The sequence below is a fragment of the Nicotiana tabacum genome, chromosome 24 (genome assembly GCF_000715075.1).
Source record: "Nicotiana tabacum cultivar K326 chromosome 24, ASM71507v2, whole genome shotgun sequence".
In the NCBI taxonomy this organism is placed as follows: Eukaryota; Viridiplantae; Streptophyta; class Magnoliopsida; order Solanales; family Solanaceae; genus Nicotiana; species Nicotiana tabacum.
The window spans coordinates 93,197,418-93,269,506 of NC_134103.1; the positions used below are offsets into that span (position 1 = coordinate 93,197,418).

A 72,089-nucleotide genomic window follows, 5' to 3' on the forward strand; every position below is an offset into this window, starting at 1 on the left:
TAGCTCATAGTTTCGGGCCGAAGTACTCGTTGCCCTGGCTGTTTTTCGTAGCTTAACCCAGGTAGAACTTTTTCGCCTAGGGGGATCCATCTCATAGTTTCCGGGTAGAATCACTCTTCGCTCAGGATGTTTTACGTAGCTTAACCCAGGTAGAACATTTTTACCAGTGGGACCTAGCTCCCAGTTCCGGGTAGAAGTACTCTTCGCCCAGGTTGTTTTTCGTAGCTTAACCTTGGTAGAACTATGTCGCCTAGGAGGATCCAGCTCATAGTTCCGGGTTGAAGTACTCTTCGCTCAGGTTGTTTTACGTTGCTTAACCCAGGTAGAACCATTTCGCCTAGGGTGATCCAGCTCATAGTTTCGGGTAGAAGTACTCTTCGTCCAGGATTGTTTTACATAGCTTAACCCAGGTAGAACATTTTCGCCTAGGGGGATCCAGCTCATAGTTTCCGGGTAGAAGTACTCTTCGCTCAGGTTATTTTACGTAGCTTAACCCAGGTAGAACCTTTTCGCCTAAGGGGATCCAACTCGTAGTTCCGGGTAGAAGTACTCTTCGCTCATGATATTTTACGTAGCTTAATCCAGGTAGAACCATTTCGCCTAGGGGAATCCATCTCATAGTTCCGGGTAGAAGTACTCTTCGCTCAGGTTGTTTTACGTAGCTTAACCCAGGTAGAACCATTTCGTCTAGGGGGATCCAGCTCATAGTTCCGGGTAGAAGTACTCTTCGTTCAGGTTGTTTTACGTAGCTTAACCCAGGTAGAACCTTTTCGCCTAGGGGGATCCAGCTCATAGTTCCGGGTAGAAGTACTCTTCGCTCAGGTTATTTTACGTAGATTAACCCAGGTAAAACTATTTTGCCTAGGGGGATCCAGCTCATAGTTCCGGGTAGAAGTACTCTTCGCTCAGGTTGTTTTACGTAGCTTAACCCAGGTAGAACCATTTCGCCTAGGGGGATCCAGCTCATAGTTCCGGGTAGAAGTACTCTTTGCTCAGGTTGTTTTACGTAGCTTAACCCAGGTAGAATCTTTTCGCCTAGGGGGATCCAGCTTATAGTTCCGGGTATAAGTACTCTTCGCTTAGGATGTTTTACGTAGCTTAACCCAAGTAGAACATTTTCGCCTAGGGGGACCCAGCTCATAGTTTCGGGTAAAAGTACTCTTCGCCCTGGCTGTTTTTCGTACCTTAACCCAGGTAGAACCTTTTCGCCTAGAGGGATCCAGCTCATAGTTACGGGTAGAAGTACTCTTTGCTCAGGATGTTTTACGTAGCTTAACCCAAGTAGAACCTTTTCGCCTAGGAGGATCCAGCTCATAGTTCCGGGTAAAAGTACTCTTCGCTCAGGATGTTTTATGTATTGTAACCCAGGTAGAACCATTTCGCCTAGGGTTCCAGCTCATAGTTCCTGGTAGAAGTACTCTTCGCTCAAGTTATTTTACATAGCTTAATCCAGGTAGAACCATTTCGCCTAGGGGGATCCAGCTCATAGTTCCGGGTAGAAGTACTCTTCACTCAGGTTGTTTAACATAGCTTAACCCAGGTAGAACCATTTCGCCTAGGGGGATCCAGCTCATAGTTCCGGGTAGAAGTACTCTTCACTCAGGTTGTTTTACGTAGCTTAACCCAGGTAGAACCTTTTCGCCTAGGGGGATCCAGCTCATAGTTCCGGGTAGAAGTACTCTTCGCTCAGGTTGTTTTACGTTGCATAACCCAGGTAGAACCATTTCGCCTAGGGGGATCCAGCTCATAGTTTCGGGTAGAAGTACTCTTCGTCCAGGCTTGTTTTACGTAGCTTAACCCAGGTAGAACATTTTCGCCTAGGGGGATCCAGCTCATAGTTTCCGGGTTGAAGTACTCTTCGCTCAGGTTACTTTACGTAGCTTAACCCAGGTAGAACCTTTTCACCTAAGGGGATCCAACTCGTAGTTCCGGGAAGAAGTACTCTTCGCTCATGATGTTTTACGTAGCTTAATCCAGGTAGAACCATTTCGCCTAGGGGAATCCATCTCATAGTTCCGGGTAGAAGTACTCTTTACTTAGGTTGATTTTGCGTAGCTTAACCCAGGTAGAACCATTTCGCCTAGGGGGATCCAGCTCATAGTTCCGGGTAGAAGTACTCTTCGCTCAAGTTGTTTTACGTAGCTTAACCCAGGTAGAACCTTTTCGCCTAGGGGGATCCAGCTCATAGTTCCGGGTAGAAGTACTCTTCGCTCAGGTTATTATACGTAGATTAACCCAGGTAAAACCATTTTGCCTAGGGGGATCCAGCTCATAGTTCCGGGTAGAAGTATTCTTCGCTCAGGTTGTTTTACGTAGCTTAACCCAGGTAGAACCATTTCGTCTAGGGGGATCCAGCTCATAGTTCCGGGTAGAAGTACTCTTCGCTCAGGTTGTTTTACGTAGCTTAACCCAGGTAGAACCTTTTCGCCTAGGGGGATCCAGCTCATAGTTCCGGGTAGAAGTACTCTTCGCTCAGGTTGTTTTACGTTGCTTAACCCAGGTAGAACCTTTTTGCCTAAGGGGATCCAGCTCATAGTTTCGGGTAGAAGTACTCTTCGTCCATGCTTGTTTTACGTAGCTTAACCCAGGTAGAACCTTTTCGCCTAGGGGGATCCAGCTTATAGTTTCCAGGTAGAAGTACTCTTCGCTCAGGTTGTTTTACGTAACTTAACCTAGGTAGAACCTTTTCGCCTAGGGGGATCCAGCTCATAGTTTCGGGTAGAAGTATTCTTTGCTCAGGTTGTTTTACATAGCTTAACCCAGGTAGAACCATTTCGCCTAGGGGGATCCAGCTCATAGTTCCGGGTAGAAGTACTCTTCGCTCAGGTTGTTTTACGTAGCTTAACCCAGGTAGAACCTTTTCGCCTAGGGGGATCCAGCTCATAGTTTCTGGGTAGAAGTACTCTTTGCTCAGGATGTTTTACGTAGCTTAACCCTGGTAGAACATTTTCGCATAGGGGGATCCAGCTCATAGTTTCGGGTAGAAGTACTCTTTGCCCTAGCTTTTTTTCGTAGCTTAACCCTGGTAGAACTTTTTTGCCTAGGGGGATCCATCTCATAGTTTCCGGGTAGAAGCACTCTTCGCTCAGGATGTTTTACGTAGCTTAACCCAGGTAGAACATTTTCGCCTGTGGGACCTAGCTCCCAGTTTCGGGTAGAAGTACTCTTCGCCCAGGTTGTTTTTCGTAGCTTAACCTAGGTAGAACTATTTCGCCTAGGGGGATCCAGCTCATAGTTCCGGGTAGAAGTACTCTTCGCTCAGGTTATTTTACGTAGCTTAACCCAGGTAGAACCTTTTCGCCTAAGGGGATCCAACTCGTAGTTCCGGGTAGAAGTACTCTTCGCTCATGATGTTTTACGTAGCTTAATCCAGGTAGAACCATTTCGCCTAGGGGAATCTATCTCATAGTTCCGGGTAGAAGTACTCTTCGCTCAGGTTGTTTTACGTAGCTTAACCCAGGTAGAACCATTTCGTCTAGGGGGATCCAGCTCATAGTTCCGGGTAGAAGTACTCTTCGCTCAGGTTGTTTTACGTAGCTTAACCCAGATAGAACCTTTTCGCCTAGGGGGATCCATCTCATAGTTCCGGGTAGAAGTACTCTTCGCTCGGGTTATTTTACGTAGATTAACCCAGGTAAAACTATTTTGCATAGGGGGATCTAGCTCATAGTTCCGGGTAGAAGTACTCTTCGCTCAGGTTGTTTTACGTAGCTTAACCCAGGTAGAACCATTTCGCCTAGGGGGATCCAGCTCATATTTTCGGGTAGAAGTACTCTTCGCTCAGGTTGTTTTACGTAGCTTAACCCAGGTAGAACCTTTTCGCCTAGGGGGATCCAGCTCATAGTTCCGGGTAGAAGTACTCTTCGCCCAGGCTTGTTTTACGTTGCTTAACACAGGTAGAACCATTTCGTCTAGGGGGATCCAGCTCATAGTTTTGGGTAGAAGTACTCTTCTTCTAGGCTTGTTTTACGAAGCTTAACCCAGGTAGAACCTTTTCGCCTAGGAGGATCCTGCTTATAGTTTCCAGGTAGAAGTACTCTTCGCTCAGGTTGTTTTACGTAACTTAACCCAGGTAGAACCATTTCGCCTAGGGGGATCCAGCTCATAGTTCCGGGTAGAAGTACTCTTTGCTCAGGTTGTTTTACATAGCTTAACCCAGGTAGAACCATTTCGCCTAGGGGGATCCAGCTCATAGTTCCGGGTAGAAGTACTCTTCGCTCAGGTTGTTTTACGTTGCTTAACCCAGGTAGAACCTTTTTGCCTAAGGGGATCCAGCTCATAGTTTCTGGGTAGAAGTACTCTTTGCTAAGGATATTTTACGTAGCTTAACCCAGATAGAACATTTTCGCCTAGAGGGATCCAGCTCATAGTTTCGGGTAGAAGTACTCTTTGCCTTGGCTGTTTTTCGTAGCTTAACCCAGGTAGAACTTTTTCGCCTAGGGGGATCCATCTCATAGTTTCCGGGTAGAAGCACTCTTCGCTCAGGATGTTTTACGTAGCTTAACCCAGGTAGAACATTTTCGCATAGGGGGATCCAGCTCATAGTTTCGGGTAGAAGTACTCTTTGCCCTAGCGTTTTTTCGTAGCTTAACCCAGGTAGAACTTTTTTGCCTAGGGGGATCCATCTCATAGTTTCCGGGTAGAAGCACTCTTCGCTCAGGATGTTTTACGTAGCTTAACCCAGGTAGAACATTTTCGCCTGTGGGACCTAGCTCCCAGTTTCGGGTAGAAGTACTCTTCGCCCAGGTTGTTTTTCGTAGCTTAACCTAGGTAGTACTATTTCGCCTAGGGGGATCCAGCTCATAGTTCCGGGTAGAAGTACTCTTCGCTCAGGTTATTTTACGTAGCTTAACCCAGGTAGAACCTTTTCGCCTAAGGGGATCCAACTCGTAGTTCCGGGTAGAAGTACTCTTCGCTCATGATGTTTTACGTAGCTTAATCCAGGTAGAACCATTTCGCCTAGGGGAATCCATCTCATAGTTCCGGGTAGAAGTACTCTTCGCTCAGGTTGTTTTACGTAGCTTAACCCAGGTAGAACCATTTCGTCTAGGGGATCCAGCTCATAGTTCCGGGTAGAAGTACTCTTCGCTCAGGTTGTTTTACGTAGCTTAACCCAGGTAGAACCTTTTCGCCTAGGGGGATCCATCTCATAGTTCCGGGTAGAAGTACTCTTCGCTCGGGTTATTTTACGTAGATTAACCCAGGTAAAACTATTTTGCCTAGGGGGATCTAGCTCATAGTTCCGGGTAGAAGTACTCTTCGCTCAGGTTGTTTTACGTAGCTTAACCCAGGTAGAACCATTTCGCCTAGGGGATCCAGCTCATAGTTCCGGGTAGAAGTACTCTTCGCTCAGGTTGTTTTACGTAGCTTAAACCAGGTAGAACCTTTTCGCCTAGGGGGATCCAGCTCATAGTTCCGGGTAGAAGCACTTTTCGCTCAAGTTGTTTTACGTTGCTTAACACAGGTAGAACCATTTCGTCTAGGGGGATCCAGCTCATAGTTTTGGGTAGAAGTACTCTTCTTCTAGGCTTGTTTTACGAAGCTTAACCCAGGTAGAACCTTTTCGCCTAGGAGGATCCTGCTTATAGTTTCCAGGTAGAAGTACTCTTCGCTCAGGTTGTTTTACGTAACTTAACCCAGGTAGAACCTTTTCGCCTAGGGGGATCCAGCTCATAGTTCCGGGTAGAAGTACTCTTTGCTCAGGTTGTTTTACATAGCTTAACCCAGGTAGAACCATTTCGCCTAGGGGGATCCAGCTCATAGTTCCGGGTAGAAGTACTCTTCGCTCAGGTTGTTTTACGTTGCTTAACCCAGGTAGAACCTTTTTGCCTAAGGGGATCCAGCTCATAGTTTCTGGGTAGAAGTACTCTTTGCTCAGGATATTTTACGTAGCTTAACCCAGATAGAACATTTTCGCCTAGAGGGATCCAGCTCATAGTTTCGGGTAGAAGTACTCTTTGCCTTGGCTGTTTTTCGTAGCTTAACCCAGGTAGAACTTTTTCGCCTAGGGGGATCCATCTCATAGTTTTCGGGTAGAAGCACTCTTCGCTCAGGATGTTTTACGTAGCTTAACCCAGGTAGAATATTTTCGCCAGTGGGACCTAGCTCACAGTTCCAGGTAGAAGTACTCTTCGCCTAGGTTGTTTTTCGTAGCTTAACCTAGGTAGAACTATTTCGCCTAGGGGGATCCAGCTCATAGTTTCGGGTAGATGTATTCTTCGTCCAGGCTTGTTTTACGTAGCTTAACCCAGGTAGAACCTTTTCGCCTAGGGGGATCTAGCTCATAGTTGCGGGTAGAAGTACTTTTCGCCCAGGTTGTTTTTCGTAGCTTAACCCATGTAGAATTTTTTCGCCTAAGGGGATCCAGCTCATAGTTCCTGGTACAAGTACTCTTCGCTTAGGATGTTTTACATAGCTTAAATCTGGTAGAACCTTTTCACCTAGGGGGATCCAGCTCATGTTCTGTGTAGAAGTACTCTTCGCTTAGGATGTTTTACGTAGCTTAACCCAGGTAGAACCTTTTCGCCTAGGGGGATCCAGGTCATAGTTTTCGGGTAGAAGTACTTTTCGCTCAACTTGTTTTATGTAGCTTAACCCAAGTAGAACCTTTTCGCTTAGGGGGATCCATCTCATAGTTTCGGGTAGAAGTATTTTTCGCTTAGGCTGTTTTAGGTAGCTTAACCCAGGTAGAATATTTTCGCCTAGGGGGATCTAGCTCATAGTTCCGGGAAGAAGTACTCTTCGCTCAGGTTGTTTTACGTAGCTTAACCCAGGTAGAATCTTTTTGCCTAGGGGGATCCAGCTCATAGTTCCGGGTAGAAGTACTCTTCGCTCAGGTTGTTTTACGTAGCTTAACCCAAGTAGAACCTTTTCGCCTAGGGGGATTCAACCCATATTTTCGGTTAGAAGTACTCTTCGCCCAGGATGTATTTCGTAGCTTAACCCATGTAGAACCTTTTCGCCTAGGGGGATCCAGCTCATAGTTCCGGGTAAAAGTACTCTTCGCTCAGGTTGTTTTTCGTAGCTTAACCCAGGTAGAACCTTTTTGCCTAGGGAGATCCTGCTCATATTTTTGGGTAGAAGTACTCTTCGCTCAGGTTGTTTTACGTAGCTTAACCCAGGTAGAAACTTTTAGCCTAGGGGGATCCAACTCACAGTTCCGGGTAGAACTACTCTTCACCCAGATTGTTTTTCGTAGCTTAACCCAGGTAAAACCTTTTCGCCTAGGGGTATCCAGCTCATATTTCCGGGTAGAAGTACTCTTCGGTTAGGTTGTTTTACGGCGCTTAACCCAGGTAGAACCATTTCGCCTAGGGGGTTCCAGCTCATATTTCCCGGTTGAAGTACTCTTCGTTCAGGCTGTTTTACGTAGCTTAACCCAAGTTGAACCTATTCGCCTAGGGGGGATCCAGCTCATATTTCCGGGTAGAAGTACTCTTCACCGAAGTTTGTTTTTCGTAGTTTAAATCCAGTTAGAACCTTTTTTCGCGTAGGATGATTCAACATTTTTCAGTAATACAGGGTGCCAATCCCTGGTTATATTTCCTTTTCAGTAATACATGGCCCTAATCCCTGGTTACATTTCCTTTTCAGTAATACAGGGCGCCAACCCCCTGGTTACATTTCCTTTTGAGTAATACAGGGCGCCAACCCCTGGTTACATTTCCTTTTCAGTAACACATGGCGCAAACCCCTGGTTACATTTCCTTTTCAATAATACAGGGCGCCAACCCCTGGTTACATTTTCCTTTTCAGTAATTCAGGGCGCCAGCCCCTGGTTACATTTGTTTTTCAGTAATACAGGGCACCAACCCCTGGTTACATTTCTTTCTCAGTAATACAGGGCGTCAACCCCTGGTTACATTTCCTTTTCAGTAATACAGGGCGCCAACCCCTAGTTGCATTTCTTTTTTCAGTAATACAGGGCGCCAACCCGTGGTTACATTTCCTTTTCAGTAATATAGGGCGCCAACCCCTGGTTACATTTCCTTTTCAGTGATACAGGGCACCAACTCCTGGTTACATTTCCTTTTCAATAATACAGGGTGCCAACCTCTGTTTATATTTTCTTCTCAGTAATACAGGGTACAACAATCCCCTGATTATATTTCCTTACCAGCATAGGGTACACCAATCCCTGATCTCCTTACCAGTATAGGGTACACCAATCCCTAGCTGTGATCTCCAACATAGGGTACACCACTCCCTAGTTGATTTTATTTTAAATGCAGGATACACAACTCCCTGGTATCATTGCCAATATAGGGCATCCTATTCTCTGACCACATTTTCCCAACATAAGGTACACAAATCCTTAGTTGAGACATTCTTTTGGGACAAAAAAAAACAAAAAATAAAATCATCACGACCTTTTCAGGGTGCACCATTACTGTTTTTTTTTATTTGCTTTCAATAAAGAAGTAGTTTAGAATTTTGTTACAATAACTCACGAAATCTTTCTTAGTGAAAACTGGGGCAGAAAAATTTCGTTCGTTTGTTTGTTGTGATGTCTGAGCAGATTTTACCTCGAGGCACAAGGTTCGAGATGAACAAAAGAAGAAGTCTGAATCCAAAATAAAGAAAAGAAAAAGGAAAAAAAAAGTGAATCCAAATGCAGAAGCAGATGGAAATGATATGGACCGCTCAAAACATGACTGAAGTTACGAGCTTCACATTCCCCGTTTTTCTCAGAAGAAGCCGTAGAAGAATGAACTAGCACCTACAACTAGCAAGCATCAAGGTTCAGATCAGAGTCTGCATGAACAACCAGTCAAGACTCAAGATCAAGGTTCAGAAGACTTATAAATAGGAATCTTGTAACTTATAGCTGATAGGTTTGTTTTGTTCCTTTAGATTTTGATGTAATAACAGGGCCACGGACCGGAGCCTCGACGGAACCTAACTCGACTTTCGAACTCATCACTCCATCATTTCTTCTTGAACTACACGCGACCTGATTTTCTTATAACCCGGGATATGTAGGCTGTCCAAAACCAAGACTCGGTTGCACCTTTTTCTTTTATTTTCTTCCTCTTTTGAATAACGATATGGTCAAAACTTAGTCACACTGCTCACTTTATCTTTGCCTGAAAACTTTTAATGTTTTCAAGCAAAGAGGGGCATGCTGTGAGCACCTAATTTTTGACCATGCTTGAGTTTTTTCCCACTCATCTCACCAATACCTCACTTCTCACTCCATCTTTTCCGCTCCCATCTTCCCAGACGTGTCCCCATTCCACTTTCCTTTGTCCCCCATGCTTGTCCTCCATACTTGTCCCACATGCTTTGTCTCTCATGCTTGCCCTCACACACAATCCCCCACATATCCCCATTTTCTTTCTTCACGTGAGGGGGCAAAAAAGATCACCCATAAAAATACCATCTTCTTCCCTCTATTAGAGGAGCAAAAAAGGGAGTCACAAAAACGGAAAAAACCTTGAACCTCCATTTTTGGACAGGCGAACACTCCATCCATTTTCCTCCAGATATCAGCCTTCAAACACCATAACGAACAACTGAAATACCTCTGATAAACACCATTAAAACATCTCCAAAATTTCCATTAAAATACTTCATCAACCATCAAAGCTTCATGGATTTTTCCTCCATCTTTAGCTCCAAAAGCAGCTGAAAAACAGCCCTTTTTCCAGCAAATAATCAGCTTCGAAAATAGCCAAAAATGATAAAAACCAGTCTGAATCCCAACCCCAAAACATCCGTAAAAATCCACAAAACATCCATGAAAATCAAGCCAAAACATGGCTGAAATTGCTGCCAAAACGCAGCAACAGTTACCCATTCAAAACACGCGAGTTTCAGTCGAGGGAGGCAAGTTCGCCGTTCCGTTTCGTTTGACGCTCTAGTCCACTGTCCAGTTTGGTTAGTTTTCTTTATTAATACAGTGAAAAGCTTTGCTCAACAGAGGTCACTTTCTTCTTTGATTCACTTTTGGTTTAATATCATGTTCTTGTTTAATCTTTTAGTACTTTATTTTATTTAAATGTCTTTGATAGCTTACTAAATTTCTTTGATGCCTACGTTTGTTTAAGAAAATCACTAGAATTTGTATGAGTTAAGATTTATATTCATGTGTTTACTTGATGGGTGGAAGTTACTGATTTGCATATTTCATCGCACTATTAAATTTCTTTTGTAGGTAAAATAACTACTGAAAAAAAAAATGAATGAATAAAGGGATTTCTAGTAACCTCTAATCAAATAGGTTGTGGTTGTTTTGTTTGTTTTCTTCTTTTTCTTTTTCTTATTCTGTAAGCATATAGTTTTGGTTTAATTTATATACATGTAAAATGGGGAACATTCGAAGAAGACAGTAGTTGAGTTGGTATTGTGCCTTGTGATTTATGGTGTATCAAGATGGGCCATAGGTTTGCTTGGTGGAAATTAAAAGGTTGCTTAGTTAACATTTGTTTTAGTTCATATAGTATGCCATAAATGGGATTTGATTAACTAGTTGGATTTTTAGAGATGTTTGATTATGTTTGGAGTAGTTTAGGGCTGATAGGATTTAAGAAGATTTAGCTTTTTTGTATCCATTTATTTCATAATTATAATAGTCAAATCTTACCTCTTCCACAATGATCCCCATAAACCCTGGGTCTTAATCTCAAACTAGTTTAGGAAAATAACTCATAAATATCTCTAGTATGCTTTAGGCGCACAGTAATAAATCAATTATCGTGATTATGTATACATTCACGTGACATAATTACGATTTCTAAAGTTAAAGGCAAGGTATGCGTTCACGCAACTTTGACAGAATAATTTTAATAATAATAAAAGTGTTATTAATTGTGTACACACATGCGTGGCATGATTTTTAATGCGCCAAACAAAACGGGTACACGTACGCGTGACTCGTTTCAAGATAATTCCTTAATTACGAATAATCAAGCAATAAAAGCGGATAAAGAAAAATATGGAAACCAATAAATCACAGTTTGTCCAAAATTAATTCAAGCCAAGTTATAGTCAATAAAGCGACCGTGCTAGAACCACGGGATTTGGGGAATGCCTTACACCTTCTTCCCGGTCAATTGAATTCCTTATCCGGACTTTATTTTCGCAGACCAATAATAATAGAGTCAAACCTTCCTTTGACTAGGGATTCAAATAAAAGGTGACTTGGAACACCCAAAACTCAATTCCAAGTGGCGACTCTGTAAATAAAATAATCTCTAATCAAATTTGTCACTTTATTTGAAAAAACTCTTTAACCCACCATCCATAACAACACCATTATCGTTTTCGGGGGCATAAAAGGGGTGTGACAGCTGACAGTTGGCTTCTTATTTGCATCAAGTATCTATCACATATGGGCTGAGATAAATGCAAGAAGATTCAGATACCAAAGACGAGAAAGTAGGCAGCTGATCAAGAATGGCAAATAGCAATAGCAACTGAATTGCCTGAACAGTTACCTAGTATAGTTCTGAAAAGTGTTGAATTTGTTATCACTAGATAGTTTCAGTAGTTAAAGTAGTTAGCTAGATAAGGAACAATTAGAATAGTTACAAAGAGATTACTGAGATCTGACTCATGAGTCCAATGAGTCACTTGTACATATTGATATACTTGGTTAAATAAAAAATTTAAGTTTAACAACAAAAAAAAAAAAAAAGTTAACCATGCATATATAACATGTTAGTATTATTTTATTTTTCAGGTTTTATAAAGTCACAGTACAATAATTGCTCAGACCATTGGGTTGATTGAAGATAGGTCCTTTTTTCTAACTTTTGCAATCTTTTCAATTAAATGCCATTTTTTTCTCGATTGGGAGGAGGGGGGGGGGGGGGGATTATTAGAATTTATAAAAGATCTTAGCTTAAACCCAAACAATCCAAGGCAAATGTGTAAGATAAACTAGTAACAGAGAATCCACAAAAAAAATATAGAAAAAAAATAATCATAATTTACTATTTTTCCTTGTGATTTTGTTGCTCAATGATGTCTTCAATCAGAGATGTTAAGTTAACATAAGAAGAACCACCTTCTCCAAATGCCTTTTTAGCCAATTCTCCTAACTCTTTTGCTTTTGTTCTTCTTACTTGTCCTTCTTCTCCTTCATCCATTAGTTTGTCTAATGCTTTCTTAACATCATCCTTTTTTACCAAAACTCCAACATTTTCCTCATCTCCCCATTTGACAGGCACCTTCACACCTAGGCTCACTCCAATTTTTAGCACTTGGACTACTAACTTCTCATTGCAAAATTGCTCAGCAAATAGTGGCCATGTTACCATTGGTAATCCTGCTGAAATACCTATACAATACATAATTAAGTAATTAAAATGATATTATTCTAACAGTTTGAATTTTTAGATAAGATAAATAAAAGTATATTATCTCTAATAGTTAAATTTTTTTAGATAATAGTTTAATTTCGGTAAAGTTATCTTTGGGGGCCCATAGGTCACACGTTCGAGTCATGAAGTAACCACTAATATCTGCATATGGGTCGTCTGCTTAAATCATACCTTTTAGGTGTGGCTTTTCCTCGGACTCTGCGTGAACGTATGATACTTTGTGCACCGAATTGTCCACTTTTTTTTGGTCACACAATTTAATTGGTATTAGAGCAGGCAAGATTCAAGTCTCACCCCACTTACTTGGCGCTAGTCAAGAGATAATTAAGTAAATAAAACATGGTATATCTAATAATTTAAACTTTAGATAAGATGATCACACAATTGAATAGTACCTTCCAATGTAGAATTCCATCCGCAATGAGTCAATACTCCACCAATTGCAGGGTGTGAAAGTATAAGCACTTGAGGAGCCCATCCTCTAATCAAAACTCCTCTTTCTTTAATTCTTTGCTCAAATCCATTCTCAAGAATCCATTTCTCTAAATCATTTAATTTATCACCTCCTCCTAATACCCATACAAAAGGCCTATTTGACTCTTCTAAACCAAGACCAAGTTCCACCATTTGCAATAATGTCAAACGAGATAAACTTCCAAGACTTGCATAAACCACAGATTCTGTTTCAAAATTATCTAACCATTTCAAGCAATCTTGATTATCAATTGCAGTTTTATTACCCCTTGTAACCAAATCTTCAATTTCCTTATTACACAAAGAAACAGGACCAACACACCAAACTTTTTTCCCTCTAGCTTTCCTATATTCTTTCTCATACACTTGCTCCAACTCCTCAAAACTATTAACAATTACACCATATGATGATTCCTCGGCTAATCTGATTTGCTCAGTAACTTCTTTCAATACAGAAGAACTAACAGAAGTAGTATTTTTCGTCGATCCTGAAACCTGAGCTTTCGTTAGTTCAACTCTATCGGGTAAATCAGGAACAACAAAATACTCTGAATCTGAGGTTATATTTTCAAGAATGTTGGAGGAAAGTATTTTATAGGAACATAAAAGTGAGAAACAACAAGTACCATGAAAAACAATTCTTGGGATATTAAAATTTTGTGCAATTTGAGTAGTCCAAGGAAATCCCATATCTGAAATAACACAACTTGGACTTGGATTTATTCCTTCTAAGAGATTTTCAACTTGTTGTTTCAGCATACTAATTGCAGCAAAAAACTTTGAAGCCAAGTCAAGAGAAGGAAGCATGTCAATATTTTCGCAACCTTCTGGTAATCCTACTTCTACACTTGGAAATTTGAGTGTAAGAATTTGGATTCTTAGACCGGATTTTATGGCACGAGTAATTGTTGAACTGAAACGATTGGCGTTTACTGGAGTGGTGATGATGGTGGTGATGGCGCCGCGATTTGCTAGAAGTTTAGCTATGTCTATCATAGGAATCATGTGGCCTGGAGCCATTAAAGGGAATAGTATGAAATGAAGTTTGTGCACTTGAGTTGCCATGGCAAAAGAAGGATATGCTCAAAGATCTTAGTATTGGGGGTTTTGGATTCTTGATTTTAAGCTATAAAATTCAACTATACAGTTGTTATAGATGCAATTGGTTCACCAATTGAGGAAATACTAGGGACATCGTGGTCCACTTTGGTAGTACAACAAAGTAGGTAGAAGTGAGCAAATTGTACACTTTTACTTCTTTCTTTTTTTGTGATAATCATAATGATAGGTGGAAAGTAGAGCAACGGTAAAGTTGTTTTCGTATTACCTACAGGTAACGAGTTTGAATTGTGGAATTAATTATTAATATTTGTATTAAAGTATGTTATCTATATTACACACCTTTGGAGTGCGGCCCTTCCTTAGACCCTGCATTAACGCGAGATACTTCGTACACCAAGCTACCCTTTTCAATCACAAAGTTCATTCAGTTTGCGCCTTTATATGTTGAATATATCACAAGTGCTTAGTACGTTTCACTATTATATGCAAGTAACTCCATCCACAAAATTTAAGCAAATGAAAAAAAATCACATAGCTTTTTATGTCGTTTTTATTACTATCTGAACCCTTATGCCTAATAATTTTCACTCTTAGGTGCGTGAGCAAATTGTAGACTTCAGATAGTCTTAATCGTTATCCAAGTAAAGAAGATTATGTAAGATGTCTCACTCTTTATCCAATCATGTTTGCAATTGCAGTGTCAATTATTGATATGATGATATATCCAAGCAATAATAGGTGAACGTAAATTTTGAGCAACCAATACGTGCCAAAAATATGAGAAAAATGGACCACATCTGAACTTCTCCAGTTTGGGATGAATAATGTGAAAGGCATTGTGAAATTTCTCGATTGATAGAAACAAGTTGAATTATAGCCTGCTTGGCCAAATTTTATTTTTTTTTTTCCCAAAAGTGCTTTTGGCCAAAAATTGAGGTATTTGGCCAAGTTTTTAGAAGGAAAAAAGTGTTTTTGAGGAGAAACAGAAGCAGATTTTCAGAAGCAGAAAAATATAGCTTCTCTCCAAAAGCACTTTTCTAAGAAGTACTTTTGAGAAAAATACACTTAAAAGCAATTTTCAAAAGCTTGGTCAAACACTAATTATTGCTCTAAAGTGTTTTTCAAATTAATTAGTCAGACACAAACCGATTCACACCAAAAGTACTTTCTTGAAAAATACTTTTCAAAATAAGCAAATTTTAGAAGTTTGGCCAAATACGCTATTAGTCAGACCCCATTCGGGGAGAAGCACTCCCTACCAAGAATTTTTCCATACCCAGGATCCGAACCCGAGATCTCTAATTAAGTGAAGAGTAATCACATCTACTACACCACATCCTTTGAATTTGAAATTTTTAAGTTTTTCTAAATCAAATTTATATATTTAGAAGTTTGAAACTACGTAAAAAGTATTATAAGTGACAATAGTTAACAATTCAAAATATATAAAAGGCATATAAAAGAATTACAATAAAAGAAAAACTCATTTAACTGCCGAAATACGAAGTATTAGTTTTATCATTAAATTGTACAATTTGCGTAAGGAAAATGTGCACTATCTACCAATAATATGAGAACAATGTAGAAGAAACTCGTCTGATTATTTCCAGTTTGGGACCAATGATGTGAGACATTTTGGAATATCTCCAGGTCGATATATAGTAACAAGCTAAACGATTGTATAAGTCATTTTCAAAGATTTTAAGAACCCTCTCAAGTCTCAACTAATGTCCACTTTAATTAATCTTATCGGATGAATAAATAATTAAAAGTGTTTACGTGTCTCCCTTTTTTAAAATATCAAGTAAAATAACAAAAGGAAATCTTCTGATTCAAAGGTAGATCCAAAATTTTAAACTGGTAGCCAGGTAGGTGTAGTACCAATATACTTGAGTTCTTTTATGATATATATATATATATATATATATATATATATATATATATATATATATATATATATCATTTTTTTCTTTTGATTGACTCAAAGTTTGTATTTAATGCTATCTTCCCCAGAATTACTTATTTTTTATTTATCGAAGTTATTTGCTGGTTTGTATTTAATGCAACTGTTCCCAAATTGACGAATTTGTCGCAATCAACTTGCACGCATTGCACATGACATGTTTATGATGCAGGAGTGATATTTATTTATTTAATAGGGGTGTCTGTCGGTTAAAAATATATATTAAGATATGATTCGAAAAGTTAAAAAATTTAAACTATTTCAAACACAACTTAATTTTCTTTATGATAACAACTAGCAGTATTATATACTGAGTAATCCTTTCGATCCAAAAAATTAGTCAGATGTGACAAACCAGCAAGCTGAGGGGATCTGAAATTAAAGAGCGAAGACTAATACTGTACCCACTGCTCCTTTTTTTGTGTGGCAATAGTGGAATCTTAGTACTAGAATATTTATCTTTCCAAATATAGGGTGTATTTGGTACGAAGGAAAATATTTTCTCTAGAATATAATTATTTTCTGGCAATTGAACTTCAAAAAATAGTTTCCTTAAAAATATTTTTCATTAAAAAGGGTAAACGATTTCGTTAATGATTTTAACCAATATAGTCCATTTGAAATAATTTTTTAAGTTTAGAGAGGGTTGACAGTGAGACAATGTTTCTTCGGAAAATTACTTTCATAGTACCAAACACCCCCTAAGATCCAGCCCAAGACAATAGTGAAAGATGGAAATTTAGGGAAAACATAGAGGAAGAGAAGCTAACTAATAAACCTTATACTGTAAAGAGCAAACTTAAAATGGACAATTACTTAAAGAAACTGAGAAATGAAAACACAGCAGCTAAATTATATTCCTAAATGACACAAATCACAATTCAGGGGAAAGGGTTTATGCATGTCTATATATATTCTGGAAAACAAAAACCTTGCTTTTCATAAGAACTATAAAGAACTTGCCTCAACACTGCTCAAACTTTGTTGCATAATATCTTGAATCAAAGCCTCTATGTTAAGGTAAGATGAGCCACCTTCTTCTAAAGCCCTCTTTGCCATCTTAGCAATCTCTTTTGCCTTTCTACGTCGATCTTCTCCTTCTACACCCTTATCGAAGATCTTGTCAATGGCATTCTTTACATCTCCGCGCTTCATTACTAAGCCTGATTTCTCCTCCATTCCCCATGTAACAGCAGCCTTGACTCCCACACTAACACCAGTGTATAACACTTCTGTTATCAATTTCTCATTAATAAACTGCTCAGCAAACAATGGACAAGTTATTATAGGCAAGCCAGAGCAGCATCCTTCTAGAGTTGAATTCCAACCACAATGTGTTAAGAAAGCACCAACAGATGGATGACACAATACAAGAATCTGAGGAGACCAGCCTTTTATTAAAAAGCCTCTTCCTTTAATCCTTTCTTCAAATCTTTCTTCTTCAATCCATTTCTCTAACTCTTTAGACTTCTCCCCTCCTCTCAATACCCATATGAATGGCCTATTTGATGCTTCCAAACCTAAACCAAGTTCTACAAGTTGTGAACATGTGAGGCCACAGATGCTTCCAAGACTGGCATAAACCACTGAGTTTGGTTGTTGCAAGTCAAGCCATTTCAGGCATTGGTTCTCATCTAAAGAGACAGTTTTGCCTCTTGCAGCCTTTTCGGATTCCGATTTGTTGCAAGCTGAAACAGGGCCAATGCACCAGACTTTCCCACCTTTGATCTTTTTGAATTCTTGAACATATTCAAGTTCTAGTTCCTCAAAAGTATTGACAATAATCCCATCTGAGATGGATTCAGCAGCAACCATCTTATTGCGAACGTCGACCAAATCTGGTGAGCCTGGATTTAGATTTTCAGGCAATTGTGATTTAGTCAGCTCTATTCTATGAGCCAAACCGGGTACTACAAAAGGCTCAAACTTGGAGACAACCTCATGAACTTTAGAACTCTGCAATTTCTGTGTGCATGTAGAAGAAAAACAGCCCATACCATCAAAGAAAATCCTAGGAACTCTAAACTTACATGCACTATCGACTGTCCAGGCCATGTTTTTCCCAGATATTATGCAGCTAGGACTAGGCTTAAGATCACTGAACAATTCTTCAAATGGTTTTTGCAACATGCTAGCAGCTACAAAGAAATCCTTAATCGAATGGCGAGAAGGTAAGGAATCCATATTCTCACATCCCTTGGGCAAACCGGCTTGTACAGCTGGAAATTCGAGTTCAAGTATTCTGATCTGAAGGCCTGATTTGACAGAGTGATCAATACCTGATTTGAATCTGATGGTGTTAAGGGGTGTAGAAATTATAGAAACAATTACACCATGTTGTGCTAACAATTTAGCTAAGTCTACCATAGGGATGAGATGACCAGGGGACATTAAGGGTACAAGGACAAAGTGAACCTGAGACTTTTGAGCAGCCATTGAGTAATGCAAATATGCTCTTCAGTTTGCCTGATAAATCAGAGGAGTGGAGAATTTATCAGAAGCTTTTGAGTGTTTCTTGAAAGTTGAAAATTACTTTCTGGAAGTGAGATGCAATAGCCTCTCAACTTTTCTTTGGTACCACCAAACTTATAGTCCTGTGATGAGACTCTCCCACAGTACAGATTCAACTCTCACTGTCCACCTTCCATTTTTCTGTCCCCTCTCCCCCTTCTCCAATCCTCTATGATTAGAAAAATAATATTTTAGAGAAAAGCCAAAGCTAAAGCTAAGATAGGTATAAAGTGACAAGGGGATACAAAAGCCTGGCTCTCAATATATGCTTATCTTGGTGGCTGATGTGAAAGCTTAACAATGGAAGTCAACATACATAGGTCATGTCATTTATAATTGCAACTGCATGCATATGCCAGTGCTTGTTTTATTTCTTTTTCTCCTTTCTCCTGGGGTTGAAACCCTTTTTTTTTTGCTCTCTTCTCAGGGTGGAGTGGTTGGGGAACGTTGAATGTGGGGGTTGGAAAAAAATGAATTAGTTAGAACAGAAAGGATAAAATATGAAGGAAATGGAAAGTGAAGGAAGGGATAAACTATTCTCACTGCTATGATTGGACAGTTAGGAGAAGAAATACAGCATACTTGAGCAAAAGAGATTTAAAAAACATATTTATATTCTTTTTCTTTTCTTTCCTATAATCAAGCATCAGGAAGGCTAGAAGTTGTTCACGCCCAGGGCTTTGGTCTAGTGGTAGAGCGCAGTGCATGATATGTGGATTAAACGCCCGTCATGAATTCGAATCCTCTGGCAAAAAAAACTAATATTTCAGCAGAGAAGAATAGAGGGGCAGCTCCATTATCGACCAAATCCCGAACTGTGTGCTACTGGTCCTCGGAGATTTCTGGATTATCAAGAAAAAAATATTGGATGTTGTTCCCAACCGACCAGCTAAATATTTATGATTTCCTCATAATAATATTACTTAAAAAAAAAACCATTGAATGAAGCTCCATAGAGATAAGATCCTAAAAATAACAAACGCATTTACTTCTGCATTTAATTCTGCCATGTTTCAGCAGCTGATATGTTGGTACTAGGGCCAACAGTAATCTTAAAGGCAACCAGACTCAAAGTTGCAATTGGCCACCAAGTTTATGTTTCCCATTTCAAAAGGTCATTAGGACTGTACTAAGAAACGAATCAGATCATAGAGACTAGCAGGGCTTCCCAATATAAATTATCAACCAAAGAGAAGCTTCCAAGAATCTATACATGAAGGTTTAATGACTTGAACAAGATATTGTACTGAGATGAAAATTTACACCATTGTCTGTTAGTCAAAAAATAACCATTTACAGAATGAGCAAATCACATGGATCTTACTCACAAGCCTTTGACTGAGTAACATGTGATTTAGGAGCAAATAGCTCTACCAAGATATACTAACATAAAGGCATTGTTTTACAGAGTCATATGAAGAAGTCGAACTCTTTATGTAATAACACCCCCACCCCACCCCCCCACCCCACCCAAATATGCACCAAAGATTGGAGGCTTACACAACAGCAGAAAATGTCGTTGGCTACTGTACATGTTAAACCAATATAAGGGCTTGTAAAGCTGAGATACAATGTGAGACATTCCAGCTTTGGAGTAGACTGTAGTTTGTGGTCCCGTCATATAGCTCCTAGAATCAAGGAAGCCCTGCAGTCAGGTTCAAAACTTGGCAAGTTATATTTCACATCACAATCATTATTTTGCTAGCAGGTTCTGATCGTGGCATCTGGTGTGTGGAGTCAACTTGATCAAGTCCAGCTTCTTTCCACAACCTTGAATTGAATGATTTTAGTAAAATCAACGGGCTGAAGAACAAGTTGCTCTAGAAACTGCATCTGTTGAAAGACTAGCTTTACACGCAAAGAAAACGAAAATCTAAAAGAGAAGGATCTCAAAAAGATTTAGTACATATAAACAATCAAAGTGATAACTCTAATAGTAAATTTTGTTAAAAATAGATATAAGTACAGCAATAACTCTTTTGATAAAATAAACGGCATTCCTCATTGACATTGGCGTCGCATGAGCATGGCCGACTCAAAGGGCACGGGCGGCCCAAGAAGAGCACGACCATCATTAGTAAAAGTACTAAGACTAATTTCTTGAAATCTGGAGATATCGAACATCAGAGGTTCTATTATCCAAGTTACTAGTCATGTACTCGGATTAGTAGCTTGCCACATTTTATCCTAATCTAGGAGTTGAGCATTTTATGTGGCAGAACAGGGATCTTCGCATATACCTTAATCCTGTCATTCAGTTTCAGTTCTTTACAGATAATCAAGACAAATCATCCATGCCATTACTACTAGTTTCAGTTGGGCCAAATGCTAGACAACTGATGAGCTGAGTGAGAACCTTACACTCTCACACTATATTAAATAAATTAGCTACAATTATATGGATCAGAAAACAGTGCATTAAGCTCTTAGTGATTTTTAGAATTCTTTTTAAGGATTCAAGTTGCATATGCATACCATGTGATACCCATTGGACATAGGTAGATCAATACAAAATTAAGAGTCTAAACTTATGCATTCACTTCATTTTGTTCTTTTGTGAGTGATTTGCCTAAATCTAAATCAGCAAGCACAATTTTAAATGCCAGTCACCCTAACTTACTTTAATTTCCAACACCAAATTGACAATATTTCACAACTGATTCACCCAATTTACAGAAAATATTTGACGTCTAAGAAAAACAAAAACTTTGCAATTATGAACTAATATAAGTCGAAAATCGCACACCAAGAGTGATTACCCTTAATATAAATATTCACAGTTCGCTCTGAAAACTACACAACACACTAATTAATTTCAAAAGCAACTAGCAGACAACAATATGAAAATCGAAACACAGAGAAAAAGATACTAACATCAGGATAGGATTTTAGGGTTTATAGAGCAAAAAATAAAGGGAGGAAGAATGGAGAAAAAAAATTGGACAATTTTTCGATTTGTACGTGTCATCCTTGCGCGGGGGCCATGCTAATCTTCTCTCTGTATCGTTCAAATTTTATCGGATGTCCCCGAAAGGACGAACTCATACGTTCAGCTTCCGCCATATAAACAAAGAGTTGCTTCTCGCTGTAGCCGATGAGGGATAATTAGGTCGTTGGCGTTTTATTGGGCTTTTGTTTCTTGTTTAGTTTTAGGTGGGCCTCGTTTGTAGACTATAATCCATTTGAGTACTACTACTACTACTATTGTTTTTCATTTTAAAACTAGTATTCGTACCATAATAAATGTAATTTTTCATAAAAATTATATCTTGAAAATACGATAGATACAAAGGAGCATGGAAATGTTATTATTTTTGGAACATGTAAATGTAATTGATACTCCTACAATGAAATCATAAGGAAACACAATAAAGAAACATACCGTTATTTCATGAAGTCCAATAATATTCTTTATAACCTCGAAAAAGCAAGCCATGTATACCAGCTAGAGTGCCACAAATAAAAGTTTCTAATACCCTGAAAATTCAGAAAGACGACAAAGACATAGTCATTCAAGATTGAAAAAATCACACATACATGAAAATAATTATTTCCCACTTGCACAACCTTGACATCCACAATATACATACTTTATTACAACAACTTTCCTAAGGTGCTTGGGGACACGATATGCACAAGTAGTTACAAAGTTGTGATCCCGAGGTTGTATGCAGTGCAAGCAGCAAAGATGCTCATATCCAGGCTGCATGTCAAAACACAAGAAATAGGAAAGAATTGAATATAAGAAACAAACAGATTTTGTAAGTTGTGGAGTATGTTGACTTCAAATACCTTCTTCCACCTTTCAATCAGGTTGCGATCTGCATAATGTTGTTCCAAATAGAACTCATACAACTCTTTTAGATATTTTATTTCTTCCATATTAAAGGTCATAAACATATCTGCTCCTTTGATGTGCAATTGTGAATATGGGTCAGAATGCTTCACACTTTCTTTTACCATCATTAGGGTCATTGCAAATTTTCAAGAACCCAAAAAATAGTAGTTAAGGTCTGAAAATTTCAATCAACAATGTAAGACAAAAAATATTACTCAATTTCACCTTGCATCAAATTACTCACCTTCTCTCGTTCAAGCATCCAACTCATGTAGAGTAGGCTCAATCAACTACCAACCCTCGGGGTATTTATATGTTTTGTCTTGACCCTAGGTATTTTTCAGCTGCAAATAAAAAAAAGATACTTATTTCATGTGCAAGAAGATGAATAGAGTAGTAACAGTTCCCATACCCACTACATGCACATAAATATAATTTTATAGGTAAGTAACCAGCACCAAGAAGGTGTTAATATCTCTACAAAAGTTAGTGTGCAATCATTCCCCGTAAGAATGCAGGAGAGTCTATGAATTCCACTGCATTACTAGGATCATTTATCTGGGTTTCTATTACTACAAAAGTACATATTTTGTACGTAAACATTTGAATGTTTCCAGCAAGGATAGAGTTTTATCCTGAAATATCTATGGTTCCTTTGAATCCAGACTGCCCTATAATTACACAAAGGATTGATAATGGTAAGTTTTCTCTGGCTCTTCTTAAACCTCCGTCCCTACCACCTGCTTAAACGTGATTAAGGGGGGTGGTATAATAAGATGTAATTATTTATGCAACTCTAGAATTATGACCAATAATTTCAACAGCTTATAAAGCTACCAATAACAGTAACTTCTTAACTACTCATAAGAGGAAAAGAATATAGAACCATCAAAGAGATATCGATGAAAATGCAACATCCACACCTTTCACCGAATAAAGAAAATGACATAAGTAATTGCACAGTTATCTTGCCATAATACTCTTTTCTAGATTGAACATCTGGAGCACTATAAGTCGGAGTATGAGCAATTGATTTTGGCCTTGAATGCAACAGGGTCGACAATAATTGCAGGAGGAAAACTATGACTATCTTATTATTTCCTAGTGTAGAAATATAAATATATACAAATAAGCAGAATAGCATCAAACTTTGAGTATCCAATATCATATATCCTCAAGTGTGGAGCTACTCTTTCATCAAGAAGGGTATTCTGCAACTTACTAATTTTGACTACTGGTGTAGTACAATGGAAATAAAAGTGCCTAAAAGGGGAAAGGTTATAGTTCCCACATAACTTAGTATGTAGCCTGAAATAACAACAGAATCAAACCAAATGATAGAAGCATTGCACATAGGGAACCAATGATTTGAAAAACATAAAAATTGTGGCCTTTATAATCATAGAATTGTGACAAAAGGCCTCAAATACCATTTCATTATCCTTCATAATAGTAGTATATGAGAAAAATGATTATTGACAAAATAAAAATATTTAAATATACTTCATATTCACTGAAGCTTTCTGCATTGGAAATGCGCCTAACAGGTTTTTGCCAACTGCATATTCAATAACGATGTCAAGATAAGTGAGAGTTAATACCACCTGTATCGCACAAAGCAAAAGAAAAATAGTTAGGGCAACAAATCGTTAGCTTTTTCTTGTCACTATCAAAACAAACCAACTTAAATACAACAGTGCCATCAAAATTAACAATATATAAGATCATAAAATAGTCTCATTGAAGCGAAAAGAGATTGATGATTAATGATCTCCCTTGCTACATTCTCATCAGTCTACAACAAATGGTGACATATAAATTTTTCAAAGACTCAATGACGTGAAGTGTACAATATTCATCTAATACAACGAAACCAAAGTAATTATATGAACCTAAGTTTAGGCACCTTGATACTTTAGTGGTCCGCATGTACATTATGTAAAGACACGACCGATCGTTTTGAGTTTTAGCTCGTCGTTCGACGGTTTGAGGCATTGAGTAACTTCACTTCAGGTATTATGACTTGTAGTATTTTTCTCTCCAAGTATTACCAATAACTGATTACCTACAAATCACTAGAACTCTTGAACATGTCAATAAGGGAATTTAGATTTAAACCATTGCTTCCACTTGAAAAGACCGACTTGCGCCCACAAGTACTAGACATATGAATATAGGCTTCTTCTTTTTTTTTGACTCAAGAAAATGTCCACTTAGCATATAACCTATTATGTGATGAACTTTTAATGAGCACATAAAAATACTTAAGTTGCAAAAATAAATTTTATACCATGTTAAAACTAGACATATAAAGATAATTTTATAAAGAGATGTTAGGTAAAATGCAATACATAATATATTTGTATCTTATATAGTAAGATATTTATAACTACAAACACTATATAACTAACTCAACTAAATTCATCAATCAGAAAATATTAAATTTAGCTATTATTCAATGTAATAACATTCATTTGCACCATTTAGACAAGTATTACATTCAGTTTAATATCACTACTATTTTCCAATAATATGTTCGTCTTGTATACGTTTTATACTGATTGACGCAATGAACACGTGCAACGCACGTACAATAAAACTAGTATTTTATAAATATATACATTTCATACATTTTTTGGCTAGCAATGCAATTAGTTTCAGCGGACCAGCTAATTTTGTATTATGCCCCAGTGTATTTGACCATTTGGTTGTGTAGTATCCATTTTTTTCTTGCCTAAGATTTCAATAGTTAAAAAAGAACATTTTGGCAATGTTATCGGAACTAAATATGCTCATTTCACTAAGAAGATGCATTGATTTTAGTTAGAATATTTAAAGCAAAACAAAATCATAAATCAAAATTAGAATTTTTTTTATTGAAATCCAATCACGAAAGAAATAAACAACAGATTTCACAAATAAATTCTTTTTAATTTCGACATGAGATTTTGTTATTGTAAGAAAATCATATATAGCCAAATAGGAAAACTTTCATTGTTGATCACCTTACTATTTTGTTGTTTTTATTCTGCTTTTATATGAATTTTGGTACTGTCCCTTCTTGTCTATATTTTCATTAATGTGGTGTTTATGCTTTCCTGAGCTTAGGATCTATTGAAAACAGCTCCTCTATCCTCACAAGGTAGGGGTAAAGTGTGCATAGACACTACCCTCCCCAGACTCCACGATGTGGGATAATACTGGGTATATTATTGTTGTAACCAAATAGGAAAACTTTTATTGAATGCTTTCAACGTAAAGTTGTTGAAAGCTTTCATAATTTGATTACAAAGCTTTGGAGAAACACAAATCTTCTTCTTCTTCTTTCCCCATACATGTTCTAATGAACGAGAAATACATATACTATTATGTCTCCCATAAGCAAATCTAATTTAAGATCAAAGGCATAAAAGAAATGTACCAAAGATTGAATGAACTCATTCTAACATTCTACTGGATAAATAATTGATAACCGTTTGACAGAAATAGCTTTGTAAGAACTGCAATCTCACAAGGAATAATTGCAACATTCAACTGCATAGTTGTCCCCTATTGTTAAATGATTTCCTGGCTTCTAAGGGGAAATTCTGATCAAACTTTTACCTATAAAACAAGGCAAACATATAGTAGTAATAGCCAAGCTACCAAATCAAAATCTCGGCATGAAGGACTAATGGCTAGGAACAGCACGTGCAGCTTCTTCTAAGATTTTTCGAGCTTCACCGTCAGGTTCAGCAAGCTCACCAGGATTCTGCTAGATCAAATCGATCAGACATCAAAAACCTCATAACTACATATTGCTCCTAGTAGGACAAGCCCCTGAAGCTAGTAATAATCTGACGACATTTGCATGTTCATCTCTGGCAGCATGATGGAGAGGCTTTTCAAAATCAACCAAACACGATTAGCGACAAGATGCTTCAGTACTGTTTAGTTCTACAAAACTAAAGCAACAAATAAAATTTTAGTAGAAACCCATACTTACATCAACAGAGTCCAACATCCTCTTCACATTCAGGGTCGAGAGCACTGTTGATGTTGGGCTATCTCCGTGTACCCTGTTAAAAGTCATATCGTTAAATGAATTGATATAATTAAAAAATATGACAATAGAGGATAGCTATGACAGTGGAATATCAGTATGAACTTGGAGACGCAAGACATACCACCAGACAAGCATCATGCAATGGGATTGCTCCATCTTCATCCTTAGCCTCCAAAGAAGCTCCCCTCTCTAACAATAGCTGGGTGTGGAAAACGCAATTAAGGGTGTTTGTCATCCTTTTGGTTATAAGATCGTTAAGAGATCGACAGATCAATTAAAATGGTGAATTCATGAAATAAAGTTAGGCAGGTGCACCAACCTGCACACAATGGAGATGGCCATACAAACATGTTAGATGAAGAGCAGTGTCCCCATCTTCAAGAGGTTGATCAATGATACCACTCAAATTATCTGCAGCAATCAGGTAGAAGCACGTGAATATGATGCAAAAATGAAAAGCATAATATATTGAACAGGTTATTCAACCAAAAAAAAAAAAATCAACTTCAACTCAAATATTGTCCAAATGCCAGAGTTAATTCTCTTGAGAGAGTCAACATACTGCTCATTGCAGGTCTGTCAAAGTCAAACTATACTAAACTAATTAGTTGTACAGAAAGAGGAGGAGAGCAAGTAAGAATGTTATTTCGGACACCAATGTTAGTTGCAAGTTTTGAAACCAATAGATCAGCAGAAATGAGTGTATGCAGTAGAATTTCAAGGCAAGTCCCTCAAGCACTCTGCTGAACCAAATTGTGCGACCTACTTCATAGGAAAGTGAGAAGAACATATGATAGTTTGGGGACGATTCTACGGAGTTGGATGAGATGAGTGAGTAGATGAATCACCAAATCAGAAGGCACAACAGAGGTATGAAAGATCAACTGTCTCTGTCTCTCTCATACACACACCACTATAAGGCCTGTCAAAGTCAAACTATACTAAACTAATTAGTTGTACAGAAAGAGGAGGAGAGCAAGTAAGAATGTTATTTCGGACACCAATGTTAGTTGCAAGTTTTGAAATCAATAGATCAGCAGAAATGAGTGTATGCAGTAGAATTTCAAGGCAAGTCCCTCAAGCACTCTGCTGAACCAAATTGTGCGACCTACTTCATAGGAAAATGAGAAGAACATATGATAGTTTGGGGACGATTCTACGGAGTTGGATGAGATGAGTGAGTAGATGAATCACCAAATCAGAAGGCACAACAGAGGTATGAAAGATCAACTGTCTCTGTCTCTCTCATACACACACCACTATAAGGCATGGGCTTCTTAGTAGTCCAGCTCAATTTTGTTCCTACTCCTTCCACCATCCTCAGTATTGAAACAAAATAAAGTTCAACAGAGCGACCTTGTTGCAATGAAACTCTGACAACAAGGTGATGAAGCATTCTTTTGGCACATCCCTTCTTTTCGAAAGTTAATACATCTCGTCCAAATTCAGAACTCATCTAAATGATAACTGAATCAAGACTAAGAACCACCAATTTACTCAGACTCGATCCGATTACATAAAGTTTTCATCTTTCAAACAATTAACCCGCATTAACGAACTCATCTAAATAGCTGTTGAATCATTATCTTCCCACAGCCACCCCCTTCAAACCCCTTCTAGCAATTATCCTGCAACCGCATACTACATCACATTCAAGAAAGGGTTACCACAAAAATAAAAAATAAAAACATAATTACCCAAAAAAGTTTTCTTAAAAAAAACTCATCTTTATCAAGTTAATGGTCAGAAGAGTAAATTAATTCACCTCTCAAAAATAAAAAAGCACCAAACCACAATCACAAAAACAAGACCCTTTCAAGAATTACTAGTACCATATTATACTTTAACACACTAGCCAAGTTACCAATCATGTAATCAAATTAGTAGCTTGCCACATTTTAGCCTAATCTAGGAGTTGCGCACTATATGCGGCAGAACCGGGATCTTTACATACCTTAGTCCATTGCCCATCATTCAGTTTCAGTTCTTCAAAGACAACCAAAATGATATCATCCATTCAGTCACTACTATTTGATCAGTTCACGCAGAAAATAAACAGCTTATCGAAAGAAGCTAATCGATAGATCTTCATGTATTGTAAAATTGGGCAGAATCAGTCAAATAATAATAAGTTCCACCAAACGACATGGTGAATCATAGGTAATTTGGATGGAATTTTCTTTTGCAACTAACACTTGTAAATAAGGAGATCTTGTTTTCAACTTGAGATAAATGCTAAAGTTTAAAGGGGGCGAGGGGGCTGGGATGGAGTAAAACCAGATATCTTCATTAATAAAATTGCAGGCCCCGTAAGTCAGATCAGTGACATGGTAATATGAATATCCCTATATTCATTGTTCCATTTTGTAAGAATAACTAGAGCAACAAGCTGCTCGAATGGTTCTAACATATGCAAAAGGTTCTGCTGCGCCTTAGTCGATTATTAAGGTCTTTGCAACAAACTTATCATCGAACAAGACTAGTAAGCCAAGATTAGACATCTACTCATATCCCCCTTGCTCCATGCGACTATTTTGTTACTTAAAGTTCTTTGTGATTGTAATATATTTGATGCATTACTAGACCAATTCATGAATTATACTTACCAAAGCTCAATGTTGTGTTAACGCCAACTTTTTCTTAGGAAAAAGGACATTATATCATCAAATATAAAGAGAATAACAAGTAAACAAAGACCAACATCTGAGCGGAAAATGGTTTTCAGGTGATTGTCTCCCAATATGCTAGTAGTACTGGTGTCTTTGACTCCAATTTTCATTTTGTAAATTAAGAGCCCAAGCCTATGCATCCTTTTGTTCGTTTCTAGGTAATTTGGCAAAGTCTAGGTCAGCAAGAGCAAATTATATATGCAAGTCATCCTTAATTACTTCAATTTCCAACCCCAAGTAAGAAAAATCTCCAAAAAGAAACTACAGTCACCACCAGTTTAAATATTAACCTACACAACACACTATTTAATTTCAAAAGCAACTAACTAGGTTTCAACATAAACATTGACAGACAGCAATATCAAAATCGAAACAGAGAGAGAAAATACTAACATCAGGATTCTAGGGTTTATAGAGCAAAAAAGAAGGGGAGGAAGAATGAAGAAAAAAATTTGGACCATTTCTCGATTTGTGCGTGTCATCCTTGCGCAGGGGCCATGCTAATCTTCTCTGTATCGTTCCAATTTTATCGGATGTCCCCGAAGGGACGAACTCATATTTTCAGCTTCCGCCATATAAACAAAGAGCTGCTTCTCTCTGTAGCCGATGAGGGATAATTAGGTCGTTGGCATTTTATTGGGCTTTTGTTTAGTTTAAAGCCCACTTCGTTGATAACTAACTAAGTGGGCCTCATTTGTAGACTACAGTCCATTTGAGTACTACTACTATAATTTAGAGATTTTTACACACTTAATCCTTTTTGATTATTATTTTAAAAAATAGAATCATTTCTTGTTTATTCCATAAAGTGACTTTTTTTTACAATATTAGCGTATTACAAAATTTATGCTCAACATTTAATGAATGCGTTAATCACGCTTTCTTGACCTTTTCTTTTTGAATAACTCCATGCATTTCAGCTAAACATGGCAATAGAAAAGCAATTTTTATCTCTTTTAGGTGGAAATGGACTCCTTCAGAGTAGTCATTCCATGGATCGTATATACCCATAATTACGGATGATTCACTCAATTAATTTGTATCACATATGAATCATCCATGATACTACAATTATAACAATTATTATACCATGTATAATATTGGAAATTAAGTTGCATAAAAAACATAACTAAAAGGCATGAAACATCAATAATATTATTATACTAGCATAATACCATGCATCATCATTATATCAAAATTATGCCATACATCTAATTTGCAAATATCTTACATAATAACACATATGAAACATTAAAATACCATTATTATACTACAATTATACGATATACAAGAGCTCCAATTTATATTATATGGTTAATAATTAAAAATATAAATTATATTCATATTTGAAATATTTATTGGTATTTGAATGATACCGTCATTAAATATTCAAAATACATACATAAAATATATATGGCATATATTTAAATTCTTGAAAGACATTGATAGTTTCAGTTGAAAAAATACTACAAATAAACCATTATTATGCCTATCAAATATCTTTTTCATTTAGTTATACATATCTTAAAAGTGGCCTTAAAATCTCTATCTTCCACCACTTAACTAATGTCCTGGTAATGCTACGAGTATTATAATTAAAGGCATGATTTTAATTTATAAAAGAAAATATATAACAAAGTAATGAAGACCGAAAGTACATATAATTAGGTATCAAATAAGCATGAATCTTTCTGCATGAATCTCGCCCAAGAAAGAGTTATGTTGTTGGAAGCTGCTATGTTATATAAATATTTTATTGCCATAAATGATAATTAAGTTATGTTGATATGTTTTCGTAAATTTTATTTAAATGTTGCCTAGTTATGTTTTTTCAATTGTTTTTCATTTTAAAATGGTGGCAAAATGCACTTGAGAAATAATTTATTGAGAAATGTATATTTTTTGTTGCTCCCCAAAAAAATAGCTGATATATATATATATACACTTTTTGGCTAGCGAATGCAATTAGTTTCAGCGGACCAACTAATTTTGTATTATGACCCAGTTTATTTGAATATTTGGTTAGGTAACGTGTTATAGAACTATCCTTTTTTTTCTTAGCCTAAGATTTCAATAGTTAATAAAGAACATTTTGGCAATGTTATCAGAATTAAATATGCTCATTTCACTAAGAAGATGCATTGATTTTAGTTAGATTAATTTAAAGCAAAACAAAGTCATAAATCAAAATTAGAAATTTTCTATTGAAATCCAATCAAGAAAGAAATAAACAAAAAAATTCACAAACAACTTCTTTTTAATTTTGACATGAGATTTAGTTATTGAAATCATGTATCACCCAAATAGGAAAACTTTTAAGGGAAAATTATGCGACACATCAAACATATACACAGTATTTACCATTCGTAGCTACACTTCAGCAAATTTACCATTTGTAGCTATATTTGAATTTTATAGCAAATCTATCAAAGAAGAGATTAATTGTTTTGAATTGAAATAAGAGAGCAACAAGTTATCCTAGCTTAGTTGGTTAGAGTGTCAATTTAGTTGGCGAAAGTCTTGAATTTGACTCTCAACAAGAGCATTTTATTTTTCTATATTTCTGTATTTCGCCTTGGTTGTATTCGTTGCACGAACAAGTATTTGTGTACACCCTTGTATACCGTCGATACATGTTGTATTCGTTACGCGAATGAATACAATTGTGAACGAATACAGTTGGTACAGGTTGTATTCGTTGGCGAACGAATACAATTGACATAGATTGTATTCATAGCGCGTTCGAATACAAGTGATACAAGCTGGTAATAATATATCAGTAGCTACGAATGGTAATTAAGCAAACTATAGTTAATAGGCTCTAAACTATAGTGCTTAATGAAAAATCCTCGAACTTATAATGAAAGCTTTCAACTTAAAGTTGTTGAAATACGTCCTGCGTGCCCCTCCCATGCCCCTATATCTTTGATCGCACAAATCAAATAAGAATATTCTTTTCATTTGTTTCCTCAGCATTTCTGAATATCCTGTCCTATGATCAGTACGCAAATACGACTAGAAAAGTTTGTTCATTTTTAAATAAGTAAAACGACTAGCGTTGTATGAAATGACATCATAAAATATCAGTACTGGATATTCTAGCCTACAAAAAGAAGATACAACGCCACAAATCTAATGAACGAGCATTGAATATATTATTTTGTGTCCCAAAAGCAAAATTAATTTAAGATCAAGGCATAAAAGAAATGTACCAAAGATTGAGTGAACTGGATTCTAATATCCTACTGGATACATAATTGGTTACCGTTTGACAGAAATAGCTTATGTAAGAACTGCAATCTCACAGGAATAATTGCAACATTCAATTGCGTAATTGTCCCCTATTGCATAGGGAAAATTCCGATCGAACTTTTACCTATAAAACAAGGCAAACCTATAGTAGTAATAGCCAAGCTACCAAATCAAAATCTCGGCATGAAGGACTAATGGCTAGGAACAGGACGTGCGGCTTCTTCTAAGATTTTTCGAGCTTCACCATCAGATTCAGCAAGCTCACCGGGGGTCTGCAATAGCCAAAATGAATCGATCAGACATCAAAAACCTCTTAACTACACATGATAAATCAATGAAATGTCGCATCAGCTGCTAACCTTTCCATATATATTGGTCCTAGTAGGAGAAGACCCTAAAGTCAGTAATAACCTGACGACAGTTACATGTTCACCTCTGGCAGCATGATGAAGAGGCTATTCAAAATCAACCAAACACAATTAGCGACAAGATGCCTATGTACTATTTATTTCTACAAAACTAAAACAAAGACAAAAATTTTAGTAGAAATCCTTACCGAATCACCTTCTACATCAACAGAGTCCAACATCCTCTTCACACATTCAGGGTCAGGAGCACTGTTGATCAGCAGTTGGGCTATCTCCGTGTATCCTGTTAAAAGTCATATCTTTTTTATGAGAAATGAATTGATATAATCCAAAGATATGACAACAGATGTTAGTTACGACGGTGAAATATCAGTATGAACTTGGAGCGTATGACATACCGCCAGCACAAGCATCATGCAATGGGATTGCTCCATCTTCATCCTTAGCCTCCAAAGAAGCTCCCCTCTCTAACAATAGCTGGGTGGGAAAACACAATTAAGGTTGTTTGTTTATCCTTTTGGTTATAAGATCGTTAAGAGATCAACAGATCAATTAAAATGGCAAATTCATGAAATAGAGTTAGGCAAGTGCACCAACCTGCACACAAGGGAGATGGCCATACAAACATGTTAGATGAAGAGCAGTGTCCCCATCTTCAAGAGGTTGATCAATGCTGCCACTCAAATTATCTGCGGCAGTCCATCAGGTAGAAACACGTGAATATGATGCCAAAATGGAAAACATGATAATTGAACAGGTTATTCAACTTTCACAAAAAAAAAAATCAACTTCAACTCAAATATTGTCCAAATTCCAGAGTTAGTTTTCTTGAGAGAGTTAACATATTGCTCATTGCAGGTCTGTCAAAGTCAAACTATACTAAACTAAATAGTTGTACAGAATGAGGAGGAGAGTAAGAAAGAATGTTATTTCATCAATGTTAATTGCAAGTTTTGAAACCAATAGATCAGAAGAAATGAGTGTATGAAGTAGAATTTCAAGGCAAGTCCCTCAGCATTCTGCTGAACCAAATTGTGCGACCTACTTCGCAGGAAAATGAGAAGAGCATATGATAGTTTGGGGATGATTCTACAGAGTTGGATGAGATGAGTGAGCAGATGAATCACCAGAAAGGTGCACTCAGAAGGCACGAGAGGTATAAAAAACCATCTCTCCCTCTCACGCATGCACACACACACACACACATCATTATATAGGCATGGCGTCCAACTCAATTTCATTCCTACTTCTTCCGTGATCCTTGCAAAGGACCAATCTTGTTGACATGAATCTTTGACAACAAGGGTGATGAAGCATCTTTTGGTACATTCCTTCTTTTTCGAAAGTTAAAGCATTTCGTCCAAATTTAGTATTATCTAAATTATAATAAGATCAAGACTAAGAACCACCAATGTATTCGGGCTCTGCCCCCACATAAAGTTTTCATCTTTCAAACAATTAACCCGCATTAACAAACTCACTCAAATAGCCATTGAATCATTATATACCCACCACTTTCAAACCCCTTCAAGCAATAATCCTGCCACCACATACACCACATTTAACAACAGCTTACCACAAAAACTCATTATTATCCCAAATTTTAAGCAGATCATCTTCACACCCCCGCCCAAAAAAACTCATTTTTATCAAATTGATGGTCAGAAGAGTAAATTAGTTCACCTCACAAAAATCAAAAAGCACCAAATCACAATCACTAGCACCGACTATACTTTAACACACTGGCCAAAAAATAAACATCATCCCACAAAATAACCCCAAAAATTAAAAAAACCCAGCTTTAATCCTGAAATTCTCAACAGGCAATAAAGTGTAAAAATCAACAAACAAGCAGATATGAGACCAGAAATACAAATAGCAAGAAAAAAAAAGAGAAATTAAATACCAAGGGCATTGCGGAGGGCGTCGAGGTTTCCATTCTCGGCAGCATCGAAGAGGTTGAGCAGATGAGGAGGGACATCATTGGGCTCCTCCACCTCAATTTCCTGTCCGAAAATAGCTCCTTCTTCTTCTTCCTCTTCACCCATCATACCGTTACGTCCCCTTTGTACTGCCATTTCTCTCTATCTTTGCTCTGTTTTCCTTAACAAGTCAAAACCCTGCAGCTTAAACCCCAGGCTATGAGAACACACTACTGTCGCCGTGCAGGTCTTTTTGCGGGTACGCTAAAGTTCCTTCTGTATATTCTTTGAGAAAATGGACAAAATTGGTTCATTGTGTTTGGGTAGGTTCAAAGTAGTCCTTTAAATATATTCTTGAGCATTTTGGTCTATTATGTTTGTAAAAAGTGAGTATTTTTGGTATCTGTTAAATATTTAATAAACTCTCACCGTTAACTAGGGTTGTTCATGGTTTGACAAAAAAATGATCCAAACCAAAAATCGAACCAAACTGATTAAGTAAACTGATATTTTTCTTGATTTGGATTGGTTTTGATTTTAAATTTTAAAAATTGATAATATTTAGTTTGGTTTTGGTTCTATTATAAAAAACCGAAAAATAAACAGAATCAAACCGATAAATTATATATAAAATTTAATAACTATTTATATAAAGTATCATATCTTTTTGTAAATAATTTTAAATATTTTTTGCATTTTAATTATTATATATAGATTTTGGTTTATACTACTTATATCTTAAAAGATTCCCTAAGACCAAAGTAATAGGAATTGGCCAATTTCTTTTCCTTAAGAGACTCAAATTCTCTAACCCTACGTATCTATTTTTGCCTAACAGAAGAGTTACAAAAAAATCTATCATAAAAGTTAAAAAAAGCTATTTAAATTGCAAGACTACGGGCTAAAGTTTAAGAAGATTTTTATGAACGTAAGATTCTAATTTGTTACAATAAATACTTTATCATTGATTCAATAAAGTGATGTTAGGCATTGACTAGTTTGGAGCTTAAGCTAAGGACGATGATGGAAGAGCTGCGACAGTGATCTTTATGAAGAAAAAAAGTAGAAGTGAATATGATATTATGGATTCTCTCGTTCTTTTTTTAGTTTAAATACATAATTTTTACTTTTAAATGGACAAAGTTGTTTATACTTTGGAACCTTTATTTTGGCTTATTCTTTTGATTCTATCATGTACTGCAATTTAGTTCACCCGATACAGTTTTCTATCTTATATTATTGCTACAATTTTAATACTCTGCTTTATATTATATGCTACAATTTCAAATGTAAATAGTTAAAAGAACTATCACGGTAGGTATTTAAAATTATGCTCTAGTAGTACTTAAAATATTGTTGTATAGTGTCGTTTTACTATTATCGACTTATCATTAGCTTATTAAAACAACCAAACTGATGGTTTGTTTTAATTTGGTTTGGTTTTGGTTTTAAAATTTTAAAAACCGATTAAATTGGTTTGGTTTTGATTTTAATAAAAACCTGTCTAAACCGAACCGTGAACACCCTTACTGTTAACTTTAATGAGATAGTGAGAGAGAAAAAATTAACCAGAACCATATTCTTTTATGTTTGGAAAATGTGTCGGGCCAATACTACGAGCTACCGGAATCCAATGGAATCTTCGTAAAGTTAATTATTACGAGTGTTACGATTCATTCAGTTGACATATCCACTCGATTCATTGCCTCTCGAGTACAACTTATATTCATCGCAAGCACCATTGTTCGATACAATAAATCCTTTAAATATATCTTGAGCATTTTGGTCTCTTGGACCAATATAACAATTTATTTAATTGGCAGGCTCACTTGATACATAGCATCTCGAGCACAACTCTTATTCAAGCCAAAGCTACATTTGTTCGACACTACATGTGAAGCAAAATATTTGTCAGTTCAGGCTAAAAATACATACATACATAGTGCTTTAATACCAAGGCGGACAACAAAAGCTCGAGACGGAGCCGCATGATGAGGCGAAAGTCTCACGTACAGTTCTATGAGAAGGAAGTGGCTACCTAAAATTACATAAGTGATTAGAGCAATGTTCCCTAGCTTGCTTTGGAAAGAGCTGGCTTCTTCCTCTTGAGTGTAGGATAGCCACTAATTCTTTTGATTAATTGCGTCAAAGTAAAATCATGTTCAATTTCAGAAGCAGTAATACCAAAAACTGCACAGCATTAAAAATAGATAAAAAGAATTGGAAAATATTCAACTAAAAAAACTACTTATACCAAACTAAAGCTGAACAACTAATATATTATTATTATCGTTAATTTCTTTTAACGTTGCTGTCAGTCAACCTTGAGCATTCAAAATTAACACACACACACACACACACACAAAAAAAAAAAAAAAAAAAAAACTAAGCTCCATCGCTCATGGTATAATTACAGTTAGGAGTGGCAAACGGGCGAGTCGGGTTGGATATGGTTCGGATAAAAAAACGGGTAATGAAAAAACTGATAAATTATCCGACCCGATCCATATTTAATACAGATAAAAAATGGGTTAACCAACGGATAATATGGGTAACCAAGTGTTCATATTCAAGAAATCATGAATAATATGGGTAACCATATTATCCATGGTTTCTTGAATATAAACACTTTTGGGAGAATTTCTAGTCTTCCAAACTTGAGAAACCTCCAATTTGAGGCTTTACAAATATAAAAGTTAAACTCTTATCCATTGGTTACTCATTGGTTATCTATTTTCTAAATGGATAATATGGTTCTTATCCATATTTGACCAATTTTTAAAAAGTTCATTATCCAACCCATTTTTCAGTGAATAATATAGATGGTTAACTATGTTCTTTTAACCATTTTGCCACCCCTAATTACAGTAGTGTATATCTAATCAAACAAGAAAACAAAATTTTATATCACCCTTTTTAATTAGGAATTAAGAGGATTTGATAATCCTTAAAAGATTTTGTACCACGTAGGACCGTTTATGATCGTATATTTTTAGCTGGTTGAGATTTACAATCCATGGTGAGCACGTCTTTGTATTACAGATAAATGATGTATTTAATAAAGTATAAGAAAGATCACATTTTATCAAATACATAAAATTGTTTCTAAGTTCTAACGTTGATTTTCAAGTCCAATGATAAAAGCAGCCGCGAGATGGTTTCTCCTCACAAAATGAAGTTTAAGTTTTATGCACTGATAATGAAAGAAATATTTATACAATCATGTCACTTACTCAATATAATTATAAATAAGTGTTTAACGAATATTAATTGTTAATCTGATAAAAACCATAACTAAAATTCATTAAATGAAAAACTCGAACGAAATGGGAACATTTCATCTTTCAAATATTAACTTTCTTAATCCTCTTCCCTTTTAGAATATATGTTTCTTTACCCTCAAAATCGGATAACAATTAGATTTATACGTAATTTTAAGGATATGTGATCTAGCTAGCTTGATAAAAAATGATAAATCAGATTGAAATTGAAATAAACAATAGGAAAGTATTAAATGCAATCCACACAAGTTGAACAGTCTTAGCCTTAAAAGGTTAGCCGCCCTCGAGCCAAAAGTACTTTTATCGATATCGGAACAGAATGACAAGAGAATAATAAGAACTAAAAATAACAATATATTACTTTTGAATGCGAGTTAGAGTATGTTTCACAAGTAATCAGACCTCATTTATATAGTAGGGGAGTCCTACCTTAGGTACAATTCTATAAAAGGTAAAAATCTCCTGGTTTGATGATTTGCCGGTTCCTTATTGATACGTGTCGAGATTCTCGCCGTGATATCCGACCGGTTACGGATATTCCGGCCTTCCGTTATTTCAGTCTTCTGTTGGTTATACCGGCTATGTTTTCTCGAACTTATTCGGGGTCGGGGTCGATTTCGGGATCATGGACTCAATGTTCTCAAGGACGGACATTTTAACTTCATGTTCTGATTCGATGAGACTCGGGATCGATCTTCAACCTCTCGCGTTCTGAGCCCGATCTGTCATGCAATAGTCGAACCCGATTTCGACCGTATACAAAGTTCATGACAGTTCCTCAATAAGCTAATTTCACGTTTATTCTTGTTTCAGTTGTTAGATAATATTCTCTATTTTCTTTTAAGATTTGCTCACTTCCTAAAATCTTTGAATTTTTTTAAGTTGAAGCAAGAGAATAGAAAAAATGAGATAGGGTTTCAAAACAATCCAATAAGTATGCTTCTAATTTTAAATAGGTTGGGTCTTCGATCTCACAAAAACATCTTTATCTTTACATGTCATATTGTGGTTATCCTAAAATAGTCAAAACACACCAACAAGAGAAAATGATTGTGACTGCACGACAATTTTGTTTTAGAATTAGTAGAAGTTGAAACAAAATGTATGGAATCCTAGACCTACCTTGCCTTTCTTATGCAAATGATCATACCCTGTGAAAATGTCATTTAGAAAAGCAACCTGATGTACAAAGCAACCCACGTTAATGCAGGGTTCGAGAAAAGGTCGCACCTCAAAAGATGTGATGTAGATGCGCAGTCTACCTTAGTACAAGCATTAGGGGTTATTTCCACGACTCAAGATCGATAACTTTTTATGTCTAAGTTCACGCTTCCAGAAGATGATAATATAATTTAAAAATAAATTATCGAGGGTTCCTAGATTATTCAAGATCAATAATACCTTACACTTCTTTGGCAACAAAGTAAAAATTTTAGCGACTAGTTTCTTTTCTTTGGGCTGGCATGCAAAACTATTTTCTACCATTCTCTTCATCCATATCAAGTGCCAAAATCAAATGGGACCTTACGATAATGATTGACTTGATATGGAAACTAATATTCCTAAGATGAGTTAGTTCCAAAGTCTAATATAATTGCATAAGCAAGTGCAGTAGGTTATATAATATGTAGTTTTTTTGCAGTGGATGTGTCAACAGTTCCAAAGTCTAACATAATTGCATAATTAGCTCATTAAAATATATAGTTTATTGGTTTGGGTAGAGTATGTGCTGAGAATAAACGTATTTGATTCCTCTTATAATTGGCATCCACCACATAGTTTCATATATCATAATCATCTTTTGAGGTAAAGGTCACCCTCATTAGGGAATCTGGCCAAAGACAACACAATTAATTATTTATCTTTTTAGTATTAAGTATGCTTTAAAATATTTTTTAAATGTCACTCTCATTAGCTATCATTTTGGCTTTAGTAGTCGACCATTGTGGTTCTTTTTTGTATTATGTGATCCATCAACACTTAGAGATAATGATAATTAACGAATCAAATTAAAAGATAATCATCTTTAATATCGTTTACTTTAGATGGACGAAGATCGAAAGGTATTCGAATTTGTTTATAATTACTCTAGTTTTGGTCGACTTTTTGAATCATAAATATCATAAATGCAAAGGTGTTGGTCCAATTAGAGATGTCCATAATATTTGGATAATTTGTTAAATTATAGAACAAAATTTTATTACTTACTTTAATTAATCTCCACGGTAAAATAACTCATTTTAGCAGCTCATATCATCGTGAATTTGAGACTCTGAATGTTTTTATTTAATATATTTATTCTGAATGAACAATCTGCATTTATCGAGATAATTAACTCATCTTGCCAACTGTTAGAAGAAAATCATGTAGAATGAGCTTGCTTTCTATAATTTCGAGAAGGGAGGTTTCCTCCTTTAGTATCTGAGAAATTTAGAGTCCGTAGATTAAAAGTGTGCTTAAAGTCCAAATTGTTTAATAATTTGTTATCTTCCAGTTTATAAGTTTAATATAATAAATAATTAAAATAAACGGAAATTTACTTTTTTCAAGTTTCAAATGAAATAAACTACAGAGTGATTATTATCTTTAAGCGGAATTCCCCTAGATTTTAAAGAAAAACGAAAGTATATACTTTGGCTAAACATAATTCAGACATAAACATGTAAAATTTTATGTTGGGTGAAAATTATGAGAAATTACATCAACGATATTTATATAGAATTGATTGAGTTATATATATATATATATATATATATATAAGTATCATTTTATAATTAAAATGATATTTTTTGAAACAATCTCTCTATCATTACGAGTTAAGGATAAAGTTTGAGTACATAATATCCTCACCAAACCTTACTTACGTTAGTTATGTAACTATTGGGTACGTACATTGTTGTTGTTGGCATTTTGTAAAAACTTACAACAAATTAATTGAAAGATGACAAAAATGAATCTGCCCTGGTATGTGTCCTAACTACACTATGATGATATGATGATAAACTATGAATATATATATATATATATATATATATACAATAATTGACATTCAAAAGTTCTATCATATGATCTGTATCACATCTGTTCATCTTATCCATGATTCCCCTTACCAAAAAGGTGGGTCAGTCTTTATGCAGAAATGATATGAACAAACTCTAATTAGAATTAAAATTCATTGATTTTCCAACAAACTCTTACTTATTAGTTTGTGGTACAGATTAAGCAACATTAATAAGCTTTTTAACCCAAACCCGTGAATAATAACTCTGAACTCCTGATAATGATTCGTAACATTAAAAGGATTTCTGTACTATCGATTAATTTTTATTTTATCTTTGTTTTATTGTTCCCCTCTTTCCAAGAGATCCTTGGCATTTGCCTCATTTTTAGTGATCAAATATGATACCGTGTCGAACAAATAATGGAGGAAAAAAATAGAGTAATATTTTTCGAGTAGGAAAAACAAGATTATTGTTATGAATATATTATATTATGGATGTTCATTTAGTACTCCGTTGTAAATAAGTTTCCTGAAGAAGTTTATCCATATGAGACTCCGCCATAAATACATTTATCTATTTAGTACTCTATTAGAAATAAGCCTCCTGAAGAAGCTTATCCTTTCGGTACTCCGTTATGGATAAATATTACCCATGATAGAAGATTATCTATATCTGGCACAACAGTATAGAGCAGTAGCTTACAAGCAGCTTACACAGCAGCTTACACAACAGCTTCCTTTCTTCTATAAATAGAGGAGAATTCAGTTCATTATGTACAGAAGTTTGAAATTTGAATAATATATCAGTTTCTCTCTATACTTGTCTTTACTTTACAGTCTTTATTTTATAACACGTTATCAGCACGAGACTCTGCCATCTCGAGAAAATACTTTGAAAGTATCAGAGGTACGAACATTCTTTTTCTAAATAATGTCAAATCTTTCTAAACTTGAGTTTGTAGTCCTGGATATATCGGGCAAAAGTTAAATGTCTTGGGTGCTTGATGCCGAAATTCATCTTGATGCGATGGGTCTGGCAGACACCATCAAAGATAAAAATCAGGCATCAAACCAAGACCGTGCCAAAGCAATGATATTCCTACGCCATCACCTTGATGGGGGCCTGAAAATGGAATATCTTACTGTTAAAGATCCAGTCATACTGTGGAGTAATTTGAAAGATAGATATGACCACCTGAAGATGGTCGTTCTTCCACAGTCACGTTATGATTGGACTCATCTAACGCTACAAGATTTTAAATCTATCAGTGAGTATAATTCTGCTATGTTCAGAATTATTTCCCAATTGAAACTATGTGATGATAATATTACTGATCATGATATGTTGGAGAAAACTTTCACCACTTTTCATGCCTCGAATATGCTCCTGCAGCAGCAATATCGAGAGATGGGATTCAAAAAATATTCTGAACTTATCTCACATCTTCTTATAGCCGAGCAACATAATGGGCTATTAATGAAAAACTATGAAAGCCGACCTACTGGTTCTTGTCCATTCCCTGAAGTGAATAAGACGAACTTCCACCAAGCTAAATGTGGAAGAGGACGTGGCCCCAGTCGTGGTCATGGCCGTGGTCGGGGAGGAAACTCTAATCGTGGTAATAATAATGCACCAAAGAACCCTCCTCACCACCAGCAGTGAAAAAGGAAGGAACAAAAGCATGAAGCGGTGCAAGCAGCAAAGCCAGAAAATGCATGCTATAGATGTGGAGGAAAAGGGCACTGGTCACGTACATGTTGTACGCCAAAGCACCTGGTAGAGATGTATCAAGCCTCCCTGAAGAAGACAGAGAAAAATGTTGAAGTAAATTTTATTTCTGAAGATAATTTAGACTTCATGCATTTGGATGTAGCTGATTATTTTGTACTCCCAGAAGGAGAAACAAGTCATGTGATCGGTAGTGAATCTGTAAAAATATAAATATTTTAATTTTTGTTGTTTGTAGTAGATGGTATGGTTATATAATTTTTGTACATAAATAAAAGTTATGCTTTAATAATAATGTTTACGATCATATTTATTTTGTTTGTGTCATTTTGAAGAATATGGATAATCCTCAAATTATGTTTGGATCAAAGACCAATCATGAAGATATTTGTGCAATTGATAGTGGAACAACTCATGCCATATTCAAAGATCAGAAATACTTTTCTTATTTGCATAAGGAAAAATCAAATGTTTCTATAATTCCTGGTAATATAAGTTTGATTGAAGGCTCCGGAAGAGCTATTGTATTTCTGTCTAAGGGAACAAAACTTATTATAGATAATGCATTATTCTCCTCCAAGTCCCGAAGAAACTTGTTGAGTTTTATAGATATCCACCGAAATGGGTATCATGTTGAGATAATAGATGAAATGAACGTGGAATATCTTTGTATTACAAAGAATATTTCTGGCTAGAAATGCATTGTAGAAAAGTTACCAACTTTATCTTCTAGCTTATACTATTCAAAGATTAGTACAGTTGAAGCACACTCTATCATAAACCAAAAATTTACTGATTCAAATACTTTTATGCTTTGGCATGGCCGTTTGGGCCATCCTAGATCAATAATGATGAGACGAATTACTGAAAATTCAAGTGGGCATCCATTAAAGAACCTGAAGATTCTTACAAATGATGCTTGTTATCAAGGCAAAATGATCACTAGACCATCACCAATGAAGGTTGGCATTGAGTCCCCTGCCTTTTTAAAACGTATACATGGGGATGTATGTGGACCTATTCACCCACCAAGTGGGCTGTTTAGATATTTTATGGACCTAATAGATGTATCTTCAAGATGGTCTCATGTGTGCCTACTATCATCTCACAACCTGGCGTTTGCAAAGTTATTAGCCCAAATAATTCGATTAAGGGCACAATTCCCAGATTATCCTATAAAGGCTATTCGCCTTGATAATGCTGGAGAATTCTCATCTCAAGCTTTTGATAATTACTGTCTATCAGTTGGAATAAAAGTTGAACATCATGTAGCTTATGTTCATACTCAAAATGGCCTTGCAGATTCATTTATTAAATGACTGCAATTGATAGCAAGACCACTACTTATGAAAACAAAATTGCCCACTACTATTTGGGCCCATGCTATCTTGCACGCAACATCACTTATCCGTCTCAGACCAACACATTATAATAAATATTCTCCGTCACAATTAGTTTTTGGTCATGAACCAAATATTGCCCATCTACGAATTTTTGGATGTGTTGTATATGTGCCAGTAGCACCACCATAGCGCAGTAAGATGGCCCCCCAAAGATGGTTAGGAATATATATTGGATTTGAATCACCCTCTATTATTCTCTATCTTGAACCATTGACGGGAGATTTATTTACTGCTCGATTTGCAGATTGTCGATTTGAGAAATAAATTTTCTACAATTAGGGGGAGAGAAAAAGGAAATCAAAAGAGAAATTATGTGGAAAGTTTCATCATTATCTCACTTTGATCCACATACCCATATATGTAATCAGGAGGTCCAGAAGATCATCCATTTATAGAATATAGCAAATCAAATGCCAGACGCATTTACTGATTTGCTAGACCTTTGGGTTCTAAGGATCGAAATCCTAGAAGAAGAAAATCGACAAATGATCAAAATGATATTATGAAGGGATCTCGTGAAGAGACCCAAGATCTGATTAGTTGTGAAATTCCTGAAAAAATCAATGAACTTGAGACTCAAGTGCGTGAGAAACTTTTAATAAGTTATACTGGTGATGGAATTAATTTAAAGCGATCTGAAATAGTGGTGGATAATATTTTTGCATATAATGTTGCACTTAACATTATGCAAGATAGTGAGAATCTTGAACCCCGATCTGTCGAAGAATGTCGACAAAGATCTGATTGGATATTAAGAGTCAATTCAATCGGAATTGAAGTCACTTGCTAAAAGAGAGGTCTTTGGACCAGTAGTCCAAACACCTACTGGTATAAAGCCAGTTGGTCATAAATAAGTTTTTGTGCGAAAAAAGAATGATAAAAATGAAGTTGAAAGATACAAGGCTCGCCTTGTTGCACAAGGATTCTCATAACGACCTGAAGTCGATTATGAAGAAACATATTTACCAGTTATGGATGCCATAACATTTTGATATCTCATCAGTTTAGCCTTACGTGAAAGGCTTGAAATACATCTAATGGATGTGGTTACAACTTATATGTACGGGTCACTTGATAATGAAATTTACATGAAAATCCCTGAAGAATTTAAAATTCCTGAAGCATATTCAAATTCTCGGGAAATGTACTCAATCAGATTACAAAGATCTTTGTACGGTTTAAAGCAATCTGGGCGCATGTGGTATAATCGCCTCAGTAAATATTTGCTGAAAGAGGGTTACATAAATGATGTTATTTGTCCATGTATTTTTATAAAGAAAATGGCTTCAGAATTTGTTATACTTGTTATTTATGTTGATGACATAAATCTTGTTGGAACTCCAGAAGAGCTCCAAAAGGCAATTGAATATCTTAAGAAAGAATTTGAGATGAAAGATCTTGGAAAGACAAAACTTTGTCTTGGTCTGCAAATTAAATATTTAGTAGATGAGATCTTTATCCATCAATCTACCTATACAGAAAGGGTCTTAAAACGCTTTTACATGGACAAAGCGCACCCATTGAGTACACCAATGGTTGTTCGATCACTTGAAGTGAATAAAGATTTGGTCCGACCTTCAAAAGAGGATGAGGAACTCCTTGGTCCCGAAGTACCCTATCTTAGTGAAATTGGTGCACTAATGTATCTTGCTAATGCTACAATGCCTGACATAGCATTTTCTGTTAATTTACTTGCAAGATATAGTTCTTCTCCTATACGGAGACATTGGAACGGGATTAAGCATATATTGCGATATTTAAAGGGAACTCTTGATATGAGTTTATTTTATTCTAACAAAGATAGTACAGATCTTGTTAGTTATGCAGATGCAGGTTATTTATCTAATCCCCATAAAGCTAGATCTCAAACAGAGTACGTGTTTATATGTGGAGGTACTATCATATCATGGCGCTCCACAAAATAATCTATTGTTGCTACTTCTTCAAATCATGCTGAAATAATAGCTATTCATGAAGCAAGTAGGGAATGCGTATGGTTGAGATCAATAATTCATTTTATTCGAGAAAAATGTGGTTTGGAATGTGAGAAAAGACCCACAATTTTATACGAAGACAATGCTGCATGCATAGCCCAATTGAAGGGAGGATTTATAAAAGGAGATAGAACGAAGAATATTTCACCAAAATTATTCTACACACACGATCTTCAGAAAAATGATGACATTGATGTGCAACAAATCCGTTCAAGTGATAATCCGGCAGATTTATTCACCAAATCTTTACCAACTTCAACTTTTGAGAAGATGGTATACATGATTGGAATGCGGAGACTTAAATATTTGAAACAAGGTTTTCATCAGGGGGAGTAAAATACGCGATGTACTCTTTTTCCTTATTAAGGTTTTTTCCCACAGGATTTTCCTTATAAGGTTTTTAATGAGGCAGCTAGAAATGCGTATTACTAAATATGTGTACTCTTTTTCCTTCACTAGGATTTTTTCCACGGGGTTTTTCCTAGTAAGGTTTTAACGAGGCACATTATCTTTTAATGAACATCCAAGGGAGAGTGTTATGAATATATTATATTATGGATGTTCATTTAGTACTCTGTTGTAAATAAGCTTCCTGAAGAAGTTTATCCATATGAGACTCCGCCATAAATACATTTATCTATTTAGTACTCTATTGGAAATAAGCCTCCTGAAGAAGCTTATCCTTTCGGTACTCCGTTATGGATAAATATTACCCATGATAGAAGATTATCTATATCTGGCACAACAGTTTAGAGCAGTAGCTTACAAGCTGCTTACACAGCAGCTTGTAGTAGCAGCTTACAAGCAGCTTGCAATAGCAGCTTGCAGTAGCAGCTTACACAGCAGCTTCCTTTCTTCTATAAATAGAGGAGAATTCAGTTCATTATGTACAGAAGTTTGAAGTTTGAATAATATATCAGTTTCTTTCTATACTTGTCTTTATTTTACGGTCTTTATTTTATAACAATTATGTATTTATAAAAGGTTAACTAAAAAATTGGTAAAGTTAATTTGGAACATTCCAGAGAGGCAGAGACCAAGCTAGAAAGACAAAATAGACAACAAGAAAATTGGATAACATCTTATCAAGTATGCCACGTGTCAACAATTTGAGTCCCCTCTATGCCTCGCTTTGCTGGACCAATAGTGATGGCCATTTAAAATTTAAATAATAGACCAAAATACTAGAGAATTAAACCAAATAAGAGTGCCAAGTAAATATTCCAGCAATCTTAATATTAATACCAAATAGTTCAAAATGCAACTTGTTAATTGCACACTTTCTACCTGAAACCGATTACAACCGGGAAAAAACATTTAGTCGTACTATTAATCTAACTTATTACTTATATCATAGTTAAATACTTTCTTTGTCCCCATTTATGTGACGGAGTACGGATTTTGAGAGCAAAACAATTTTTTTTATGGTATTTTTTTCGTGTTTTTTAGATATTTTGAATTATTAATTATTGTGACTTGTAGTATTTTTTTTTTTTACGTAATTTTCAATTATAAAAATTTTGTTTCAAAAAACTTAAAGATTCTATGTCTAAATTTACAGTCAAAATTAAAAAATTTGACTCTCAAAATCCGAGCTCTGCCAGCTGGAGTAATAAAATAAGGTGAGGCGTATAAAACTTAATCATGATTAAGCGAAAACAATTTATGTGCAAATGCGTATCCATTATTTTGGTGCACACTCAAATAATTTTGTCTTTCCTAAAACCCGAGCATATCCTTTTTTTTGTTTCACATCATTTGTCCAATACTCGCATGGGAGAGCGACTAAATTCGTATTTGAAAATTTCACATTAAGAGATAAGTGCTCCCTAATAAAAGTAAATTTAATTTCATACCCAAGACCAGAGATTTTTAAAAGAGCATACCTACTCTTGGCATCAACTATATAAGTAGTCTAGCATGAGACGTGGAGATCAGTATACTAGCCTTTAATTAAGGATCACCATATACGTACCCAATAAAACTCCTAAACTCTCTTCCATTTCTTTGATCAACATTCATTCTTGATTTTCCGACGATGCCGATCAGCCGGATAGCAATCGGAAGGCCGGAGGAAGCCACTCACCCCGACGCCTTAAAGGCGGCGTTGGCTGAGTTTATCTCCACCTTAATTTTCGTATTTGCAGGTTCAGGTTCAGGTGTAGCATTTAGCAAGTTGACTGGTGGTGGTGCTAACACACCTGCTGGTCTTATTGCTGCTGCTATTGCTCATGCTTTTGGGTTGTTTGTGGCGGTTTCCGTCGGCGCTAACATTTCCGGTGGACATGTTAACCCTGCTGTCACCTTTGGTGCGTTTGTTGGTGGTAATATTACACTTTTACGTGGAATTCTTTACTGGATTGCTCAGTTGCTTGGCTCTGTTGTTGCTTGCTTGCTTCTCAAGTTCACCACTGGTGGCTTGGTAAGTTATTTATTTCTCTCTTGTTTTTCTTTCTTTCTTTCTATATTATTACTAGTTTTTCTTTGATTAATAGAGTTTAATATGTTATTTTAATTTGTTTGTCCCAAAGAAATGTACAATATTTTTATCTTAAAAAGAAACACACACACTTGCTATTTGAAAAAGTTATTTTCTTCAATTATAGAAAATTTAATTAATTTTAAAGTTTTTAACTATACATATTATAGTTTTTGATAAGTTCTATATACTCTCACTGTTTCGTTTGCTCTCTCTTTATATCCAAAAACTCAATAATGTTAACATCTCTAGTTTAATCTTTTGGTCTATCGTATATATAATTGGCTAATATATCAACATAATCATATTTGTGAAGACATGTGTCATATATTTATTGATTTGATATAAATATTCCGAGTGATAAGTTCTTACCCGTCGTCTTCTCAAATTTTGTTTCCAATCAAATATCACTGTATAAAATGAATAATGAGTACTTCCTCCTGTCCATAATAAGTAACTTTTTTGTCTCTTTATTTTAACGTCAAAATAAGCGTCCTTTTACATTATTATGAAAACATTAACCTTATTTTTTAAAAATTTGTCCTTATTTAAATATTCGAAGGTGTCAAGTTAATAATATGCAAGTTTTAATCAATGGTAATTTAGTCAAATATTTTTTTTCCTCTAGGAGTTAGTATTTGCTTAGGAAATGCATCAAAGACCAAAGAGTCACATATTGTGGACCGGAGGGAGTAACTTCTAAAAAAATTAAATTTTATTACAAAAAAAAATAAAGAAATTAATGTTCAAATTCAAATAAAAGATTAATAGAGTACAAACTAGCATTACATTATTTGACTTGGGATAAATAATGCAGGAGATAGGTGCATTCGGCTTGTCTGATGGAGTGGGTGTAGGAAACGCATTGGTACTTGAAATAGTAATGACATTTGGCCTAGTCTACACGGTGTACGCTACCGCAGTGGATCCAAATAAGGGCAGTTTGGGAACAATTGCACCAATTGCAATTGGTTTTATTGTTGGAGCCAATATTTTGGCTGGTGGGGCCTTTGATGGAGCGTCAATGAACCCAGCAGTTTCTTTCGGCCCAGCAGTTGTGAGCTGGAGCTGGGCCAACCACTGGGTTTACTGGGCTGGGCCTTTGATTGGTGGTGGGCTTGCTGGGCTTGTTTATGAGTTCTTCTTCATTAACCAGACCCATGAACCTTTGCCCCAATAAGAAAAAATGTAAATGGTGAATTTTCTGTGTGATTTTGTTCCAAGGGGTTTTGTTATTCTCTGTTTGATTTCACAATTGCCCTTGATTTGGGATGAACTTGGTTTTGTATTGTGTGATGCTGTTGGGGTGCGTGGGTATGAAGGGGTATTTATGTAATTCGTGTGTTGGTTCCGTGTTTCAATTGTTCAGCTCTTTTCATTCTATTGCATTTTCCTTTCGTTAATTGAGTTGCATCAATATTACACAAATAGCCGGTCAGATTTACTGTATACTTTTCTTAGCCGGAATATATAGATTATAATTAGGGGTGTATATAGGTCTGGTTGATTCGAATTTTTCAATTACCAAACCAAATCAATTGTGTCAGGTTATTAAATCTAAAGACCAAACCAAACCAATAAAAGTAGGGTATTTTAATCTTCGGTTTTCTCGGATTTTTCGGATTTTCTGGTTTTTCGGTTTTTTTTCTTCATAAAGTCTTCATAGCATAAAAAAAAATTGTACTCCATATATTTCTTCAATTCTAGTAAGACAGAACTATATAAGGTATTTTTCAAGAAAATAACATAAAATATGAGATGAGTCATGGCATTGTTCTAAAATATTGAACAATAAAGATAATAAAATCGAATAAAATAAATACTATTAATAAGTCATAATGAAAATGAACATAATCTAGACTTATTAAGTTGTTAAGATAAGTATGACTAATAAGTATTGTTATTTACATGAGTAAATACTAACGAAAATAAGTTATACACTATCTAAATCATGAAAAAAACTAAAAAATAGATATCTAACACTATTGTTATTCCCAGTGTAATTAAATTGAATGTCTTTTGTTAGCATTAATATAGATTTGATTTTGGTTTGGGATTTATCTGAGTTAGTAACATTTATGGACTATAAAACTTAATGGAGCGTTAAAAAATTATAGTAAGTTCAATCCTGAAATAATTCGTTAAACGATAAAACTATGAAAAAGTTTAAGAAATATTTATAAACTACGCTACAATCGATATTTTTATGTACTAAATATATTAAAAACTTCTATATATGTAATGTCGGGTTTGTTTGATTTCGCTTTGACTTTTTTTAGTTATAACCAAACCAAACCAATTATGGTCGGATTTTTTTCCCAACACAAAACCAAATCACAAACCGAACCATAGTCGGGTTTCTTTTCTCGGTTTGACTCAGATTATTAGTTTGATGCGGTTTGTCAGTTTTCTTTGTACACCCCTAGATTATATATTAAGTATGCATGAACTATACATATATTATACATTCGCCAATTATTTTTAGTTTAAGCGATTATTTAGGTTAATTCTTTTTTATTTTAACTCGCATAATAATACATGAGTGCAAAACATAATCTAAGTCTCCCTAATCCATATCATTAACGAGCGCAGGTCCACACCCTCCTTAATTTGCCATCTTGTTGGGAGCTTATTTTAATTTCTGGACACTTATATTAACTAGTAATGTGAAAAAGGGACTACAATAGCAATAGTAATGTCATATTTCAACAACAAAAATTTGGCTGGAATCAGTATTTCAATGCGTATTTGAACAGTTATGGATAGGTCCAGATTTTTAATTCCCTGGCTCTCTCATGTAAGCTATTTGTTCTTTAGAGTAAAATGAAAAATAGGACTCCTTATCCTTTTGATTACGGACTAGTTGATCCACAATCAAGAATATATTAGGTTTTGCGGTAGCTAATAAGTTCTCTCTCCTGCTCTACTTCTGGAAGTGTTTTTTTAGAGAAAAAAAAAAAAACTATCCATATTACGTGTACAGGCAGAACAATATATCATAATAATTAGTCAATCAATTCTAGCATCAACAATATGGACTAATTCCGATCCGTTTTCCTTGAATAGAGACTAAAAGTATTGAAGCAGCTGAAAATAAGTAGTTGATTTTTTTTGGTATTAAAATATGATGTTAAAGTGATATAGGGGTGGCAAATGGACTGTTTGGGCTAAATTTGGACTGAACCAATAAATGAGTCATTGTCTAATCCAGTCCAAAACTTACTTGGGTTAAAATTGATTGGGTCAAGATGGACTAAACAATGTGTCAATGTCCAACCCGCCCAATTTCACCCGCCTACTTCATTTTTTATGCATGATTTGGTATCTGCTTTACATTTTTGATTCGCATATAGTTTAGACGAAATGTGATCAAGAATTATGAGACACATGGATATATTTCCTACATCGTTCTTTTGAGATAAAACTATAAAAATGAAAGTACATCATTTATCTCATTTTCTGAAATAGATAATTATTTAGGAAGTTAAGAACCAATCTCAGAAATCATTATTTAGAAAGTCAAAATAGCTTGTTAATTGATTAAAATTTTCAAAACATTTTATAGATATCTTCATCTATTGAATATTGCGAGTATAATATATTTTATATAGAGTATATAGGTGCACAACTATAAAACTAGAATTCTTTTGCTTAGTCGGCATTTAGGAAGTGCATTTTGTTTTAGAATAAATACTATTAGCATTTAAAATGAGTTCATAAATTATACTCACAGTTTTCTTATAAGTTAATAAATATAGCACAAAAAAAGTAAAGCACCTTTTTATTAAATAATTACGTTAATTTATCATTCTTCTAGATGGGTCAATATGGTCAATTTGCCTAATGATATCAGTCATTGTTAAACTTCTAGTAAACATAGATCATATACTTAGAAAACTAATTAAAGTGATAGATATACTAGTGAATAAAATAAAAGGCATACATTTAATAACAAAAACAATATAGGAAGTTACAAAAAACTTCAATTTGTAGTATTTATTTAATCTTTTCTCAAATATAAATTTGTTTAATTCCTTAAAGAAAAACTGAAAATTCCCTAAAGCATAGTTCTGTAATGTCCTCATCAAATCGCTTCGTTCCGTGCAAAACAAATGATAAAGCATTAGAAAGAAAAATACTTTCTTTTCTAAATAAAAAAAAAGTATAGAAGGATAAAGATTGCCACGTTGAGTCCTTGACCCATAAGCCGCGGCTAAAGTTGCAAAAATTAGGGGGATTTGCATATCTACCCAGTTTTTGGGTCACATTTTAACCTATACCCACTTTGTAAAAAAAATTGCAAGCGTACCCACTTTTCGGATAACTTCAGGTATACAGGCCTGAAGTAGCAAAAATTTATGTCTGAAGTTTGAACTTCCGAATTTTTTGCCTGAAGTGTAGCCTTATCAAAGCAAAACTTGCCTGAAGTTTGGCCTCACTTGCAAAGGCAATCACATAAATTCAGTTCATAGCACAAGGGAAAATTTCAGTTTCCCTCACTTCATAATGCAAACTCCAGACAAATTAGTCTGAAGTTCTTCAATTTGTAGTGCAAACTTCAGGAACTTCAGTTCATAGTGCAAGGGCAAACTTTAGTTTCTCCTCACTTCATAGTGTAAATTTCAGACAAATTAGTTTGAAATTCTTCAATTTGTAGTGCAAACTTCAGGAACTTCAGTTCATAGTGCAAGGGCAAACTTCAGTTTTCCCTCACTTCATAGTGCAAATTTCACACAAATTAGTCTGAAGTTCTTCAATTTGTAGTACAAACTTCCGGACAAATTAACTTTTCAGTATAACTAAGAGCTAGTTTGGCATCACATCGGGCTTTACCAGTTTACCTCATGGGGAATTCTTCATCTTCTTCATACTGGATTTGGAACTTTTGTATATTCAGTATGAGATAAACACATAACAAGATGAACTAGAGAGTATCTGCTGCGCTCTCGATGCATTTGGATTTGTATTTCGAGCTTGCAAAATAAAGGATTGTAAAATTTACAGAAGCCCACGTTTTATCTTCTGTTGACAGGGTTGCTGAATTCAAATAGAGAACAATAACAATATTTTGTTTTGATATTTTATGACAATATTTGATCAAATGTAGGTTAGGTTGTTAATTTGACTTCACATTTTGTTAGTGAATATATTAAAGTAGTGGTTGAAAAGTTAATTTGATAGACAAGAAGAGGAGGAAGAAAGGAGTGCATAGGTCAGGAGGAAGAAATGAGCGCATAGACAAGAGGAAGAAGAGGAGACGTCTGAAGTTGTTAAAATTAGGGTATAGATTAAATAATTTTAAAAATATGGGTATAAATTAAATGGGGGCGACCAAATAGGGCGCCCGTGTAATTTTTACAAAAATAAGAGCTTGAATACCACTTGTAAATAATCCAAGGAGCATGACAGGTATAGGAACTACTAAAGGTACTAAAGAAACAAGAACAACAACTACTAATTCATCAACTAAGATATTCCCGAAAAGTCAAAAATTAAGTGATAAAGGTTTTGTGAAATCTTCTAAGATGTTAATGGGTAAAAGGACTTTCGCTATCTAGGGTGTAGCATTCGGGCTGCTTCGCCTATCAGCACAACGCTTGTATTGCTATCCCACAACCCCGTTTTTCACGTTTTAGGCTGCTCCCATTTCGCTCGTCGCTATTACGGGAATCACTTTTGCTTTCTTTTCCTCTGGCTACTAAGATGTTTCTGTTCGCCAGGTTGTCTCTTGCCTGCCCATGGATTCAGCATCAGTTCGAAAGATTTTCCTATTCAGGAATCTCCGGATCTATGCTTATTTTCAACTCCCCTCAGGTACATGCCAACTTTGGGTTCTGCACAGAACAACTGCAATGATAATGACCTGTTGGGTTGATTTTTAAATTTCATGGGTTAATTTGGGATTATCGACTCAGCCCAAATTGACCCATTTATTACACGGGTTAGTTTGGGCAACACCCATAATGACCCATCATCAGGTATAGCATTCGCCCAACCCGTGAAATATTGGGCGTTGAGCGGGTTGAGTGCGTCAAATAGGTTTGGGCCAAATTTGACAGCCCTAAAATGACTGAATGTGATCCTACCATGTGCGTCAGCTGCTATATGGGATAAGAGCTGTTCTAGTGGAAAGTGACGGCTGAATTTAGGAATAGGGCCACACTAGATATCTTGACAATTCAGCTTGTTACTCCCACTACGGCTACATTGATTGGTTTTTTCTTCTTCTTTAGAGAAATTAAAGAAGTTTAAATTGCTAGTGTTGATAATAATAAACTTATCTATTTTCAGGAAGAATTGAATTCAAAGAGAACCGAAGATCTTAAGAAATATTGATGATTCAGACTTGTCACTCCCACTCAGGCTGCATTAGACATTTACTTGTGTCATCACAACTTTTTTTTCTACTTTTGAGATAAATTAGCAGGCATTCTTCTATTTTCTCTTTTCATATTGTACTATACTTTGTTTTCCTCCCAAAATTGAACTGCAGTATGTTTAAACTAAACAATATTATAAAACAAAAAATATGTTTATTACTTTATTAAAAAATCCTAGTGTTAGATTCTTGATGAGAGGATGCGGAATTAGAGAAAAGAGCTTTGCCGAATGGAAAGACATAAAAGTCGGCGCAAACAATGTTTCTCATCAGAGTGGGACCCAATTTGCGTCAGATAATCAACTGAATCTATCCATTTCTTAGTTTAATAATTTGGCTTATAGAAAAGTAAACTTCACTTCATCTATACGGTTGACGAGGAGAAAACTGAAAAAATATCTTTCATCCGTTGATTGGTCGTTAAGTATTCGAAATATTTTAACCGCACTTAATATTTGTGAAAATTAATCAACACGATTATACGAGATACTATGTATTATGCGTATAAATTTTATTACTTAATTATGAAAAATTTACTAGTTCATCCGGTTAAAAAAGAATAAACCTATACTAAGCACGAATTTAAAAAAAAAATTAGAATAATTTTGAAACATGTGATCTAAAATAGTAATGCATGGATATTTGTGACTATAAATCATCTTATTTGTAACACCCCGAACATTCAGACTAAGTGTGAATATGTTAAATAGGTATTAATTTGATATTTTAGACATATGAAGTCATAGCGGATTGAGTATGGGTGAAAATAGTTGTTTTGGAATCAAGACGGAGAGTGAGATGTATAAGATTCGACATAATCGACTAAGTTTACAAAAGGTCTATCTTGCAGTATGATGTAGTGAAAATGTGTAAGGAATATGAAAAAACTCAAAACACAAAAGTTATAGTCCTTTGAAATAACTTTCCAACTATATATTATGGAGCCCGAACGGATCTCGGTGCAAAAGGTTATGTGCGTTTTACAGCGCAATATGCGCGCTCGGATGGTCCCGTGCGCGACCGCGCACTTGTGGCAGTGTTATTGCCTTTCCGGGGGGGGGGGGGTCATTTTTAAAGCCTTACTTCGTCCACCACACCCAAAAATACAAAAACATGCTCTAGAAAGGGAAGCTCTCATGAACCTATCTCCTTAAAGGTCCCTCCATTATCCAAGGTAAGTTCTAATGGTGATTCTAAGTTAATTCCAATTTTTCAACACCTTATTAACATGGGTAAACCCTCCAAATCATTAGATATTCGATTGGGACATCATGGTTGAGAAAAGAAACCCTAGAACTCGAATTCAAGAGGATTGAACTTCAAAAAGGTAATGTCTTCACCCTCTAATTGATTATAACATTGGATTAATAATTATAGACTCTAAGTTCATAAGATATGAGTTGATGGGTTTGATAGAAAAGCATGAACGGTTATGGATTTGGGTTGTTGGTTGTTGATTATTGATTAAGGGTGTTGTTTATCTTATGGGTGATGAAAAATGATATTGATTCTAACAATTTGAGGTTTTAGAATTTATCTAGGAGCAAGAGAATGAGTTGTTTGGTGTAAAAACACCATTAATGAGGACTATGAAGCTTTATACCCACCAAGTGTTTGATAAAATGCCTAAGTGACCAAAACATGAGTATTATTGCTAATATGGAATCCTTTTGACTTATATTGATATAGATTAAAGTTGAAAGGGTTGGCGAATGTTGTATTATGCTCAAGAGCAGGAAGTTAAGGTATGTGAGGCTAACTCTCTATGTTTGGGAATGTCAATGATTCTCCCTACACTACGTTTCTTTTATGACGTTACTAATTGCCTCAGAAATATAGTTAAGCCTAGTTCCTTGAATAGTTGCAGAACTTCTATTCTCTAGCTTCGTAACCCGTTCATGACTTTCATTTTGAACGTTGTGAGCTTAGTGTGTAATCAATATAGACTTGGGTTTGATGCCCATGAGTCTCAGTCTAGATTACTCAACATGTCATAAATAATTGAAGTTTAAGTTTTCATAATCAGTTCAAGAATACATGTCTCGGTCTAGTCCTATTCAGTATTCCAGTATCATGTAACTCAATATGATTAAGTATTTCAACATCACATATTACAGTATGATTTCAGCTCCAGAATTTAAATCCCTGAATGTTGAACACCTGTAATTGGGCCTGAGGCCGCCATTTATGCTTTATGCATGTTTGAACCTGAGGCCGCAGTTTATGCTTTATGCATGTTTGGGCCTGAGGCCACAGTTATGTCTACGTATACTTGGGCCCCACACACACACACACACACACACACACACACACACACATATATATATATATATATATATATATATATATATATATATATATATATATATATATATATATATATAAGGCCGCAATTTATTTATTTAGATAAACATGTTGTTCATCATTCAGAAGAGGCAGTATTCATATCCTTACTTCCTTTGTTCAATTATGAGTTATCAATTATCATTTCCGTTATCAGTTATCAGTGTAGTTTCAGTTTCAGCAATTATCATTTGAGTTAGTTATCTGTTCTCTATTATCAGCTCAATTTCAGTTTCATCATTTACAGTTCTTTCTTTTAGTTGCTTTACATACCAGTGCAATTCAAATGTACTGACATCCCTTTTTGCCCGGGGCATGCATCTCACGATGCAGGTAATGATTTACAGGTTGACGATTTAGAGCACTAGGATTCTCGTACTAGCTATTTGGCGATCCCTAGTTCTTTCGGGGCATTATCATTACCTTACAGTCTTCAGTATTTTCAGACAGTCAGTGTTTTCAGTACTTCATTAGAGGCTACATAGACTAGAGTAACAATTTGACAAAGTCACATGCTTTTCATTTTAAGCTATGTTGGCTATAAATATGTTTCAGAATTATATTAGTATTTTCGCACTTTGATATATATCATCAAGACTTTCAATATATCAGCATGTGTTAGTTTATCTTCCGCATTCAGTATGTTATGATATCACATGTTGATTCAACCAGCCAGTTGGTTCGCTCGGTCGCATGTAGTCAGGCACCGGGTTCCATGTTACGTCCAAACCCAAGTTCGGGGTATGATAAAGCTTGGTATGAGAGCACTAGGTCCAAGTGTCCTAGGGAGTCTATGAAGTTGTGTCTAGTGGAGTTTTCTTTATATGTGTGCGCCAGCCATGCATATAAATGGTTAACTACCACGACATTCACGATTGTCTCATTTTTCTTTTCTACTCTAGATTATTCCATGAAGCTTTGATCAATACGCGACCTTCTCTTCCTATCGAATTCTAGACGTATCGAACGCCTAAGCAACGGGTAAGAAAAACTCAAGTTCCTAGAGAGGATAATTGCCCATTAGGGTATAATTATGGAGTACAAGTTGGTAACAAATGAGACTTGAGAGGATGTTACAAGTGGGATGCAATGGATAGTAGTATAGATTAGAGCATAATCTTATCAGAAAGTACAAAAGCAGTTATCATGTTCTATGGTTATTAGTTTACCTCAGTTACCAGTTATACAGTCTTTTAATTAGCAGGTTTATGGTTATTTAGTATGCCAGTTATCAGTTATTTTGTTACTAGATCTCCAATTTTTAGTGTATCCAAATTCTAGTGATACAGTGATGCCTATGGGTGCTAAAAGAAAATGCAAGTAACAGTGATTGTGGCAAAATATTTGTATGTTTTAGGTCTGGATTAAGACCCATGATTTGCTGGATGGTGCATGAAGTGATTTATCAGATGATTGTATACTCTAGAGGAGAAGTTTGTGTATGGTAGTGTATCCGTATGTGTTTTACCTCATAGAATAATTTTATTTTAATTCTTGAAAATGGAGCGACAGGTTGAGTGATGATAGTTTAGATATCAGACCCCATAGTGTAACATGCTAAGAATTTAACCTCAGGGGGCATGGAATTGATCACTATAGTTTTGGACAGAAAAGAGCCTAAGGAAAAAATATCTTGCAGTCAGAAACATTTGATATTACCAAGGATGCGTTTTTCGTATGACTCATGCATATGACTAAGAAGATATGATGTATGAAATGAGAACCAAGAGCAGTCGATATTGAATTTCGAGAAATGATTTTAAGTTGTTCATATTTATTCAAATCAGATTTAGATAGTACCACGTTGGTGAATTACTATGAGAAGCAACTATTATTGTGAGATAAATGATATGACAGTTCCCCCTTAGGTTATGTGACTATGTGTTTACCTCAGATGTTTATAGTCTGATATAATTTTGAAGTATATAAAAAGTTTGGGGTTAGATATTCTAATTTTGTTTAAGACAGATGAACTTCTCCTAAGTATGAAGATATTCCAATTTCGTTTAAGATAGATAAACTTTCTCTAAGTGTGATCCATGTACATAGTTAAAAAAGAATGATAGTATGCGACAGTAAAATAAGGTCAGATAGTGAGGGAATTTAGAAATAACCTTATACTTCACTTTAGTTATTCAAAGCAGAACAAGAAAGCATGATGCTAGCAGGTGGTTAGTAAAAGAATAGTAAGTAAATTTTGAGTAGATACAGTGAATTAACAATTTCAGCAGAGCTAGTAGAGGTAAGATTTGATTCACTTAGCCAGTTTAACTCTAATGAGTGGATGACAATTTGAAATACTGAACGCATGTTAGAACCCAAAGAGCTTAAGTTACACCCGAAGTTCAGTGACAGTGGAAGACAAAAAAAATCAACTCAATAGTAAGAGAGCAAGCTACAGAAGAATACCCTTTAAGAGTTATCGAAAGGAGGTTTCCCCAAGATTGACAGAGTGAGCAGAGTTAAATCATTAAGATTGTATATGATAGTTGTGAATGCATTAGTTTTCTGTTTATGTAAGTAGTCTTCTTTTTCCTAGTAAGGAAGCTTCCTCATAAGTCAGTCAGAAGATGAGTCTTCATTGACATAAAGTGCAAAAAATTGCAGAAGATAAGAAAAGTTTTTCGGATCCCAACAAAAGAGAAGGATCCGCAAGTACAAGACCTTAACCTTTGTTCTAAGGTAGAGATGTGAAAATCGTCAGTAAGTCTGGTTGGAGATTTGAAACCCTCATAGTTAGCATGGGATATGAAAATTATGAAATCATGCCTGTTAGGTATCATGAGGGTAGTGCCATTGCACGAGACTCTAATCTTCGGAGTACGGGTCAAGACTTAGCTCACAAAAATGTTATAAGTATTTTCAGGAAGTACCTTAAAGATAATCAAGTATGGGAAGTATAGCTCATGATTGAGGCAAATAAGAGAACTATGGTGAAAAAAGTTCACCGTTTAGCCAAGCTAGGAGTTCGACTATCGGATTCCAAAGATGGTGGAGTTATTTTCCAAAACATGACTTGTTCCTCCTTAGTAGCCGAAGTGAAAGAGAAATAGATTGATGATCCCTACTGGTTACAACTTAAAGAGGGGATTCACAAGCATAAGATGATGGCTTTTGAACAAGGGGGAGATGATGGTACTTTGAGGTACCAAGGCAGACTATGCGTTCCAGATATAGACGGGGTCAAAGAGTGGATTATGTTTGAAGCCCAGAATTTCAGGTATTCTATTTACTCAGGTTCCACAAAGATGTATCATGTTCTTAAAGAGATTTTTGGTAGAACGACATAAAAAAGAACGCCGCAAACTTTTTGGCCAAGTGTCCAAATTATCAGCAAATGAGCAACAGAAAACCAAGTGTTTTACCATATAATACACATATTCTTGAGTAGAGATGGTAAATATGGAGTTTATAACATTTTTATCTCGCTTATTTTGAAAGCATGTGTAGGCATACAAATTTTATTGAATTTAAATTCAATAAAATAATTTGGACTATATTTTAAATTCAAGATATATTGGTCTAAATAAATATTATGGGCTAATATATAATTGAATTAATTATATAAGTCCAATACATATGGACTAAATGAGTAAATCTTAGTCCATTGGGCTAAAATGATGAGCATATTTCATTAGGCCCAAGATATCATCTTTCTAGAGGCCTAGTTTGGTGCCACACGTGAAATGACGTGGCACGCCAAGTGAAACGGAAGAGCCAATAGGATCGTTCCATGTGTCAAAATGACAAAGCATGCCAAGCCAAATTAAAAGGCCAATGAAAACGCGCCACATGTGCAAGTGACATGTTCTGGCCAATCAAATGCGGCCTTGTCACACTTGAGTCTGATTGGTCAGAAAGAGTTTGCTCTTATCATAACTCTTTCCTCCCACAACTATAAATAGGGGTCTTCATAACTCAGAAAAGACACCAGAAGTTATATCAAGAAGCAAGAGAGAGCTCGTGGATCAAACGCCGCAAATTTCTCTACAAGTTTCAAGCTTCAAGCAATCAAGTTCAAGTTCAAGAAATCAAGTTCAAGCTCAAGAACGAAGAACTTCAAGCTCAAGAAATCAAGTTCAAGCTCAAGAACGAAGAACAAGTCAAGATTCAAGGAGTACGAGTTCAAATCAAAGTTTTTGCTAGTTGAATTCAATATCACCATTCGCGGAAATAAATATAGATTCAAGATCAAGCTCAAAGGCCCTTGAATTTATTTACTATTGGAAAGAAGAATCAGAGGATTCATAGAGATTGTACACTCAAATATTTGAAATCAAATACTACGATTGTTGCAATATTTTCGGTCTCGATTATTTTCCTGATGCAAATTTATTGTCTATAAATTCTGGCATGCCCAGTGGGACAATCTCTACCTCTCATCTCAACTTTTCAATCATTAAAGTTCAAGAACATTGAAATGGCTTCCAAGAAAATCAACTCCAGTTCAACTTCCACAAAGACTGTTAATTCCAGGTTTTATGCTGATGTGGAAAACATCCTCGATGTTACCTTTGGAAGCTTTGGACCAGTTACGAGGAGCAAAGCAAGCTCGTTAGGACAACAAGCACCCCAAGTGTTGTCCGTATCAACCCCTATTTTCGGATCTTCATCCTAAAAAGGAGCAAGATCTTCCACAAACGTACCCGAAGGAAGAAGCGATGTTGCTGAAAAGATCAAGAAAACTCTTGCTATGCTTGACCTCTCCGGATCCAAGAACTCGGCTGTGAAGGAAGATGATGATGCTTCAAGTGATGAATCTTCCCCACTTACACCACGTAGCGTGAGCCATTCGAGAATCAATCTGTGTGATAATCCATGTTACTCCTCATCATCTACAACAATCATACAAGCCACAGTGACAAACACATTATCTATGGAAAACCAGTTGGCGAACTTGACGGAAGCAATCGCTGGATTGACCAAGTGCATGCAAAATCAAGATGCTAGAATTGACAAGCTAACAGACAGGGTGGGAATCTTGATGGAAGAAGAATCCACCCATATACCCGGAAAAGCTCCCAGAAGTTCCAGAGATTGATTCTCCCCCGATACGAGTAGCATCCGCTAAGGCTATCCCTGTCTTATCTGAAGGTATGATTCCCATCGATCAACTGAAGGAGTTCATTGAAGGAACTACTAAGAATAAATATGAAGTTGCTGCCAAGTCCTCCGTTAATTATGCAAAGTTGTACACTGCAAGGATCGATATGTTGAAGATGCCTGCTAGCTATCAACCCCAAAGTTTCAACAGTTTGATGGTAAAGGCAAACCAAAGCAACATGTGGCGCACTTCGTTGAGACATGCAACAATGCTGGGACTTATGGAGATTACCTTGTCAAACAGTTTGTTCGCTCGCTAAAAGGAAATGCTTTTGATTGGTATACAGACCTCGAGACGGGATCTATTGATAGCTGGTATCAACTAGAGCAAGAGTTCCTCAATAGATTTTATAGCACAAGGAGCATTGTGAGCATGGTGGAACTCACAAATACTCGTCAACGGAAGGGTGAACCAGTTATCGAGTTTATCAATCGTTGGAGGAACGCAAGCCTCAACTGTAAAGACAAGCTTAGTGAAGCTTCTGGCATAGAGATGTGTATCCAAGGCATGCATTGGGGATTATGCTACATCTTGCAAGATATCAAGCCTAGCACATTTGAAGAACTTGCAACTCGTGCCTATGACATGGAATTGAGCATGGCCTCTGCTGGAAATGAAAGGTTGACCATCAATGAACCTCACAAAGAGAACGACAAGCAAGAAGTCAGAAAATGGAACAAGTTTGTACCAAGATATGAAAATAAAGAAGCTATGAATGTCAACACATCACCTGTGAAGTTCACGATGAAGGTGAGCAAGAAGCAGAGTATGAAGTCCACTTCGTTTCAAGATAAGCCAAGTGTAAAGTTGACGCTAAAAGAAATGCAAGAGAAAAAGTACCCATTTTTGGATTCTGATGTGCCAACCATTTTCGAAGAACTCCTCAAGTTAAATCTCATTGAGCTTCCAGAGATGAAGCAGCCAAATGAAGCTGGGAAAACTGATGACCCAAATTACTGTAAATATCATCGACTTGTGAGCCACCCTATGGAGAAGTGCTTTGTCTTCAAGGACAAAGTTATGGACTTGGCTCGTGAAAAGAAGATCGTGCTTGAAGATGAGAAAGCAAGCGCAAACCAAGTCTCTATCACATTTGGCTCATTGAGTCTAGACGAATTATGTAGTTTTAAAGAAAGTAAAGATAAATAATTACTGGAGAACAACAAAGTTGAAGAACCTGAGGATGATAGAGGTTGGATGTTGGTGACTCATCGTAGGCACCACAGAATGAGCCCATGAAAAGAATCAATAAAACAACCAATAAGGAAAATGATGGTAAAAAGACCAAGGAGATGGAATCCAATTAAGCACTTAAAGAAAGCAAAAGTGGAGGTGCACCGCCCTCAAAAGCCACGACATCCAGTGACCTTGGAGGAGTTTTTACCAAGTTGGTTCTGCACGAAGATTTCCCATGGAGGTATTGATGCTTCCTGTTGCCATGCTAACGAAGGGGAAGAAAAGAGTGATGACCTACCATTGGCACCATCTTCGGAAAAGCTCATCGAGTCCACTCCTCAAGAATTTAATGCTTGTGAGGAAAAAGTCATGTTCACAAATGACGATCTTCTGCTAGGTGACACTCTTCATAACCGCCCATTGTACCTGGTTGGCTATATGTCTGATGAAAGGGTAAATCGAATTTTGGTTGATGGAGGATCCTCAGTGAACATTTTTCCAATTCGCACTGTGAAAGAACTTGGTATTCCCATGAACGAACTCTCAGTAAGTCATGTGATGATCCAAGGATTTAACCAAGGGGGGCAAAGATCCATAGGTGCTATCAGGTTGGGAATCACCGTTGAAGATATGCAATCAAGTGCATGGCTGCGTATGATCGATGCAAAGACTTCATACAACGTCTTGCTCAGAAGGCCTTGGATACATGAGAATAAAGTGGTTCCATCTACCTACCATCAATGTTTGAAGTACTACGAAGGTGAATTTGAGAAGAAGATAGTTGCTGATGATGAGCCATTCACAGGGGCTGAGTCACACTTTGCCGATTCAAAGTTTTACTTAAAGAACCGCATTATGAAGAAGCTAAAAGCTGACGATGGCATGAAAAGCAAGAATGGCGAGCCCACAACTAAAAGAGCTGAGGTGATTGCTGGTAGAGCCAAAGCTGTTACTGAGGAGGTACAACCCAACGCATCTTATGTCAATAAAGTAAGTCCTGCACTCCAATATGTCCCTAAAAGAAAGAAAGATGAAGGCGAATCATCTAATCTCCAAACTAACATACTAAAGGAGTTAAATCTTCCGGTAAAACGAATTGAGGCAGTAAAGTTGTCCTCAAAGTCACTTGCAGGGTTTGTAGCCCAAAATCGTTTGCACAATGTGGCACTCCCTACAAAGCGAACAGATGAAGGTTTTGATCATAATGCTTACAGGCTATTTGTAAAAGATAGATACAATCCCAATGAGCCGTCAAAGTTAGGGAAGCTCCTATCAGAAGATGTGACGAGGAAACCACGTGAAGGTTTGGGATACAAGTAACCATCACCAGTGCACATCTCCATAAGAAGGGTGAGCGTCAATTATATTACTGTAGAAGACGAATTTGCTGCTTCTAACATGCCTTCTGTCTTTGATCGACTTGGAAAATCAACTGTGAGAACTTTTGTATTTGAGAGATTGGGTCCATTAAAGAAGGGGAATAAGTTCCTGAGAAATTATCGAAATACAAAAACAACCGCTTTTCCCAAAATTCAGAAGATCTCTAAATATTTCCAAAGTTTAGTTCCTTTTAGCGTGAAGCGACAAACAAAAGTCATGGTTTCGTGTGATGAGGTACTGAAGGTGAATCCATACACTGTGGTCTACACTAAATAACGTGATGAAGACGAAAAAAGTGTGGGTTCTTCGTATCATGTTACTGCACAAGGCGAGCATGGTGTTTTATCTCTAATAGAGGATGACGAGAAATTGGACGATGTTTTACCGTGTTATCACATATCCTTCAATGATGAAGACCCTCAAGAAGATGAAGATGTGAAAGATGCTCCACATAAACTTGAAGAAGGAGTGAAGACTACAGTTGATGCCTTAAAAGAAGTTAAACTTAGCACCGATAAAGAACCAAGACCTACCTACCTAAGTGCTTTACTAGAAGTGGATGAAGAAAGCACTTATATAGAGTTACTCAAGGAGTTCAGGGATGTTTTTGCTTGGAGATACAAAGAGATGCCTGGCTTGGACCCGAAAGTAGTAGTCCATCACCTTGCCGTCAAGAATGGTACTCTCCCAAAGGCGTTTTAGGCCGGACTTAGTTCCCTTGATTGAAACCGAAGTTAACAAACTCATCAAAGCGGAATTTATTCGTGAAGTTAAATACCCAACATGGGTTTCAAGTATTGTCCATGTAAGGAAGAAGAATGTCCAGATTCGAGTGTGTGTCGACTTCAGGGATCTCAACAATGCATGTCCCAAAGATGAATTCCTGCTTCCTATTCCATAGCTGATGATCGATGCTACTACTGGGTATGAGGCAATATCGTTTATGGATGGTTCATCAGGCTATAATAAAATTTGCATGGCACTAAAAGATGAAGAACTTACTGCATTCCGTACCCCCAAGGGTATTTATTGCTACAGGGTAATGCCTTTTGGCTTGAAGAACGATGATGCTACTTATCAAAGGGATATGCAGAATATTTTTGACAACCTTCTACACAAAAATGTCGAATGCTATGTGGACGACTTGGTGGTAAAATCAAGAAAGAGAGGCGACCACTTGAAAGACTTGAGAATGGTGTTTGAGTTACTGTGGAGGTACCAACTTAGGATGAATCCATTGAAATGCGCCTTTGGAGTTACTTTCGGAAAGTTCCTTGGTTTCATTGTCCGACATCGATGGATTGAAATTGATCAAGCCAAAGTAATGCAATCTTGAAAATGCATGAGCCTCAGGATATTCACGAATTGAAAAGTTTGCAAGGAAAGTTAGCGTACCTTAGGAGATTCATCTCAAACCTAGCTGGAAGTTGCTAACCATTCAATCACCTTATGAAGAAAGGTGTCCCTTTCAAATGGGACCAAGCGTGGAGCAATGCCTTTGAGAGCATTAAATCCTAATTGATGAAGCCTCCAGTTTTGGCAGCCCCTATACTTGGAAAGTCCGCTGATACTATACATTTCAGCACAAAAAAGGTATGTTGTAGCGCTGTTGGCCCAAGAAAATAGTGAAGGGAAAGAAAACTCCTTTTACTACTTGAGCAGGATGATAACACTAAATGAACTAAATTATTCGCAAATTGATAATTTATGTTTGGCGCTAGTCTTCTCAATCCAAAAGTTAAAGCACTACTTTCAAGCTCATACCGTTCGTTTGGTTTCTAGAGAAAATCCCATCAAGTTCGTGATGTCAAAACCTGTCCTTAGTGATCGACTAACAAAGTGGTACCTCCAGTTTCAACAATTTGAAATCGTGTACATCCCTCAAAAGGCTATAAAAGGGCAATCATTAGCGAACTTCTTAGCAGATCACCCTATACCTGATGATTGGGAGCTAACTGACAAACTACCTGATGAGGACGCAATGGTCATTGAAGTTCAGCCTCCTTGGAAGATGTACTTCGATGGTGCTGCACATCGCGGATGAGCTGGTGCTGGTGTAGTATTTGTCACTTCTCAAGGTGAAGTTCTGCCCTACTCTTTTACGTTGACGCAACTCTGCTCTAACAACGTTGCTGAGTATCAAGCACTAATACTTGGGCTTTAAATGGCTGTCGAAATGAAGCAGTTGCAATTGCAAGTATTTGGTGACTCTTAGTTAGTGGTCAATCGGCTTCTAGGTAGTTATGAGGTTAAGAAGCCTGAAATACACCCATATCATGATTACGCTAAAAATTAATGGGTTCAGCATGTGCCAAGGAAAGAAAATAAGAAGGCTGATGCTTTAGCTGCCCTAGCTTCATCGTTAAACGCAAGTTACTGTATGCCAAAAATGGGTAGTACCGCCGCCAAATGAGGCTGAAGGTGAAGAAAATGAACTCAGGCATCTTGTCGATGTTTCTAAAGTTTAGAAAGAAGAATGGCGACAACCCATTATCGACTACTTATACTATGGGATACTTCCAGAAAATCCGAGAAGAAGGACTGAAATCCGTCGCTGTGCACCTCGCTTCCTTTACTACAAATATACTCTATACAGAAGGTCATTTGAGGGAGTACTATTGCGATGCTTAGGGGAAGAAGAAGCACTCCAAGCTTTGCAAGAGGCACATTCTGGGTATGTGGGTCACACCAATCTGGACCAAAGCTCCACTTCCATATAAAAAGGATGGGATATTATTGGCCAACGATGGTAAAAAATTGCTTGGACTACACTTGAAGATGCAAGGCTTTTCGATTCCATGCGAATTTTATTCATCAACCTCCTGAAGTGTTGCACCCGACTGTTGCATCCTGGCCGTTTGATGCTTGGGGATTGGATATTGTTGGACCACTGCCAAAGTTCTCTGGTGGGCACCTATACATCTTGGCTGCAACTGACTACTTCTCAAAATGGGCTGAAGCTGTTGCTCTTAAGGAGGTAAATAAGGAAAATGTTGCAAGTTTCATCTGAGTAAACATAATTTATCGCTTTGGCATTCCTCGTTACACAATAACGGATAATGGAAAACCATTCGATAATAGGTTGATGAACAAGATTTGTGATCTCTTTGGCTTCAAGCAACATAACTCTTCGATGTATAATGTTGTCGTCAATGGTCTAGCTGAGGTATTCAACAAAACTCTATGCAACTTGTTAAAGAAAGTCATCTCCAAATCCAAACGAGATTGGAATGACCGTATGGAAGAAGCTCTATGGGCATATAGGACGACTCACCGCACACCAACACAAGCGACTCTTTATTCACTCATTTATGGAGTCGAAGCCATTTTGCTACTCGAGCGTCAAATACCTTCATTACGATTGGCTATTCAAGAAGGAATCACTGATGAAGAAAATGCTCGACTTTGATTAGCAGAATTGGAGGCTCTTGATAAGAAGAGGTTGGAAGATCAACATAGTCTTGAATGTTATAAAGCTCGATTGTCTCACGCCTTCAATAAAAGAGTTCGCCCGAGATCCTTTCAAGTAGGAGATTAAGTCCTTGCCATACGAAGACCCATTATTACTTCCATAAACCTGTAGGGAATTCCACTTCTGTTACACCCTGTGCGTCCTAAGGTGACGTAATGAATATGAGACTTGTTAATCATAATTTAAATGATTTTAAAGTCATAATATTGCTATATATAATATTTGGATAGAAAATATGAAGTTTGGGAAAAATTGGATTAAAGTTGCGGAAAAATCGACTAAGGATTTGCCATGTAACAGAGCTTTTTGAGAAATATATTTCGTGTGCTATATGAAGTATTTTTAGGACATATTATATACCAAATTGAAGGTATTGGAATGTATTTTCCAACGCACTTAACCGTTCATTTATACAATATCCGAATAAAAAAGATATAAGCGTCGGAAGATGGGCGAATGAGAGGGTGCCAAGCTAGCACCTTTTGACTTTTCAAACGTTGATATATATGTCTTAACTCGTCTATCTTCATTTCTACATAGAACCTGACCAGAGAATACCATAAAACCTATCCTTGAGCTCTCTAATAGTGTTTCAAAGAATATTATCATCCCGGGTACGAAATCGAGAAGCGATAACATCAGAACGATCCCTACGACGTAAGTATCGCTATATCGCCTATCTTTTTCTTTGTAGTTTGAGTTTTGGAATGTATTTAATAGTTAATAAAATTCCTAATTTCTGTATTTAAGTGCTTAAATATCAAGTAAGGTTCATAAATTCATTTTCTAATAGTTAGAACTCACGGGACGGTGATCGGAAGCCGTGAGTTCGAGTTATTTGACTTTATAGTGGACTGTTTTGTGGGTTGTTTCGTGTTGCCTTTGGGGTGTATATTTTTATAAATTTTAATGGAGTTTTGGAGGACAAATTGTGTGGAGAAACACCGCATAATGATGGAATGGTGGGCTGGTCGTTCATCATTATATTATTTTAAGTTGTTTGACACTACTTTTGTTGTCGTTTTATGTATGAAGTGATTAGGGTGTGTGGGCTGTTTTGTGGCATATTGTGATGGAGATAATGTTGGAAAATGATGCTCACATGTTGTTATTATTGTGTTCTTGTTGTTGTTGGTATATGGTATTGGAGGAGGGCCTAGTTACAGGGGAGATGCTGCACAAATTTACATAAACGAACTACTAGTTTAAATTGCGGACTTAGCCTTTACTCAGCACTGATTTTGAATCTCCTTATGATGTGGTAGATTGAATTGAGTGGTTTGAAGAATTTCTTGGAAGGTATTAAGTACTCAACGGAGTTAAGGTATGTTAGGGCTATCCCTTCTTTCTTTTTGGCACGATCCAAATGATACAAACGAAACGAGCAAAATACACAACTTTCATAAATGACTATATTCATAGAAATACTAGGAGTGTCTATATTATTTATTCCCCATGTGAATTATTATTATATCCTCTATTCATGGGTCTCATAAAAATATGTATTTGATAAAGTTTGTCCGAAAGGCATATTGATTTTATGATATTCGAGAAATCTTATTAACGTATTTTTTATGCATTTCATGCATTTATACATGTACATTGATCCATGACCAGAAGGCGTTATATATGTGTATATTATATGTATATGGGATATGGGAAAAGGTTATGGCATTATATACGCACCATCACCCGATCAGCTGGTATACGTTGATGACTTTGCCCACATTGGCTGAGATGATATGATGAGATGCCCTCATAGGCTTGATAATGTTATGAACGCATATACCTATGCATGGTATGACATTTATATGCACATGCATGATATTATAAATTTTCATGATTCACTGAGCTATTCAGAATTTCAGGTTAAGTTCTTTACTCCATGTTTCTTTCATGTCTTTTATATATTACTGTCATGCCTTACATACTCGGTACTTTATTTGTGATGACGTCCCTTTTGCCTGGGGACTTTGTGTTTCATGCCCGCAGGTCCCGATAGATAGGTTGAGAGTTCTCCTAGTAGGCTATCAGCTCAGCAGAAAATGTTTGTGCACTTCACTTGCTCCGGAGTTGCCTATTTGGTCAGTATGATTTGAATATATATTTTTTGGTATGGCAGGGCTCTATCCCGAACTTTATGACATTTATGTACTCTTAGAGGCTTGTAGACAGATGTCATGTATATATATACTAGTATGGCCATACATGCCAATACGTCATATGTATAAGTCGGTATATCAAGTTGGGTTACCTTATATTGAGTATTTCCTCATGTTTTATTCTACTTATCTCACGACATCCTCTTCGGCTCAATTACTTATGATAGTGTGATACGAAAGATACGTTACGTTGGTACTCGGTTGAGTAAGGTACCGGGTGCCCGGCGCGGTCCATCGGTTTGGGTCGTGACTACATCAAAATGGGATGGGCCATATGTCATACAAGAAGCTTACTCAAGTAGGGATTACAAGCTAGTTGATCACGATGGCATGAGAATCGGCCCTATCAATGGCAAGTTTTTGAAGAAGTATTACCCTTGAAGTTGAAACGCTCCTTGACGCATGGGCCTAAACTGCATGTTCCTATACTCCTGGCCCGTATGAATCTAAACTGTGTATGGCCCACCCAAAAAAAAAGTCCGCTAGGTTGAAAACCTCGAAAGGGGCGACCTAGGTAAAAGATAGGACATAAAAAAAAGAAGAAAAAAATAAAGTCCTCTAGGTTGAAAACCTCGAAGGGGCGGCCTAGGCAAAAGTTAGGACAAAAAAAAAGTCCTCTAGGTTGAAAACCTCGAAAGGGGCGGCCTAAGCAAAAGTTAGGACATAAAAAAAATATATCCACCCATTCTGAACTACGGTATGACTTGATCCTCTTCACCGAGGTACGTAGGCAGCTTAGAGTTTCATTCTGAGTTCAGTAGCATAAGTTCAAAAGGGAGATTATATGACTTAGAGAGGGCAAACCTTCATGATAAACCAGTGTCTTCAATAGGGAGATTATAGTCTTTTAGGAGGCTACCAAGTATTTGCACTGAAGTTTAGGGATTTACTATGTTCTCATGTTCACCAATTCTTTAAGTACTCTAGTTTTCAAGTTTGCTGCTCTTCAAGTTGAAATGTTTAAACCCTCAAAGTCTCCAAGTTAAAGTCTTCAAGTCCGTCGGTCTTCAAGTTGAAGTCTCCAAGTTGAAATCTTCAAGTCCATTGGCCTTCAAGTTGAAGTCTTCACGTTCGCCACTCTTCAATTTGAAGTCTGCAAAGTCCGTCAAATCTTCAAAGTTTCCAAATATTCAAGTCAATATCGTCAAGTCCACGAAGTCTTCAAGTTGAAGCTTTATAATTTTCCAATCTTAAGGTGGACATATAAGTCCTTTTGCACCTTAAGTTGGCCTCTTCGTGAGTTTTTTTCCTTAAAAGGAAACTATAACTTTCCAATCTTAAGGCGCACATATAAGTCCCTTTGCACCTTAAGTTGGCCTCTTCGTGGGTTTGTCCTTAAAAGAAAACTATATTTTCCAATCTTAAGGTGGACATGTAAGTCTCTTGAGAGTAATCTCTCCTATTGTTGGGGCATATTGAGAGTAATCTCTATAATAGTCGGGTCATTTTGAGAGTAATATCTCCGATAGTCGAGCCACATTGAGAGTAATCTCTCATATAGTCGATTCATATTGAGAGTAATCTCTCCGATAATTGGGCCATGAGAGTAATCTCTCCGATATTCGGGCGGGGATGAGTACCCATCCCTTCACACTCTAAGATTATCTTCTTTATGCATGGATTATCTCGTTAAACAAGAACATATCCTTCTCGTTTGACCTAAAAAAAAAAAAGAGACAAAAACGCAAAATTGCAATTGATGCTTAATAAATAGATGAGCAGGGGTTTATATAGATCTTAAAGGGGGCTACTGAAA

At 36.3% G+C, this 72,089-nt stretch overlaps 5 protein-coding genes and 2 non-coding genes across 10 annotated transcripts; 1 reads left to right on the top strand and 6 right to left on the bottom strand.

The window, feature by feature from the left end:
* Positions 1-11,858: 11,858 nt before the first annotated feature.
* LOC107814959 (UDP-glycosyltransferase 73C3-like) lies at positions 11,859-14,152 on the bottom strand. Its single transcript, NM_001325939.1, is given in 2 exon segments — positions 11,859-12,283; positions 12,722-14,152. Coding segments are annotated over 2 exon segments (1,491 nt in total). The 5' UTR covers positions 13,866-14,152; the 3' UTR covers positions 11,859-11,936.
* A 2,460-nt stretch (positions 14,153-16,612) lies between these two features.
* LOC107814969 (UDP-glycosyltransferase 73C3) lies at positions 16,613-21,473 on the bottom strand. Of its 4 annotated transcripts, none has more exons than XM_075247913.1 (2): positions 21,298-21,473; positions 16,613-20,106 (listed from the first exon to the last, which is right to left on the bottom strand). In XM_075247913.1, the coding sequence occupies exon 2, from the start codon at positions 18,259-18,261 to the stop codon at positions 16,774-16,776; it is 1,488 nt and encodes a 495-aa protein (XP_075104014.1). In that variant the 5' UTR covers positions 18,262-20,106; positions 21,298-21,473; the 3' UTR covers positions 16,613-16,773. The 4 variants fall into 4 exon arrangements, with proteins under 4 accessions (XP_075104014.1, XP_016495960.1, XP_075104013.1 ...); XM_016640474.2 differs by having other exon boundaries at positions 21,211-21,473; XM_075247912.1 differs by having other exon boundaries at positions 16,613-20,169; positions 21,298-21,472.
* LOC142178755 (U6 spliceosomal RNA) lies at positions 21,269-21,373 on the bottom strand. The gene has a single exon (XR_012707009.1). It is a non-coding gene; the product is annotated as a U6 spliceosomal RNA (small nuclear RNA).
* Positions 21,474-25,649: 4,176 nt separating the features above from the next.
* Positions 25,650-29,446, bottom strand: LOC107814939 (uncharacterized; the record flags this gene model as incomplete). The annotated part of the gene is made up of 5 exons (XM_016640444.2): positions 25,650-26,054; positions 26,160-26,232; positions 26,330-26,418; positions 26,539-26,630; positions 29,347-29,446. Coding segments are annotated over 5 exons (444 nt in total), but the record flags the coding sequence as incomplete, so codon positions are not given.
* On the bottom strand, positions 29,335-29,437 carry LOC142178752 (U6 spliceosomal RNA). The gene has a single exon (XR_012707006.1). It is a non-coding gene; the product is annotated as a U6 spliceosomal RNA (small nuclear RNA).
* Positions 29,447-32,021: 2,575 nt separating the features above from the next.
* LOC107814980 (uncharacterized) lies at positions 32,022-34,716 on the bottom strand. Its single transcript, XM_016640481.2, has 6 exons — positions 34,415-34,716; positions 33,106-33,197; positions 32,907-32,985; positions 32,697-32,791; positions 32,500-32,595; positions 32,022-32,412 (listed from the first exon to the last, which is right to left on the bottom strand). The coding sequence occupies exons 1-6, from the start codon at positions 34,584-34,586 to the stop codon at positions 32,332-32,334; spliced, it is 615 nt and encodes a 204-aa protein (XP_016495967.1). The 5' UTR covers positions 34,587-34,716; the 3' UTR covers positions 32,022-32,331.
* A 12,886-nt stretch (positions 34,717-47,602) lies between these two features.
* On the top strand, positions 47,603-49,720 carry LOC107814985 (aquaporin TIP1-1). Its single transcript, XM_016640492.2, has 2 exons — positions 47,603-48,260; positions 49,135-49,720. The coding sequence occupies exons 1-2, from the start codon at positions 47,877-47,879 to the stop codon at positions 49,495-49,497; spliced, it is 747 nt and encodes a 248-aa protein (XP_016495978.1). The 5' UTR covers positions 47,603-47,876; the 3' UTR covers positions 49,498-49,720.
* The last annotated feature ends 22,369 nt before the right edge of the window (positions 49,721-72,089 follow it).

What these genes read in the sequence shown, in the direction of transcription:
- LOC107814980 (XM_016640481.2), bottom strand. Translation starts at nt 34,586, where the DNA reads ATGGCAGTACAAAGGGGACGTAACGGTATGATGGGTGAAGAGGAAGAA. An exon ending in CGCCCTCCGCAATGCCCTTG is followed by an intron (nt 33,198 to 34,414) that starts GTATTTAATTTC and finishes GGACTGCCGCAG; the next exon opens with ATAATTTGAGTGGCAGCATT. An exon ending in GCCATCTCCCTTGTGTGCAG is followed by an intron (nt 32,986 to 33,105) that starts GTTGGTGCACTT and finishes TTTCCCACCCAG; the next exon opens with CTATTGTTAGAGAGGGGAGC.
- LOC107814985 (XM_016640492.2), top strand. Translation starts at nt 47,877, where the DNA reads ATGCCGATCAGCCGGATAGCAATCGGAAGGCCGGAGGAAGCCACTCAC. An exon ending in AGTTCACCACTGGTGGCTTG is followed by an intron (nt 48,261 to 49,134) that starts GTAAGTTATTTA and finishes TAAATAATGCAG; the next exon opens with GAGATAGGTGCATTCGGCTT.
- LOC107814969 (XM_075247913.1), bottom strand. Translation starts at nt 18,261, where the DNA reads ATGGCTGCTCAAAAGTCTCAGGTTCACTTTGTCCTTGTACCCTTAATG.